The 53,000-nt window shown below is 59.9% G+C and overlaps 1 protein-coding gene across 1 annotated transcript; it reads right to left on the bottom strand.

Annotated features, from left to right (window-relative positions):
- Positions 1–5,641: 5,641 nt before the first annotated feature.
- On the bottom strand, positions 5,642–47,995 carry LOC308640634 (voltage-dependent P/Q-type calcium channel subunit alpha-1A-like; the record flags this gene model as incomplete). Its single annotated transcript, XM_081312453.1, is given in 21 exon segments — positions 5,642–5,766; positions 6,358–6,417; positions 9,152–9,281; positions 10,506–10,641; positions 11,284–11,732; positions 18,802–18,851; positions 18,854–19,610; positions 21,090–21,193; positions 24,528–24,565; positions 24,568–24,594; positions 24,887–25,004; positions 26,183–26,255; positions 26,484–26,615; positions 26,700–26,812; positions 28,992–29,104; positions 32,484–32,693; positions 37,652–37,741; positions 38,592–38,648; positions 40,477–40,592; positions 41,651–41,754; positions 47,945–47,995. Coding segments are annotated over 21 exon segments (3,039 nt in total). The 3' UTR covers positions 5,642–5,655.
- Between the last annotated feature and the right edge of the window lie 5,005 nt (positions 47,996–53,000).

Here is a 53,000-nt window from a genome sequence, read left to right as displayed (position 1 = left end):
GACTTTAAAAGGGAGAGGCTTCTGAAGTTTCTGCTGCCCTCTCCAAAGCACAGGGTCCTCAGGGTTCAGCACTTGAGAATTAAGTGACACACGTGCGATTGTGTAGCTTCTACTTTCACGACTAGGAGGCATCCGGTGACAGAAATGTTAGCCTCAACTATTGACCAAGTCTTCTGAATGTCACCGCACTTGCCTGCAGGAAGATGGCACCATTATGCCAATTTTCCAGATGAGGAAACTAAAGCCCAGAGAGGGAGACTGATTTCCCAAGGGCACACAGCCAGGAAGTGGCAGGTGGAGATTCAAACCCAGGTGCGTTATCTGGAGCTCTGATGTTCCTCTGTTTCATCAGATATAAGAAAAACGGTGCCCTCTTGGGAGGGGCAGATAGCCTGAGGGCTCCTCTTTGGCTTCCTGGAAGCGCAGCTCCTAAGGATGCAGGAGCAGCTTGATCAGGGTGCTGTGCCAGCTGGGACGGCCCGTGGTCCTGCCCTGGGGTACGAGTGGCGGCACCAGATGGACCCTTGGCAGCGAGGGTGGGATGATGATCTGCCAGCTGCCGAGGAATGTCAGCTGGCTGCCCCATGCATGGGCACAGAGCGGGACACGCTGGCCCAGGGCTGGTGAAATGGTGTGTTCATGGTGGTCACATGGACATGGCTGGTCAGTGATGAGGGACACACACACCACACACAGCAGAGGGCAGGAGCGGGCAGGAGGGTGGAGACGGGCAGGAGGCTTCGACACACCCTCGGGGGACCCACGGCGTCTCCCACACAGAGATGGGCCACAGTCACAGCACTGGGAGGGGTCCCTGCCTCGACCCACCATGGCCGAAGAGCCAGGGGCAGCCTCCTCCTTACAGCCCGGCTCCCGGGGCCCTGGGTCTCGTCTGTGGGCCGGGAGCTCGCGGTCAGCTCTGTCGCTGAGTCTGTGTCCCTCCCCAGCCCCCCGGGGGTCAAGACTGCACCCGGGCGACTCTCCTGCCCTCCAGCCCAGGGTCCCTAGCCAGGGGGACACGAGGAACGAGGACACTCAGAGACCTGCACGTCCAACAGCAGCTGGACGCGGGAGCCTGTCCTAGGAGAGGAGGCTGGCCCAGGGCTGGGGTGTCCTGCCCTCTCTGTGAGCAGACGGACACACAGCAGAAGACCCGAGAGGAGAAGAGCCGCACAGGATGACAAGAAAGGACGACAGAGTCCTCACAGGGCCACACACCTCAGGCAAAGGAAGTCAGAAACCTGCGGCCAGGGGGCGACTTTGGGAACGAGGCAGCAGCAGCTCGAGGGCTCCTGCTCTGGCTGTTTGGAGGTTTGGGTCTCGGGTATGCAGGAGTGGCTTGATCAAGGTGCCCAGCCAGCTGCACCAGGCACACTCAGCAGGGAGGAGGGCGGGGCTGAGGGGCGGGGCCTCGGCCTCCTCTCCCGCCCACTGTCACCCACTGTCCTGGTTTTAAGGTGCCCCCTGTGGGGCGCTCATCGCTATGAAGCTATATTCTAGAGAATTCCTGGCACTTGCCAGAATGCTTAAAACCTCATGCTCCCACTTCCTGCGAGATCTGCAAACCTGTCAAGGCCCAGGGGAGGGCCTGGCATCCCTGTCCTGACCTTTCTTTGCACAGGAATGATTTAAAAAAGTTTTAAACAGGGCCTTTCAAGGGTGCAGGTGGCTTTGTGTTCCCCCTCTGGGTGCTGGGGAGTGGCCTCAGGGTCTCAGGCCCCTGGGCAAGTGCTCTCCACTTCAGACATGTCCAGATTTCTTTTTTCTTCCTTTCTTTCCTTCTTATTTATTATTTTTTTTTTAAGTTTTGAGACAGGGTCTCACTAAAGTATGGAGGCTGGCCTTGAAACTTGTGATCCTCGGGTCTCAGCCTCCTGGGATCACAGACCTGTGCCACCAAGCCTGGTGCAGGTGCTCGTTCTGTGAGCTACAGGCAATTCTGGATGCCCTTCAACAACTGCACACAGCTGAGCTCTGGGTAAAGACACCTGGCCCAGGTGGCCCAACAGGTTATGACCCCCAGGGACAGGGCAGGGGCTAGTTTGTGTAAGTTTGTTTCATAATGTTTGCAGAGTGACAGAAAGTGACAGAATCATCTTGGGATGCGTTTCTCACCCTGTGTCCCCATCGTAAGTGAAGCATGACTGCACTTCAGAGAGTCTAACAGTCCGTTCATCAAGGGGCCGAGTCTGTGCAACCCTGAGGCCCTGGTGGGACCCTCTTCCTCCTCCTCGTTCTCACTGTGGGGCTGCGTGGGACCAGCTCTCGCTCTGCCCAGCCCCTGACACCTGTTTGAGCAGATCGGATCTGCTTTAAAGTGAGGTTCCCAGCCTGCAGACCTGGACGCAGCCTTGGTACGCCCGGCCCGGGAGAGCGACCATGGCTAGGGTGCTGGGTCCTCTGCAGCCCCCCTGCAGAAACGGGGTCAGCTTGGGAAGGGGACGTGGCGGGCAGCAGCAGGGTCCCTGGTGTGGAGGACAGAGTGGGTGAGCCGAGGCTCAGCCCGGGGCCTGTGCGCAGAGGGCGAGACCAGCACCTGGCAGTGTGTGTCCCACCCACCCCACCCCGTCTCCTGAGCTGCTGCATCCTGAGCCCTTGGGGCTGACGCAGACCCTTCCCGAGGCCACCTGTGGCTGAGGCCTGAGCTGGTCCTCCCGTCTGGGCTCTGCCTGGGGACATGTCTCCTGTTGCCAGATGAGGACAGAGTATTGGCCTTCCCCAGGCCACAGCTCAGAGTGACCACAGGGGGTGGGAGGAGCATAGGGAGGGGGAGGGGCAGGGGAGGAGGAGGGGGGAGAGGGAAGTGGAAAGGGGGAGGGGGAGGGGAAGGGAAAGAGAGAGGGGAGGGGGAGGAGTGGGAAAAAGAAAGGGGGAGGGGGAGAGAGGGGGGAGAGGGAAGTAGGGGGAGGAGGGAAGGGGAGGTGGAGAGAGGAAGGGGGAGAGGAAGGGAAAGAGAGGGAGGGGGAGGGGAGGGAGGCAGGCAGAGGAGGGAGGGGGGAAAGAGGGAGGAGGAGAGGAAGGGAAAGGGAGGGGGAGGGGAAAGAGGGCGGGGGAGAGGAAGGGAAAGGGAGGGAGGGGGAGAGGGAGGGAAAGGGAGGGGGAGGGGAAAGAGGGCGGGGGAGAGGAAGGGAAAGGGAGGGAGGGGGAGAGGGAGGAGGGAAGGGAGAGAAAGGGGGAGGTGGAGGGGAGAAGAAGGGAAAGAGAGGGAGGGGAGAAGAAGGAGGGAGGGGGAGAGAGGGAAAGAGAGGAGGGGAGAGACGAGGGGGAGGGGCAGAGAGAGAGAGGGGGAGGAGGAGGAGGGAGAGAAAGAGAAGGGAGGGAGGGGGAGAAGAAGGAGGGGGAGGGGAAGGGAGCTGCCGGTGGAGGGGGCAGCAGGGCTGGGCTGGGACCTGCAGGTGGCTTCCTTAGACATGGCTCTCTGGGCTGAGCCTGGTACAACGTTCTGACTTCCTGGAATCCGAATTTTCTCAGGGTCTTGCCAGGGGACCTACCAGAGACCCTGGGGGTCCTGCTAACATGGGGCCACATTTCATCACATTCTCACGGACACTACATATTGCCCAAAAGTATATATATCTTTTAAAGTGCTGCTCACCCACAGGAGACAAGTTGTATCTTGTTTGTATCTTACGTCCCCTGGGTTTGCGTCAGTCATCAGCGTTCTATGCCATTTCTGTTTGCATCCTTTGTTATCTATTGTGCTTCAGTGTTTCTTCTTGATTTGTGGTGGTTTTTTATATATTAAGGACACCAACTCCTTGTCTCCTTGGTGGCAACCTTTCTCCCCTAATTTGCTGTGCATTTAGTGACTTGGTCTCCTCCAGAGCATCTTAATGATACTGTAGCTCAACTTCCTGATTATTGTCATTATTGCTTTTCCCCCTCTTTGCTCTGGCTGTCCAGTAAGTCATGGCCTTAAAATGAGGGAGGGAGGGAGGGAGGGGGGAGGAGAAAGGTGGAGAGGGTGGGCAGAGGGAGAACAAAGGAAGAGGAGAGGAGTGGGCGGTGTGGCCTGTGGCCAGGAGAGGGACACCGTGTGCCTCTGCCCCGCGCTGGGGCGTCCTGACCCCCTGGCGACCTCCTGGTCCTCTGACCCCATCCTGTTTCCAGGGAAGAACCTCAGCGAGGCCCACTTTCGCCTTAAGCCGGAAATGGCCACTGTCCTGTCCTCTCACAAGCCCAGCCCTTCCTGTCTGGCCAGGAGCCACTCGGGGGACCCCTGCACCTGCCGAGAAGGGAACGAGGAGACGAGGCACGGGGGAGTCTGGAGAGAGGGGCTCCCACCCTGGCCAGACCCTCCCTTCTGGGGCTGATCCACTGTGATGGCTACCGGGGACCTAAGGGTCCCCCAGAGCCTCGGGATGTGTCCCCGTGTTGGGGTCGGGAGATCTCCAACTTGTTCAAGCATCTACAGCACGAGGGGTGCAGGCTGACCACAGGCCCAGAGGGCTGCTGGCTGGTCAGCTCGTGGTCACCATCTTGGAATGCATGTCCAGAATCAGGGTGTCACCTGGAGGTGCCTACCCAGAACTCAGGTGCCACCTGGCAGTGGCTGCTCAGCTCCTGGGGACCATCTTGGAATGGCTTCCCAGACATCAGGTGGCATTTTGGGGTGGTAACTGAGCCCAAGGGTGCCATATGAAACGGTTACCCAGAATTCGGGGGCCATCTTGCAGTGGCCACTTGGTTCTTAGGTACCATTTCAATGGCCAGGTAGAACTTGGGTACCAGTTTGGGACGTCCACCCAGAACTCGGGGGCCATCTAGTAGAATGGTCACCTAGAACTTAGGTTCTAGAACTCAGGAGCCAAACCTTGGAATGGCTGCGCGGCCCTTGGGCACCATCTTGAGATGAGTATCTAGCTTGGGAGTCATTTGGAATGGCTGCCCAGGACTCGGGGCAGCCGAGTCTTGGAATGGACCTAAGGGCTACCATCTCGGAACGGATGCTCAGAATTGGAACCATGGTCACTTAGTTCTTGGGCGACATCCTGAGATGGCTATCTAGAACTTGTGCCATTTTGGAACAGCCCAGAACTTGGACACCTTAGGCTCTAGGGTGCCTCTTGAAATGGCTGCCCAGAACTCGGGTGCCCCTGGGTAGGGCTGCCCGGAACTCATCAGGTGCCATTTTGGAGTGGGTACTAAGCGCCATGGTGGCATCTTGGAAGGGCTGCCCAGCCCCTGGGCACCATCTTGGAGGTGCCATGATCTAGCCCTGCGGAGGGCGGAGGGTCCTAGGCCTGCCAGGAGACAGGGAAGACACAGGGCCATCGGTCGACAGGCACGGGGCCTTCAGGCACGGGGTGGGATGTCATGCACACTCATCCATGATTGTCTTTTCAGGGGCACCCCAAAGAGACAGAGGTTCTGGGGGGCTCGCGGAGCAGAGGGGAGATGAGATGTCCTGCAGCACGGCAGGAGGCCGGTGGCGGGCCATTGCCGTGGGAGGAGGAGAAGGGGGATGCCCGCTCCTTCTCTCTCCCTGACGTGCACAAAGCCAGTGGAAGCTCCTCCTGGTGACATGCGGCACCTCCCGCCACCCAGAGCCCACGCGCCCCATCTCTACGCCCTGAGAGCAGGTCCCCTGAGCCAGCAGGTGGTCTCAGGCTGAGGATGGGGGCCAGGAGGCCAGCGGAGGCCTCGGGTGGGGACTTACGTGAAGGCAAAGGCCACCAGGGCCCCACTGACCACTATGAAGTCCAGAATGTTCCAGAGGTCGCGGAAGTAGGCGCCCTGGTGCAGGACAAGCCCCAGGTCGATCATCTGCGGGGAAGAGCAGGCGCTGAGGTTCGGCCCCTGCGGCCCGCGGGAGAAAGTGCAGGGGGCAGGTGGACGGACCTCCCCCTGCAGCCTGGGGCAGGAGCGAGGGCCCTGCGTGGGGGGCGGAGGCCCCACCCGGTGACAGGCAGCGAGGGTTCGCTGGTTCCAGACCTTGGGCTGCCCCTCGATCGGGTCCTCAGCCAGCCCTGGGGGCTCTGCCTTCCCAACCCCCAGGAGTCTGTCCACTCCTAGGCCACCAAGCCCGTGCCGCCCGCAGGGTCCACCAGGGACCTGCGCGGGCTTCCAGGTCCGCCCGCCCTCAGGTCTGTCCTGCTCGCAGCCGCCAGAGGGCGCCGGCGCACACCCAGCCCAGCACCCCCCCTCCCCGGGCGCAGAGCCCCGCGGTTGGCCGCCCCCTGCGCGGCTCCTCCAGGTGTCGCAGTCGCCCTTCTCCCCTCCCTGCCCCTCTCCCGACTCTCGTGGCCGCCCCTCGGTCACATGCACCACGTCCAGGCCTCAGGGAAGCCGTCTGCACCCGGAGGGTCCTGGGGGCTCAGAACCCCGCGGGGCGCTGGCGGCTGTCCCCGCGCTCACCTTGATGACCATCTCAAAGGTGAAGACGCCAGTGAAAACGTAGTCGAAATATCGCAGCACCTGCAGGGGGCATGAAGAGGGCAGGGATCACCGACCTGCTCCAGCAGAGACCGACCCCTGTAAATACTGCAATTGCCTATTGGTCTGTGAGACCCCCCAGCAAAGTCCCCAAGGAGCAGAGTTTCCACCCAGAGGAAGCGTATCTGTCATATATGGTTGGGCAGGGCGTGCACTGCACAAAAGCCCCTCCCACCCCTAGATTTGTAGGTTGTGAATGAGACTTTCCAGCAGATGGCAGCAAATCCCATGGAATCCCTCTGTGAGGACGGCGGGCACCGAGGCCAGCATCCAGGGGCCTTGTATATTTGCCCCAATCTCTATGTGTGCTGAGGGGGCCCTGGACAAGTTCAGGGGTAACTGGATCCTGTCCCCACTGCGTCCTGGTTCCGCTGGGTCTCTGGGCAAGGTTTGTTTCCATGTGGTGTCTCCTAAGCACTGGGGCTCACCCGGCTGCTTGCTGTCACCGTCTGTGTCCCATGGCCACGCTCTCACCAGGGTGGGTGATTCTCGTCCGCCCGCCCCACTGTCTCAGCCTCGACCAGTTTCTGCCTGGATGATCACCGACCCTCAGCCCTGACTCTCTCTCCACCGCGCACAGCCCAGCTTGGTGGTGACCCAGGGTGTGGCCTGACCAATGGTGCACTTAAGGGCCTGGTAATTACTGGACACGGCCACCGGAGGGCGCCGGTGAACACCTGCGTCAGGCTCTCGCCCCTTCCTGGCTCCCGCTACTGGGATGAAGTCCAGTCTTCCTGCTGGTCTAGCGGCTCTGCACGACTTTCTGGTCACCTCCCCAGGGACACGGTGCCCTGCTTCCACCCTTCCCTTGCTCCTGGCCTCCTGCCTCCTGGATCCCACCCCAGGGCCCTTGCACAGGCTGTTCCCTCTGCCTGAAACGCCCTTCCCTGCATCCTGTGGGGTCCCCCTCCTCCATGCTTGGCTGGGAATGGCTTTCCCGGCGAGGCTTTCGGCGGCTACCTGTCTACAATGCCACCTCCCGGCCTTGGAATCCTGTCCCCGCACCCCTCATCCTTTCCCAGGGAGCTGTCTGTTATGGTATCAATCATCCCGTTGTCCCCCACATCAGTCCTGCAGAGATAGTCCCCATGTGGCTGCTGCAGCTCCTAGTGCAGGGCCAGGCATACAGCAGGCGCTCAAGGGTGCTTGCTGAGTGGGTGCCCGAGCAGCTGGGGTCGGGCCTGCAGGAGCCGCTCTGATATCATGTCCCGGGTGTGGCTGCCACCAGGATGCGGGCGCGAGGGGCCGGGCTGCTGAGCTGGGCGGTCCCCATGGTGGGGCGATGGTCCTGGGCGCCGCCAGGGGCAGCAGGAATCCTGGCCCCGCCCACCCTGCGGAGCTGCGCCCTGCGCCCTCGGCCCTCCTGGCCAGGCAGGGCGCACGGGGTCACCGTGGGCCTCTGAGGACCCGAACTCCCGCTGCGGGCTGGGCGGGGGGCTGGCCGGGGGCCCCAGCAGGCTCTCTGCAGCCCCTGCGTCACCTGCCCTGCCAGCTGGGAGGCCCGGGAACTAGGAGCAGGAGGGAACCTGGAGGGCTGCCAGGTCCGGCCAGGACCCAGCACAGCCTCCGCCGTCTTCTGATTTCCCTCCCTCCGCCCGCGGGCCTCGGGGCGCCAGGCGGGGGGGGGGGGGGCAGGGAAAGCCAGCGAGGCCTCCGAGCCCCGCCCTGGGCACTCACCTACTTAGCATGAGCCCCAGCCTCGGCCGGCGGGTGAGGAGGGCGACTGTGGGTCTGGGCAGGGAGCGGAGGGGACAGGCCAGGGCCCCAGGAGGTGCCCCACCCATGAGGTGAGCCGCTGCCCCTCTCCACCAGGGCCAGGGCTCACTTCTGACTGGCAGATCTCCAGGGTGACCCAGGATGGTCACTTGCTCCCTCTTTGTCTCCCACTCTCTGGGTCTGACCCCTCCTTCATCAGTTGGGGTCACCTGGAGAGGGCTTTGCCGGGATTAGATAAGTCACGGTGGCCAGGCGGTGGCCGGCACCCTGGCCGCACCTGTCATCCCAGCGGCTGGGGAGGCTGAGGCAGGAGGATCGGGAGTTCAAAGGCAGCCTCAGCAACGGTGAGGCCCTAAGCAACTCAGTGAGACCCTGACTCTAAATAAAGACAGCGTGGGGCTGGGGCTGGGCCCAGGCCGAATGCCCTAGGTCCAGTCTCCAGCATCTCCAAAGACTACGAGGACAGACAGACTGCAGGACAGACAGACTGGACGACCGACCGACTGCCCGCCCGTCCAACGGATGTCCAACTTGGGCAGCTCAGGCAGCTGGGCCCGGGGTTGGGCACACACACAGCCAGGGGCCGGGTGGACGGGGCTTAGCAGACCCTGGACCCCGGAGGGTTCTGTTCTCCAAAAGTAAAAGTTTGGGCTGTTTCTGCCCCGGCCTCCCCTTGGCCTCCTCCCAGCCCATCCTTCCTCCAAAGCTTCATGTCCTCGTGGGAGACTCCACGGGGAGAGCTGGCTTTTGAGAGGGCACCTCTAAGTCAACCCGGCTCAGCCCCTGGCCCCCTCCATTCCAGGCAGAGCATGATCCTGTCCTGTCCCCGCCACCCCCACCAGGGGACCCAGCCGGGTGGTCCCCTCCAGGGACGTCTTGCCCTCAGAGATGTGCCTCCCCTCCCTGCAGACACGGCTGTGCCCGAGGCTGTCCCCAGTCAAGCCCCACCCGGCTCGAGTCTGGGGCTACAGGAGGAAGGGGACGGTGAGGCGGGTCTCACATTGTTGCGGGGCGCGTTGGGCTGCACGGGGTCCTCGGCGGCCAGGGCGATGCTGCTCATGGCGATGGCCATGAGGATGCACATCTCGAAGTAGCGCAGGTTGAGGATGTAATGGCACAGGCGGCGAAGGCTGTTGGGGACAGATGGTGTGCAGAGGTCCACTCAGAGCTCAGGATCGCAGGCCTTCTACCATAGCACTGTTCGAAATCCCTAACTTCTAAGGGCCACACCCACCAAGCCATCCTTTACCTAGGGCCCTCTCTGGGTCCTAGGACCCCAAGAAGGCAGGGGAGACCTCCCAAGGGGAGCCACAGACATGTCCGGTTTACCCTGTTGAAGTGGGCCCCTCCCTCCACAGAAAGCCCTCTTCCCCATGCTGATTTTAGGACTGGCAGCAAGAGTCCAGTGTAGATAAACTTCCTATTTTCGTGTCGCCCTGTTTTCTTGGCCACTGGCAGGGAAGATGCCAGCACTCCAGGTGCTGGACACCCCTTACTAGTTTTTCACAAACGCATCCAGTATAGTACTTTGTAGAACTGTGCAAACAAGGCCTCTGGCCCTGAGCTGGGCTTCACAGAGATGTCTACATTTTTAAGATAAGTTACAAATGGGCTCCATGGTGACAGCTGGCAGGGGGAGGAAAGAAAGGGGAGAAGAAGCTCTCCCCTTCTCAGGTGTTGTCCTTGAAGAGTTAACTTGCCCAGAACAGTGAAAGAAAAAGCTGCTTTTCTGTGAACTTCTGCAGACTGTGAACTTCTGGGCCCCTCCCCTGACATGCTGGGGAGAAAACTCTGAAACCCTGAACTCGGGGTTCAGGGGATTGATTGATGACAGCAAAAGCTGCGCCCTCTGAGCCTGGCTGCAGCCACATACAACTGTTTCCTGCCGTCTTCGGCACCTGGCCTCGTCTGCCCCTACAACACTGTGGCTCCTAACGACTCTGGAAGTCTTGGTCCCCACACTGGGCTGAAGAAAGGGGGATGAAGGGTGTTGAGGACCCATGGGTCACAGAGATGTCCCTCCCTCCCTCCCTCCCTCCCTTCCTAGAATCAGCTGTGGGACGGGAACTCTCATCTGGAATGTGGCCTGGACCACGAAGACCAGAGGGTCACCAATGCCGGAGTGGGACACACTGGGGTCTCCAAAGAGGTGGTGACTGAAGCTCTGACTCGCAGCCTGATCAGAGCCCTGATGGCCCAGGGCACCTTCCTGGGTCAGCTCGGGATGCGCTATGACAACGTCCACCTCATACGACTTCAGGACGGGCCACTCCGGGCTGATGGTGGTGTTGGGGGGTGGCTCCCCCTCTGCTCCGTGGCCCTCGTCCCCTCCCGGGGGCCCCGGGCCTACTCACGGGTTGGTGGTGGACAGGATGAACATGGAGCTGTAGGGGGGCATGGGCTTGGGCCCGTCCTCCCCGGGCTCCTCCTGCTCCTCCTTCTTCTCCTCCTCTTTCCTCGGCAGTGGGTCGGGGTTGGCGTTTTTGTTCACTGTGGGGACAAGAACCAGGGCTCCCTCCGTGGTGGTTTCCCAGGAATCTCTGGGCTCCCGCCCACCCCAGGGGCGGGGCGTGTCGCCACATCCTCACTGACCCTTGTGGGGGGTACTTCATGATCCCCACTGACTGACAGGGAAACGGGGGCACAGAGAAGTGCAGTGACTTGCCTCAGGTCACACAGCCTTGAGGGGACACCTCAACCGCCTGGCCCCAGAAAGCCTGTTTCCAGCCACTCTGTGGCCCTGAGTCTGCTGGGCTCCTCGAGGGCTTTGGTCAGCCCTGTCCCTGTCCCGCCTGACCTTCATGCCGAGGCTGGGGGCACCCAGGGGGTGCTAACGGCCCCACTTAGGGGGACATGGGCTCAGGCCACGGCACCCCTTTCCACGCTGTGTGGCTACTGGGCACAGGGCACGTGCCCAGACTAGATGGGGACAGGCTGGGGCGTGGGGGACACTGGGCGTCCAGGACCCAGGGTGAGAAGAAGGCAGAGCGTCTCGTTAACGGTTCAGAAAACACGGTTCGCGGGTCGAAATGGTGACATCTGGATCTAATATCTGAGACACTGACGCTCCTTGGGCCGAAGCAGCGCCTGTCCGACATCCCCGAGGTCCCCGAGGTCCCCGCGGCCGCTCACCTTGGACGACCGTGTGGTTGAGGGGCGGCCCTGGGGGCGGGATGTCCACCGCCGTGTGCTCGGGCCTCCCGGTCCTGGCCGAGGCATCCTGGCCACTGCTGGGGTTGGTGACGATGAGGCTGTTCTCGGGGGCCTTGGGGGCGCCGGGGTGCGACGGGGGCCCTGGGTCATTGGGCACCCGGCGGCCGGCGCTGCTGTGCGGGTTGGCGGCCGGGGCGGGCATGGGGCCAGGGACTGTGCTGTTCCCCATCTTGGCGGGGCTCTGGGGCGCGCCGGCGGGGCCCAGGCTGTCGTGGGGACTGGCCGGCTCCGCAGTGGCCAGCTTGTTGTTCTTCAGGTTGTCCATGTCCTCGGCCAGCGGCGCGTCCTGGCGGCCCAGGTCCTGCTGGATTGGACGCGTGGTGGACAGGTTGGGGCCGGACACAGGGACCCCGGCGCCCTGGTTCTCTCTGAGGAAGGCAGGTCAGCGGAAAAGAACCACAGCAGAGTCAGGACGGTGGGGACAGGGTGGCGCCTGCCCAAGACCCGGCAAGGGACGGCCTGGGGTGGCTCAGTGGCAGGGCGCTTGCCTAGCACACACCTGCCTGGGGTCACCCCAGAGCCATAGCCAAACCGACAAACCAAGCCAACCCACCAGTCCCACCGCCGCAGCAGCCCAACCACGTCAACCCAACCCAACTAACCCAACCAACCTAACCAACCACCAAACCAACCAAACTAACCAACCAAACCAACCTAACCCAACCAACCCCACCGCCCCACCAGTTCAACCATGTCAACCCAACCAAGTCAACCCAATTAACTCAACCACCCAACCTAACCCAACCAAATCAACCCAAACCAACTAACCAACCCAACCAACTCAACCAATCCCACTGCCCCACCAAGTCAACCCAACCCAACTAACCCAATCAACCAAACTAACCAACCTAACCCAACCAAGTCAACCCAACCCAACCAACCAAGCCAACCAAATCAACCCAACCCAACTAACCAAACCAACTAACCAAACAAACCCAACCCAACCGATCACACTACTCCACCAGCCCAACCACATCAACCCAACCAAGTCAACCCGAACCAACCAACCAAACCAAGAAAACTAACCCAAACCAAGTCAACCCAACCCAACTAACCCAACCAACCAATCAACCTAACCCAACCAAGTCAACCCAACCCAACTAACCAAACCAACTAAAACAACCAACCTAACCCAACCAAGTCAACCCAACCAAATCAACCCAACCCAACCAACCCAACCCAACCAATCCCACTGCCCCACCAGCCTAACCAAGTCAACCCAACCAATTCAACCAAACCAATCAACCAATTCAACCAAACCAAGCCGATCCAACTAACCAAACCAACCAACCTAACCCAACCAAATCAACCCAAACCAACCAACCAAACCAAGAAAACTAACCCAAACCAAGTCAACCCAACCCAACTAACCCAACCAACCAATCAACCTAACCCAACCAAGTCAACCCAGCCCAACCAACCAACCCAACCAACTAACCCAACCAAACCAAGCCAACCAACCCAACCCAATCAACCAAACCAAATCAACTAACCAAATCAACCCAACCCAACCAAGCCAACAAATCAACCCAACTCAATTAACCAAACCAACCAATCTAACCCAACAAATCAATCCAACCAAATTAACCAAACCAAGCCAACCACCCTAACCCAACCAAATCAACCCAACCCAACCAACCAAGCCAACCAACCAATCAACCCTACCAAATTAACCAAACCAACCAAACCCACCAAATCAATGCAACCAATGCAACCGACCCAACTAAACCAACCCTACCAAATCAACCAAACCAACCAAACTAAATCAACCAACCCAACCCAACCCACCCAACCCAATTAACCAAACCAACCAACACAACCCACTCAACCAGCCAAACCAAACCAATCAACCCAACTCAACCAACACAACCAAATCAAACCAACTACACCAACTCAACCAAGCCAACCAACCCAAACCAATCAACCAACCAACCCAATCCAACCAACTAAATCCAACTAACCAAACCAAACCAACCAACCAACCAACCAACCAAATCAGGCCATTCCATGGCGGCTTAGCCACAGGCCAGGGGAGATTCACCGCGTTCTCACTCTATAGATGAGACGGGGATCAGAGACTGACGGGGCCCTGCCCCAGGCCACACAGCCAGCTGTGGCAGAGCCAGCGTGGAGCTAGCCTGGAGCTAGTCAGCAGAGGCTCTGCGCCCAATCCCAGGTGGGAGTAGATACCGGCTGTGTGTACCCACACCTCCTGGAAGGAGAAGCCAGGCAGTCCCTCTGTAGTCCCCGCAGGGAAGGCCCTCACCCTCCGTCACGTGGGTCGCATGGACGCTTGGGAGGGAAGTCAAGGAGCTGTGTGAGCCCGAGCAGCCTGACTAACCTCTCTGAGCCTGAGTTCTCTCAGGTTATGTTTTTATCCTTTTTGGTTCCACGGCAGTGGGACCGTCCCCATGTCCTGGAGACTGAAGTGGTGATCCCAGAGGCTACTCGCTACGTGACCCCGGAGAGTCCCTCAGCCTCAGTTTCTCATCCGTAACGCAGAGTGGTGTCCTGGGAGTCCCATGAGGACTAGAGGTGGCCACGGGACACTGTGGGGTGCTGCTAGGCCTTGGGCCAGGGCAGGATTGGTCCTGCTGGGTGTGGGCTCGCCCAGGCCCAGGCCCCCCTCCTCCCTCCTCCCTCTTGCCAAGACAGGTCCCCCGGGCCCGCCAGAGTGACCTCTTTTGGACAAAGGGTCTTTGCAGATGCCATGGAGGATCTCGAGAGGAGACTGGCATGAGCCCAGACCCACGGCAAATCCTCTCGTAAGGGAAGGGAAGGGGGAGACCCGGGGACACAGGTGATCGCCATGTGCTGGCCAGTCAGGGAGGCCACGGGTGGTGCGTGGCATCAGAGACCATCCGCCTCTGCCCTCCGGGCATCGTCCCCGAGTGCGGGTGACGGGAAGTGAATTCCAAACCAGGGCTTCCCCGCCTGTCACAGCGCCCACAGGTGCGTTCTGAGAAGCCAATGTAAGCTGGGAGTCTGGCCGGCGAGACCTTCTGGTTAAGTACCATGTGAGCCTCCCTTGGCCTCCACAGGGGAGGCCCCAGGGCCCCGTGGACCAAGACCCCCAGATGCTCAATCCCCCACATAAAGAAGCACTGGCACAGAATCTGTGGGATCTCCTGAAGACGGTCCACCACTTGCAGACACCGGGGACTCCTAACGTGGCGCTGGGCACACAGTGTTGCTCAGGGGATTCAGAAAACTGTCCCCCCTCAGTGTGGACACGGTTTCACCCCCGCGATTTCTGACCTGCGCCTGGTTGAATCCACCGCCGCAGAACTGCTCGTATGGCGGAGGCCACCGTCTAGATTTTTTTTTTTTTTAATAAAAGCCATCTTTCTTTCTTTTCTTTTTCTGGGGGATGGGCAGAGCTGGGGATTGAACCTTGTGTACGCAAGGCAGGCACTGTACCAGTTGAACTATTCCTAGCCCCCAACTGTCTAGATTTTTTTTTAATTTTTTTTTTAATATTTATTTTTCAGTTCTCGGCGGACACAACATCTTTGTTGGTATGTGGTGCTGAGGATCGAACCCGGGCCGCACGCATGCCAGGCGAGCGCGTTACCACTTGAGCCACATCCCCAGCCCTGTCTAGATTTTTAATGAAAGATCTTCCTGCCCCCAAGCAGACCTAGTCAAGTCACAACTTGAAAAGGAGCCCATCCTTCGGTCACCATCTAAAGAGATTGTGTAAAAAAAGTCACACAAGCCATGTGCGGTGGCATGTGCCTGTAATTCCAGCAACACTGGAGGCTGAGGCAGGAGGATCGCAAATTTGAGGCCAGCCTCAGCAACTTAGTGAGACCCTATCTCTAAATTAAAAAGGGCTGGGGTGAGTCGGGGGTACAGCGCCCTGGGTGAAGAGCCCAGCACCAAAACAGAGCAAAACACTCACAGGACAGGGAGGCCGGGACCGCGAGGACCCTCAGGGTGCTTCCTTGCAAGGTGACATTATTGAGGAATGGCGAGGGCCCTGGCCTTAGTTGGCTTTGTCCTTCTTCCTCTGGGTTCCCGCTGGCTGTGTGTGGGTCAGGGTGTGTGACCAGGCGCAGGCGCAGAGCCTCCTGCACCTGGGGGGGGAGGGGGGGGGCTTCGCTCCAGCATCTCGGAGGCAGGAGACCGCGGCCTCCCCGCTCCTCCCGGGGCTGGCCTCTGTGCCCTGTGCCCCAGGAGGCCATTGCATAACAGCCTGCGCCGTCCCTCCCGCTGGCCCGGCTCGTACTGCTGGGCTGCGGAGCTCCTGCCCCGGACGCGCTCAGACCCCAGATCCAGGGCTGGCCCCCATTATCTGGGGAGCGAGGTAACAGGAACCCCCATTCAGCTCGCTCCACGTACACCTCGCTGACCCCCGATGGCCCCCGATGACCCCTGATGAGGACCGGTGGCCGGGGTGGTGGCCAGCGCAGGAAGGCTGCCGGGGGCGGTCCTCGGACCCCGAGGCCACGGCAGGGCTGGCCGAAGGAAACGGGGCGATGGGGGACTGGGGTGCACGGAGCGGGCGCACGGGGCTGCTTCAGGGCTCAGGGCAGGATAAACCGGGGTTGGGCGTCCTCTGGGCCTGGGTTGCCATGGCGACCAGTGCAGGTGGACAGGACCCCGCAGGCCCCTCCCTGTGCCAGGACTGCGGGGAGCTGTCGGGGAGGCAGGGCGCGCCCTGGGGTCACAGGGATTGCGTTCACTGGGAATCAGCCAAGCTCCTCCTCACTTTGGCCGCCCTGGGGGGCCCCTGCCCGACACCACGAAAGAGCAGGTGCTGGGGCAAGAGATGAGGGGAGGAGGGAGGTGAGGGGACAGACCTCCGTTGACCATTCCGCAGGGACCAAGCCCTCAGGGAGCGGCTGGGACAGGGCCTCAGGGATGAGGCAGGGATCAGGGGAGGCTCGGGCCTCGGGGCTGCGGCATCATCCCCATAGAGACCAGAAACTGCGTATTATTTTATGTCTGCAAATTAATTAGATTAACGCCTCGTCTTTGATTTCCCCCTCTTAATAATGCTTGAATCAGCCAGATATGGTATGGTGGCCCGGGCTGCAGCCCCAGCTACTCAGGAGGCTGAGGCAGGAGGATGGCTTGAGTCCAGAGGGCGGGGCCAACCTGGGCAACCCCGGGAGACCTCAGGTCAAAAAAAAAGAAAAAGAAAAAGAAAAAGAAAGGTTGGGCACAGTGGCTCGTACCCATGATGCCGGAGGCTGAGGAGGCTGAGGCAGGAGGGTCTCGAGTTCAAAGCCAGCCTCAGCAAAAGTGAGGCCCTAAACTCAGTGAGACCCTGTCTCTCAATAAAACACAAAATAGGGCTGAGATGTGGTTCAGTGGTGGAGGGCCCTTGAGTTCAATCCCTGAAACCAAAAAAAAAAAAAAAGCAAAATATGCTTTCCTGAGTGTTTATTTCCAGTGAGCATTATGACTTTTTTTTTTTTTAAACCAGCCAACTGACTAACTTGCTTCTCTGCTGGCCTCAGCATTTGCAGTGTCTATTAATAAGGGACCTATCGGTGACTGACTGGTTCCCACGGGATCCACTGAGGCCCTGGTGGAGGTGGGGGCTACTGTCTCCTCTGGAGAGGGGGCGAGGCCCTGGGTGATGGGAGGGCTGGATCTCCATCCTCTCCCCTAGGCTGGTGGCTGGCCGCTCCTGGGAAAAGCCAGTTCCCTCTGCAAAACCCGGGAACTGGAGTGGGGAAGCTCAGGCTGCGGCTCTCAGGCCCTCACCCTGTGTGCTGATGAGAGTGTGGAGGATAACAGGCAGCACTTCCTGGTGCTCCCTACTGCTGCTGAAGCAGCTGACAGTTTCTTTGTGTCCGCAGCACTGGGGACTGAACTCAGGGGTGCCTTGCCACCCAGCCACACCCTCAGTCCTTTGTATTTTATTTGTTTGAAACAGGGTCTTGCTAGGTTGCTGAGGCTGGCCTTGAACTTGCCATCCTCCTGCCTCAGCCTCCCGAGTAGCCGGGATGACAGGGGTGCGCCCCCCTCCTGGCAATAGCTCCCCGTTCTTGAGCACAACTGGCCAGTCTCAGGGAATTCACAGCGTGAGCTTAGCCTACAGTAGGCACTTAGCAAATGGTGAAAGGCTCCATCAGCCCAGTGGGGAAAGCTCGGGAGGGACAAGGACCCACAGGATGGTTTTAGGAAGGCATTGAGGAAATACGGAGACCGAGTGGCGCCAGGGCCGAGGGGCGCGGTGGGCATCTGGGGAAGGGGAGTAGGTGAGGTCCCACCCAGGAAGACACTGTCCTTTCTCCTGGGCGACTCCCTACCCTCTCTCATGCAAATGGAAAACCGGCTTGTAATCATCAGAACCTTTCATTTTAAGCCAACGTGGTTTTGACCAAACTCAGAAAACACTCTTTGTGTGTTTTTAGTGTGAACCGCATTTTTCTGACTGCAGCCCCTGGACGGTACAGGAGGCCTGGCCTCTGCTGCTGTGGAACCTCACCAGGACTTGGCCGGGTCTAGAACACCGCGACACCGTCAGCACCTCCCTTCCTGGGCTCTGAGGTGTCTACAAACCCCAAGTCGTCAGCCTGCGCCTGCGCAATCATGTCCCCGCAGCCACCAGAACCATGTCACTGCGTCCCCAGAATCCCTGCGCTCAAGTGTGGTCTCTGGAGGGCAGCGCTGACCCCACCTGGGAACTGCTCAGAAAGGCAGAATCTTAGGCTCCCCCGAGGCCCAGGTCCTGAATTAGAATCCGAGTTTTAACAAGATTCCCGGGAGAGTCTCTCCCTCTCTCTTTCACACACAGGGTCAAGTTTAAGAACTGCCGGCCTCATTTGGATACCACAAAACAGAATCACTGACCCACACCACTAAGCCAATCAACCCAGAGCCCTACTGGTCACATAAGGGGGGACTAAGGGGACCCTGGTTTATAATGGAACAATGTCCACACCCCCTTGAAGCTGTTGGGCCCCTTTGTGAAGAATCACCTTGAGTACTCTTAAGGAAGGAGGACACGGTCAGGGACCCAGTTAGCCCTGGCCTGGGGACATGCCCAAGAGCCTCTGGTACCCTGCTGCCCCTTCAACTCTGGGGCCCCCAAGAGCCTTCCCACGTTCCTGGAACACACCAGGTAGGCCGAGACTCGGCGAGCTGGGAAAAGGTCTAATTTTACTGAGCACTTACTAGGCCCGGGGCCCTTCCAGGCTCCGTGGACTTCACCTCGTTTAACCCCGGCAATGGCCCGATTCCACTCGCTGGGCCTGTTTCCCAGGTGGGAAGACAGGTGCGAGGTCACTTAGGGCCACCAGCAGCAGCACAGGGAGAGCTGGACGAGAGCTCTCCTGCGGGGTGCGGCCCTCCCCGGGCTGCCTGATGTGCCCAGGTGGACGGTCCCCGGGGCTCCAGGCTGCCCGTGGGGCGCTGCCCTTCGCCCCTGTCCTCTCCCCTCTGTGAACCAGGGCTGGGACGCGGCTGAACCCCACTTACTTCCTCCGCCGGTGCCGGCGCTCCTTGTCTTCCCTCCGCGCGTCCGTGTCGTGTCGTAGGTGGCGGGAGGGCCGTGCCGGTGTCGCCTCCTGCGCTCGCCCCCGTCGGGGCCCTCGCCCTCGCCCTCTCCGCCGCGGGCGGGCCGGCTGCCCTCGCGGTGGCGCGCCCGGCGCTCGGGCTTGTCGTCGGCCGCCTCGTCCCCGGGCCTGCGGTGCACGCGGTGCCTGCGCGGCTCCCGGTCGGCGCCGGTGCGCGGCGACCCGCTGCGGCTGTCCCTGGGCGCCGCCTGGCGGTGCGCGTGCCTGCGGTGCGCGTCCCCGGCCTTGGGCCGCTCGGCCTCGGCCTCCCAGAAGCCGGGCTGCTCCGGGCCTCCCTCGCGGGGCGGGTGGTCGGACTCGCGGCCGTAGGGGCCCTCGCGGCTCGGCTCCTCCTGGCCGCCCGCCCAGGGCCTGCGCGCGTCGGGGCCGGCGGGGTCGCGCGCGCGCTCGCGCTCGTGGTAGCGCGCCTGCTTGCGCAGCAGGTCGTCGGCGCGCGGCGGGCCCAGGCGCGGCTCGACGGCGGGTTCGGCGGCGCGGCTCTTGTTGGTGTTGTTGTTGCGGTTCTCCTGCGGGTCCACCACCAGCGGCCGGTCCAGGTGCGTCTTCACGTCGGGCCGCAGGTGGCGCGCGTAGGACGCCTTCCAGCGCTCATCCGGGTCCAGGCCGGGGTAGAGCGCCTCGCGGCTGGCCAGCAGGTGCTGCTTGCGCATCTCGCTCGTGCACTGCTCCCACACCGAGCGCGCCGCCTTCTGGTTCCTCTGCTGCTCCTTCCTGCAAGGCAAGGCCGGTCGGCGCCCCAGGACCTGCGCCCCGCGCCCCGCGGTGGATCCCCTGGCGCGGCCGCGCCCACCCGGGTCCGCACGCTCAGCCTGGCCCGACGGGGCGGCCCAGCGGGTGTCCCGGGTGACCTCCCAGGCACCTGGGCCCGAGGCGGGCCTGTCAGCCTGGCTGAGGGCCCTACCGTCTGTCTTCTCTACTCTGCCGCCAACGGCAGCGCGGGAACCTCTGGGGTGGCTTTGAGCATCCTAATGGCCTCGGAGATGGCCACGGAGGCCAGCGCGGTGGACATGAGCCTGTGCACGTTCCACAGCCCCCAGTGCCCGCGTGGCCTGAATGGGAGTCTGGGGTCACAGAAAGGAACCAGGGCAGCCAGGGTGGGCAGTGCGGGGGCTGGGGTCCCATTCAGGGCCCTCGGAGCCTCCCCAGGGCTGTGGGACACGGGTGGTGTTATAGGGACCGTCGCTGTGCTCAGGCTGTTCCTAACCTCACCTACCGCGCATGCGCCTCCCTGGGCTCCCCTCCTGCAGCCACCACCTCTTAGTTTGGAAAAGCTGCCCCCTCCCCGTAGTCCCAGAATGCAGCGCTCTGCAGCATGAGACCCCCTGAGTCCCCCACCCGCAAAGGCACGCTCAGAGCACTGTGTCCTCCGCTTTCTTTATCCAAGGTCTCTGGTTCCTCACTGCCTTGTTCCCGACCCCAGCGAACTGTCTGCTCCATGCACCTTCAGAATCTGTCCAGGATCCTGCTACATCCACACCTCCTCGGCCCCATCTTGGGCCAGTCCCCATCTCCTTTGCAAGGACAGGCTGGTGCCCTCAACCTGCCCTGCTGGGCCACCTCCCTCCCTCACTTCCACAGTCCGTTTCCCCACAGTGGCCAGAGGGCACCTGTGAGCACTTGAGTCAGGTCCTGACCCTCCTCTGCTCCTTTGCCAATGATGCAAAACCCAAGTCCTCCCCGTGGCCCCCAAGGCCCTGCATGACCTGCTCGTCACCTCCTTGCCCTCGTCTCTCCCTCCACAGTCCCCTTTCTGCTCACTGGGTTCCAGGCACACCAGCCTCGTTCAGATCCCCTGAACACACCAGGAGTCTGCCTCAGGGCCTTTGCATATACCAGTCCCTCTGCTTGGGATGCATTTTCCCCACATCTCCTCCTGGCTCCTTCCTCACCTCCCTCAGGTCTTGCCACCATCCAGGGGAGGCCTTTCGTGAGTTTGAAAGCACAGCTCGGGGCTGGGGGTGCTACTCAGTGGCAGAGAGCATCCTCTCCCCCCCCCCACACACGCCAGGCCCTGGGGCCATCCTCAGCAGCACCACCCTCTGCACTTCCGCCCTCCCCTCTCCATCTTTTTTTCTCTAGTTCTGTGATCTTGTCATCGCCCCCGTTGACTTGAGAGCTACCCAAGTGGGGCTTTCCAACCTTGCCGGGTGGGAGCGGGGCACCTCCGCCCAGTGGTTAGGGATGGCCCACCCCCGACTCACACAGCTATGCAATAGGGGGCTCACTTCCGCCACCTCCTTGGCCTTCTGCAGCGCGAGCTTCTGGTTGGCGGCCTCCTCCTCCTCTTGTTCGTCCTGGAAGGACACAGGTCTCCTCACAGGCCCACCCTGGGAGGTGTCCGAGCACTGAAGAGCAGGCTGGGGCTTGGCCTGGGGGTCGGCCACGCAGAGCCGGGGTCCCCACAGCAAGGGCCACCCGCTTCACGCCCAGCGGCCTCCGGCCACCAAGCCTGTTCTGACCCAGCCAGGGGCGGCCCGCGGAAGGACTCGCTCTCTTTCCTGCCTCACAGGCCCTTGTCCCCAAGCCGCGTCCCCAGAACACCGAGCGGTGCCCGGTGCAGGAAAGTGCTTTCCCAGGCTCCGCTGGGCACCACCAATAGCCCCAGAAGCGGGCTTGGGCCCCCACTGCCCTGAGCCGGGGTCGCGGCCACTGTCCGGCTGCCTGATGGCCAGGTCAGAGAGGAGCAGGACGCAGGCATGCTGGAGGACACACAGGAAGGGGCGCTTTGCGACTTTCCACCCTTCAGCCGTCACAGGGGGCTCAGCTGTGATGTGCACGTCCCTCGTCCCCAGTCCCCGCGGCCGGAGGAGGCTGAGGCAGGAGGATCGCGAGTTCCAAGCCAGCCTCAGCAAAAAGTGAGGCGCTAAGCAACTCAGTGAGACCCTGCCTCTCAATAAAATACGAAGTAGGGCCGGGGAGGTGGCTCAGTGGTCGAGGGCCCCTGAGTTCAGTCCTCGGTGCCCCCCCCAGGCCCCCTCGAACAAAGAAAGAGAAAAACCCACGTCCAGAAACAAACCCACTGTTCAGGACAGCAGGCGGCTCAGACGGCGCCTCCTTCACCCTGAATCTGAGGCAAGGAACAAGCACCTGGGAATCAGGGGTCAGGACGCACCGGGACAACTCGGAGCAGGACCCCTCCTGGCTCCGTGCCCAGCTTTCCTTGGAACTGGGCACCTGGCGACTGCTCCAAAATACTAGATCCCTAGGCCCTGGAAGTTTCCACAGAACCAGGTTCGGCCTTGGAACCTGTGCTCCCAACAAGCTCCCAGGTGAGTGAGTTCAAGTCCAAGCAGCCAAAACACAGTGGCCAACAGCACGGGTTCCAGATCCCGGTGGCCTGGGTTCAAATCCCAGCTTTGCTACTAATTGCTGTGTGCCTTGGGGGAATCTCTAAGCCTCTCTGTGCCTCACATTCCTTATCTAAAATCCCAACTCTCGCTCACTTTCCGACTTCACTCTTCCCCTTAGCGCTTCGCGCCATCGAAAAAGCCGCGCATCTCTGTGCACCGATCTGTTTCTCGTGGGTCTCCCCAGCTGGAATCCCTTCTCCAAAAGGGCTGGGTTCCTGGCTCTAGACCAGGGCTTTGCTCACAGTAGGTGCTCAATATGTGCTCACTGAATGAGTGACGAAGTGGGGCTCAGAGAACTTGCCTCCGAGGTTTCAGCGGGACATGCTGAGGCCCCACGGGCACCGCGCTCACGGGTGCCCAGGAACCCCTGATGGAGAAACGGAAGGGAAGCCGCGGAGGCTCAGGCCTCCCTGCCTCCTGTCCCCTCTCCTGGATGCTGGCCCCTGAGCAGGGGCTCTGGGATGAGCTCAGGGCTGGACCGGCTCCAGGTGGCCCGGAGCTGGGGACAGTGAGGGCTTCCGCTCCTCCCCCGTCAGAGGTGGGGCCTGGAAACCATCCCGCCCTCCAGCCGGGCTGACAGATGGAGGGTTGGCAGGGTCTGCTCAGTTTGGTTTGGTTCCGAGTCCTGAACACCTCACGCCCTGGGGAAGGCCCTGGACGGAGGGAGGCTCCCAGCAGGAAGACCCTGCACGTGCCACTGAGCTTTGTTCCCCCTCAGGCCTAGTTTGGACCTGTGACCAGCTCTTACGTTCCCAACAGACCTGTCCTCCTCTGTGGTTCCTTCTCCTGGGCTGATGCACCCACCCATGGAGAGGCAGGGCGGACTCCAGCCTCGCCTGTGCTCTGGTTTCCTTGTGCAGTGTGCAACCTGTACAACTGTTTTTGGAAGCCCTGCTCATGGGTCATTCTAGGGACATGAACTGTGTTACTGAAAGCAGTGGGGCCTTCCTGGGTCCACCTGAGGTTCACTGGACTTTCAAGGAGTCCAAGGTTGCCCTAAGGAGCATGTGTCACCGATTTGGGTAACTTAACCATGAGTCAGCACTGGTGTGAGGTTCTTCCCCCGACCCCCCATTTCTCTCTGGCCCTATTTCCTCTTCTGTGATATCTGAAGGGCCACGTCTCTGCTCTTTCAGGTCCTAGTGTGTGGCAAAGTCACGTAACCTCTTGGGGACTCAGTTTCTTCATCTGTGAAGTAGACACAACCCTCCCTGGTCTGGATGTGCTGTGGGTTGAACCTGGGGCGCTGCCCTCCTCCTGAACTACACCCCCTTTTTATTTTGAGAGAGGGCCTTGCTAAGTTCCTGAGGCTGGCCTCAAACTTAGGATCCTCCTGCCTCAGCCTCCCAAGTACCTGGGATGACAGGCGTGTGTGTGCCCTGTGTCCTCTCCCGTGGGCAACTCGGAGCAGGACCTCTCCCCCAGCACAGAAGGGCCTTAACGTTTTCTGTGGTTGTTGGTATTTTGATTTTCGTCACGTGCTGGGGAGGCTCACATCCCAGCCTCCCCGCGCCAGCCAGGGGAGGCTGCCTTCCCTGAAGGCTCACTGTGTGCTGGGAGCTTAGCAGAGCGCTTGATGTGGGTCGTGTGATTCTTGGCTGTGGCTGCTGAGATCCTGCCCTGGGGCCAGTGGTCCTGCCTGAGCCTCAGTTTCCTCCTCCACTCGAGGGAGGCTACAGTAGCTGGTTCCACAAGCATCACATGGTCACTGCTATCCTCACAAGGAAGTCCAGAGAGTGTCCCCTGCCAGCTCCCACACACGGGGGGACCCAGTGGAGCTCCAGGGTCCTGTGCAGGCTACTTGCTAGCTGACCTGTTTACCATACACTCAGCCTCCACGGTGGCTTGCAAGTGGCCACTAGCAGGTCCAGAAGGAGGCCAGTGGGGGAGAGAGGCGGGAGCTGCTTACTGGCCACCATCTGTGCTGGCCACAGCTCTGGGTCCCCTAAGACCATGGGATCTACGGGAGCCCCTTTCCCTCAGGTCCAGCTCCTCCACTGTCCTGGGCGGTGATGGTGCCCGGGGCCTGGCACTGCCCCCTTCCTTGGGAGCCCTGCCTGGTCCCTTCACCGGGTCCCGGGTGGCGCTGGCCATCTGCTTCCTGCAGCCTCCAGGCCGCGGGCCTCTCTGTGCTCTGCTGGGGAACCGGCTGGTGGAGGCTCAGCGCCCTGGGAGGAGCGGGAGGCTGGCTCTCCCCGCCTGGTGACCAGGTCCCTAGGTCCCTCCCGCTCTGCCGCCCACAGGTGGTGCCTCTGCCAGACACAACGTCCCCACAGACCTTGGTGATCTCCTGGGCGTTGGCCAGGTTGTCCACGGGATGGCCAAGAACACATTCAGGAGGGTGTCTGCCGCCGAGTCAGGGAAAGCGGCCATGGAGGGACAGCACGGGGACCAGGCTCCAGTCACCCAACCTCGCCCCCACCCGACCCTGACCCTCCCCCACCCTCCCTCACCTCCCCGCCCCACCCCCCACCCTCCCCACCCTCCCTCACCTCCCCGCCCCACCCCCCACCCTCCCCACCCTCCCCACCCTCCCAGCCCCGCCCCCGTACCCTCCCCCACCCTCCAGCCCCGCCCCCGTACCCTCCCCCACCCTCCCAGCCCCGCCCTCCAGCCCCGCCGCCCGCCCCAGGATACAGTTCCCGAAGAGCGTGAGCACGATGAAGTAGATGGAGAACACCATGCCGCCCTGCACGCCGCCATGCGACTCGATGCCGTTGTACATGACCTCGTTCCAGTCCTCGCCCGTCAGGATCTGCAGCCGGAGGGCGGAGGGCAAAGGCGGCCTCAGCAGCGGGCGAGGCCACGACCCCGAGGCCACTGTCCCGCCCGGCTGGCAGACCAGCTCCGTGGCTCCGAGAGTGCCAGGGCCCACGCGCGGCTTTGGGACCGAGGAGCCTGGCGGGGCCACACGCCCGGCCACCAGGGTCTCCCCTCGTGGGAAGGGGATTCGCCCCAGCTGAACTGTGTCCGTCTGGGTTCCTCTGTGGAAGCCCCTGTCCCCGTGTGGTGCTGGCAGAGGGAACTGGGGGGTGTCACTGGGGCCGGGTGGGGTCATGAGCCCTCGCAAGAGGAGAAAGAGGGACCTGGGCTCAGCTACCATGAGTGGTGGTAGCTGTGGGAGGGCATCTGCAAGTCACAGCCTCGCCAGGAGCACGCCCCGGCCAGCCCCGGCCAGCCCCGCAGCCTCTGGACTGGGAGACACAGATGGACGCCGCCCAGGCTCTGTGGCTCAGCAGACGTGGCCACACATTTTTTATACCAGGCATTGAACCTAGGGGTGACGTGGCCACACATTTTTTATACCAGGCATTGAACCTAGGGGTGCTTAGCTTCGGAGCCACATCCCAGCCTCTCTCTATTTTTCATATAGAGACAGGGTCTCGCTGAGTCGCTCAGGGTGTCGCTAATCTGCTGAGGCTGGCATCGAACTCTCAATCCTCCTGCCTCAGCCTCCTGAGCTGCTGGGATTACGGGCGTGACCACTGCAACCCGCAAGACCAGCTGTAACATCCCCCAGATCCCTCCGTGCGCGGAGCTGAGTGGGGGTGCCAGGTGTCGACGACCGATGTGGGGCCAGGTGCAGCTCGGAGGCAGGATGTGGCCCTGGGGTCCGCCCCCTGCACTGTACTGCAGGCCCCCAGGTGGGACCTCAGCTAGAGACACCTGCGGGTGCCCGGTGCCAAGAAACCCGTGCCAGGGCTCAGCACTTCCCCGCAGGGCACAGCCCTCTCCAAACCCTGTCTGGGCCTCATTTAGAGGCTGCCTCTGTGGGAGAGGGAAGGAAGGATCCCCTCTCTACACACTCGAAGTCCCTCCCAGAGAAAGAATCCACAGGGAAAGGCCTGGGGATCCGGGGGAAGCCCCTCGGAGGCCGTCCAAGTGCCCCAATCCGACACTAAGAGGTGTCGCCCTGCCCCGCCAAGGTCATACCTGAAACACGGTCATTATTGCTGCCGGAAAGGTGTCAAAGTTGGTGGGCGGCGTCCCTTCATCGAAATTGAACCTGTGGGGACAACACGAGTTTCCCGTGAGCCCCACCCGGTCAGAGTCTGGTTTCCAAGGCAACACCCCCTCTCCCCGGGATGGGCGGTACCCACAGCCCCGACCTCCTGGGTGATGCCCGGGGGCGTCGGGGTGCAAAGAGGGCAGCAGCACCCTGCGGCGGGGCGCCCTGCAGCGGGGCGCCCTGCAGCGGGGCGCCAGGGACTTGCCGGGGACGCTGGGCACTTACTGGCCTCCGAAGAGCTGCATTCCCAGGAGGGCGAAGACGACGATGAAGAGGAAGAGCAGGAACAGCAGGCTGATGATGGACTTCATGGAGTTGAGCAGGGAGACCACCAGGTTCCGGAGCGACGCCCAGTACCTGCCCACGGCGGGGAGGGGTCAGCGCCGGCCACAACCCTGGCCCGGCCCTGGAGGAAGGCCCCCCGGAGTCCCCAAGACTTACTTGGTGACTTTGAAAATACGTAGTAACCTGAGAGCTCGCAACACGCTGATTCCAAATGACGTGCCGGGTTTGATGACAGCCCAGATGACCTCAAAGATGCTCCCGATGATGACCTGGAAGCCGGGACGAGGGCTCAGCGTGGGGACACTGGGGTCCCCGGCCGATTCGCAGACACCCAGCTCTGAACCCCGAGGGCAAGTGGGCTGGGGGTCCCGGGCCGCCCTCTCTTCCCCTTTTACGAGGATTGGAGGTGGGAAGGCTGGGGTGCGGCTAAGGGGTGCGGCTCTGGCCCAGCCTGCAGTGGGCTGCTTCCGTCCCCAGCACCGCCACAATAAAGGCCACACCGACCTGAGGACTCCCGAATCACCCACCCGCTACTGCTACTAGTAGGACCAGGCAGCACCTGGAAGCTTCCAAAGACCCCGGGTCACCACCATCATCCTGCGCTCTAATCACCTCCTCCTCCTTTTAAAGAATGGATGTGAAAGTCCTATTGCATAAGATCAACCTGGTAATGTAGCTCCTTGGGGCCACAGAAAACACTTTTTTTTTTTTGTACCAGGATTAAGCTGGGACATTTAGTCACAAGCCACATCCCCAGCCCTTTTATATTTTTATTTTGAGTAGGACTTTGTTAGTTTTTGAGGCTGGCCTTGAACTTGCAATCCTCCTGCCTCAGCCTCCCAAATCGCTGAGATTACAGGTCTGCTCGACTGTGCCCAGCTGAAATTTAATACGCCTTGCCTCTTGAACCCCTAGCTTAGCAACACAGCAGCTGTAGGGTATCTGTTGCTTCCTCTTGTAATCATGGGGCTGCCTGGAGCTACAGTTGCTGCTGCCATCCACCCTTGTGAGAGCACACTGGCCTGACTGTCACCAGCTGGAGAATAGATCAAAATTTGAAGTGTGGTTTCTACTGAGTGTCACTTTTGTATCGTCACGATGTTGAAAATCATAAATCGAACCATCGTAAGTTGAATCATTGCCGTCACACCACCATAAGTCAGGGACCGTCTGTGAGTGATGTGACCGTTTAACTTCTCCACTCGACTGCAGAGAGACACTTGGGGCCAGGCTTGTCACGAACAGAGCTACTCTGGACATTCTTTGTTTCCTTTCAAGTCCTCACACTCGCTGGAGAAGTGTTTTACCCCTAAGACACCTTCAACCCGAGAGAGAGAGACTCTCTCTCTCTCTCTCTCTCTCTCTCTCTCTTTTTTAACAGAAAGAAATTTGTTTTATTCCTAAAACATTTTGGGTCATTTATGTAGGTAGTTTTGTTTGTATATATTTTGTTTTTTCCTCCAACACCATAGTTTCCTATAATAGGGCAGAAATCAGTACTAGATTCAGAATTATTAAGAATTTTTTTTAAGATAGAGTGAGAGAGGAGAGAGAGAGAGAGAATATTTTAATATTTATTTTTTAGTTCTCGGCGGACACAACATCTTTGTTGGTATGTGGTGCTGAGGATCGAACCCGGGCCGCACGCATGCCAGGCGAGCGCGCTACCACTTGAGCCACATCCCCAGCCCCTTATTAAGAATTATTAAGGCTGCTTGAGAATACTGGAACTGGGTGCAGGATTTGGGGCGTCCTGGGGAAGGCACATCCACTATTTGACACTAACGCTGCTACAGTCGGGATCTTAAAGGTCCTCCAAAGGCCCATCTGTTCAAGGCCTGGTGGTGCCACTGGGAGGTGGTGGGACCTTTAAGAGGCGGGGCCTAATGAAAGTCTTTAGGTCACTGGGGGCCTGCCTCACCCCTCCCCTGCCCCTCAGCTTCTGGACCATGGAGGGAATCGCCTTGCTCCACCACATGCTCCCGGCACCATGAGCTGCCTCCCCAGGCCCCAAAGCCACAGAGTCAACTGATCATGGACTGGAGCCTCTGAAGCTGTGGGCCACCGTAAACCTTTGCTCTTCATAAGTGAACTGCCTAAGGCATTTTGTTACAGTGGCAGAGAGCTGATCAGGTTGAAAGACCCTAATTTTGTTCCCAGCTGCAGGGACATTCTTGTTGGTGTCTCCCAGGCACCTGTGTGAGTTCCTCTAAGGTGAATCCTTCATGGAGGACTCGCTGGGTCACCCATCTGTTTTCCAAAGGCGGTCTATAATTCCCCCTTGTGGACCGAGGCGGGGAGTTCTGGGCTCCTGTGATTGCTTCTGCGTCCGTCTCAGTCTTTCACACACAGAGGTGACCTTCCCTCTTCCCGGCTGACCAAGGTCTCCAGGTATGGTCATTATAGACAAGAGCGCATGCAGTGGCCCCACAGAAGCCGAGCACTTACCCCGCAGTCGAAGCAGTTGAAGGAGGAGTGGAAGTAAGGCCGCGTGCCAAGCCCATACATTTTTATAAACATTTTGGACATAAAGAGTCCTAAGAAAATGAATTCTGCATAGTCTGGAGGGAGAAGGAGGAAATAGAGAGGCGGTCAGTCTGGGGTGAAGGCCGGCCAGGGCTTGTTCTCTAGAGCCCCGTCTCCCTTCTGGAAAAGGAGAAGAGAAGACGGGTGCCCCCCACCCCAGCTGCTCTCCAGTGGGTACCTCTGCTCTGGTTTGCAGAGAAGGGCTGGATGCAGCCAAGGCCCCCGCTTTCGTGTTGACTAGTGGTTCCCCAGGAACTCGGTACACTTCTATGTCCCCACTTCGAAAACCTCACAGGATAATTAACCAACCACCAGGGGCCTGGCGTGGACCCATAATGCCACTGGGTCTTATCTAAGAATCACGCTCCGTCCACTTTGGCCTGACTGAGCTCCCAAGGAAGAGGAAGAAGTGGAAATCACAACGGGGTCCTGGTTTTGACTTGACGTCGGGACTGGATGCGGCACTGGGCCACCCGGCGCAGGCACGGCTCCTCGGATACCCTCTGGAAATCCCGTCTAGCTGCTCATCTAAAAGTCTGGATCAAGACAAAGACTCCTGTTCTTAGATTTAGGAATGCCAAGGCCTCCGGGACGGATAAAGGTGGATGAGCCTGCAAAGCAATGGCTCATCCCAGTCCTGTTCTGAGGGGGATTTCCTAGTGGGGTAGGAAGCTGAGGTTGGGAAGCTCCTGGGAGGCTGGGGGCTGGGGGGCTGCTCAGGGTTCTCACCTAACCAAGAGGGAGGGAGGAGGAGGGGTTCTGAGGGGGAGTCCGCCTAGAGAAAGGGAAGATGGAGACCCAAACACGCCTCTGAGAATTTCCCACCATGGCCATGCAGCTAATCATTTGATGGCTGCTCCGGGTGGAAGGTGTGTGTCCCCTTCCAAACGCATGTTGAAACTCAATCCCCCAAGGAACCAAGGTAAGAGGTGGGCCCACAGGGGCTGGTCACGTCACATGGAGCCCCGATAAACGGGATCAGATGCTCCCGTGAAAGGGTTCAATGGGTCAGTTCATCTCTCTTGCCTTTCTGCCTTCTGCCATGTGAAGACTCCAGGCTCCTCCCCTCTCCAGGGGGCCCAATGTTCAAGGTGCCTTCCTGGAAGCAGAGGGCAGCCCCACCAGGCAACCCAACCTGTCAGCACCTTGGTCTTGGACTTCCCAGTCTCCCAAACTGTGAGAAAATGAATTTCTATCTTTATTAAATTACCCAACCTCAGGTATTTTGTTACAGCAGCACACATGAGCTCAGACAGTGGTCGAGAGTGTTTACTAATCTTGCTTTTAGTAGGTGGTTGGGGTGGATTGTTGGGGTCCCTCATGCTTATTTTTCACTGAAATGTCCCTTTATTTGTAGGACTCTAAGGGGTGACAGTGTGATTGAGGTCTCCAGGGTCTTCAGAGTCTAGGGTCTCTAGGATCAAAAGGCAGAAAAGGAAATCTGTCCATAACCTCAGGTCCCTTCCGACACCCAGTGGAAGTGGACGAGTGCCTCTGGGATGCTTGTTTCCTGATTACCGTGGAAACACACAGCGAGCCCTGCCCAAGGCCTGAGAGAACTCCTCCCCACAGCACTGGGGGGTCTGGAAGAACTTTCTGGACCATCAGATCTAATTTCCACGGAGAACCGATGAGTCGGAGACCCAGAGAACCCAGATACTTCATTGATTCTGAGACGCAGTTTTATTCAGACTTTGACATCTCTGAAGTGGAGGAGAGGTTCCTAAAATCAGCAGGTCTAGTGTAGACGGCAGATTGTTGTCTTTCTTGGTGACACATAAAGAAAAGGATGTCGTGTGTTTAAAGACCCTTGGTGGATATGGATGGTGGTTACGACTGGCCCAAGGTCACATGGTGACTTAGGGGCAGGGAAGGCATGCAGCATTCAGGTCACCTGGTGTTCAGGGTCGGGATCTATTATCAGACACAGCTTGGACCCTGAAGCCTAGTTGCCTGGGTTCAAATCCTAGCTTCATCACTTCCTAGCTGTGGGACCTTGGACAAGTGACTGAACCTCTCTGTTTCTCAGTTATTTCAACAGGAAAATGGGGATAATTTAAGGATCTTTACAGACAAGAAGCCCAATCCTCTGTTCCTAAACCAGGACGGACTGCCAGGTGATTAGTAGGGAGGACACACGGGATTAAAAATAGACCATCAGAGGAGGTTATAACAGGAAGTAGAGTCCTCATTTATAAGAGACTCCGGGGGGGACCAAACACAATTACTAAGGTTGGAACTAGGTCAGGACTCTTGGAAAGAGAACTGGCCCCGAGGGGTGTCCTGGGGGGTCAGTCATGACTGGGAACCACGAGGGCTTCAAGGAGATGGTGACCTCGGCTAGGCTCTCTGCCTTTCTAGGTCAAAGACTCGACTGTCTCCGTGGCAGGTGTCCCACATCTGTCCTGAACCAGGACAAGAGGGTGACGGATGAATAAATCAGGCCAGCTGAGAGACACGGAGGAGGGTGGCCGGTGGGTGGCGTGGTCTTGGGGAGCCCCACTCAGGGCCCCCGATGGGCACCTGCCCTTCGTGTGCCTGGCACGCCTCTTGTTGATTCCTCAGAGCTCTTTACTTTTTAAGTCCTGGCGGGATTGATCCCTATCTTTATGGCTTCTCCCCACCCCGGCCAGCCCCCAGCTTTGACCCCGTCTCACACTTGTCCTGGAACCAGGCGGAGGGAGGAGGATCAGGCCTGAGGGTGCAGGACCCACGGAGAGCAAGGTGCTCTCACGGTCCTTGGAGGGGAGGCCCAGGGGAGCCAAAGGCGTGGGCAGAGGGGGCCGAGAGCTGGACATGGATAGGAGAAACAGGACAATGGCTTCACTGTTCCCAGAGAGGCCGGGAAGTTCCATGTGAGCTTCTGTCTCTACCCCGTTGCTGCCTCCCTCTGTCCCCCACTCCCTCCCCCAGCACCCACAACTCTGCCTGGATTCCAGTTGACAGCCGTGGGCCTGGAGCAGGCGGGCTGTGCTGTGGCTCAGGGGATTAGAGGCTTGGGCCGGTGAGATGGCATTGGGAGGTGGCATGGGCCTTTAAAAGGTGGGGCCTTGTGGGCGGTCCCTCGGCCAACTGTGGGGTGCTCTCAAAGGCCTGGGATCCCAGGTGCCCTTGCTCTCTGCTTCTGGCTGCAGGAATGACCACTTGCTCCCACACACCCGTCACTGCCACCTCCCCACCCCATCAGTTCCCCACGGACACAGGTGCCACCTGCTCCAGCCTCCTAAACTGTGAGCTCAATAAACCTTTCCTCTTCATAAAGTCAGCTGCCAAGGGCACTTTGTTGTAGTAACAGAAAACGGACTGACACAGCATGGGCTAACCGCAGCTGGAGAGAACCGGAAAAAGACACTGGCTTCCAGGGAGGAGGACAGGAAGGGCCCGAGGAAGGGATGGGGAGCTGGCGGTACTCACAGAGGAAGTCGGAGAGCCACTCGGGCTGGTTGTAGTGAACGATAGCGACGCACAGGGTGTTGAGGGCGACCAGACTGAGCACAGTCCAGTAGAAGGCCTGAGTTTTGACCATGCGGCGGATGTAGAAGCGCATCCTCCGTTCCTTCTTGTGGAAGAAGGTCGAGTTCTCTAGCTTGGCACTTTTGATGCTGGCTCGGGCGAAGGGGGACCCTGCCGGGGAGAGAACGCAGGGGGTCAGGCAGGCATTTCTGGGGAGGGGCATGGCCAGCGCAGCCACCGCCTCCGGCCAGCCCTCCAGGAACCACCCTGACCCCCGGGCTCAGCTTAGCGGAGAAAGCAACGCCCCTGAGACGGTGGCACTGGAGGCCACCAGAGGGGGACAGACTGACAACAGGCAGGCCCAGGGCTCTCTCCAACAAGAGCCTGTGGCCTCTCGGGGCTGTGTCGGATGCCTGTGGCCGTCCAGAGCCCCTGCCCAGGACCCCGTGCCAGCTTGGAAGGCCTCCAGCTGAGGGGGAGGGTCCCCGTCTTCCTGGGACCTGTCACTTCAGAAGCGGTCACCGGGCACGAGCCGGGTGCAACTTCCACCTGCACACGTGTGTGCTCTGGAGCGTCCACTGAGGACCTATCCTGCCCCCGGGACACCCTAGTGTGGGGGAGTGACCAGAAAACCCACAGCAAGGCGCGGTGAGTGGCCGGGCAACTGGGGTGTTGGCCTGAGTCACCTCTGTGGCTGAGGCAGTGGAAAGAGCTGGTGCAAAAGTCCTGGGGCGGCACGTGCCTGACGTGTTTGGTGACACTGGAAGGGGTGGCTGAGGGAGGAGGTGAGCCAGGGAGGTGACGGACCTGGCAAGGCCTGGGGAACCCCGGGAGGTTCTTGGAGGAGGAGCCCACATGACTCAGGTGTGCACCGGTGCCCTCTGGTGTCTGGGGAGGCACCGAGGTGGGAGGCGGAGGTGGCAGCCAGGAGCCCAGGAGGGGGCGATAAAGGGACGCCTGGGCCCGGAGGCGGTGTTTCAGGGGAAGCCAACTCTGGTGGATGGATCCGGGTGAGGCTGGAGAGAGGGAGGGCGGGGAGCTGGGCCTGTGCCCCCTGAGGAGGATGTCCTCCATGGAGTGGGGGGCTGGGCAGCTGGCCAGGGCTGTGTGGGAGGAGATTCGTCTCCTGGCCTCTCTGGTCCTCCCTCCACAGTCTGCCTGGGGCTGCTCGGCTCAGGGCGCAGCCTCCCCCAGTGCAGCCTCCACTCCCTCTGACCCTCTGCCTCCCCTCCAGGGGCTGAACAGCTCCTGCTCCACCTCCGAGACACCTTCCGAAGCCTTTTTTAAAGTCGTAGTTCTGAGACGGACTCTCTCTCCGTTGCCCAGGATGGCCTCCGGCTTGAGATCCTCCTGCCTCAGCCTCCCGAGCACGGACACGACTGGTGTGTGCCACCCAGGGCTCTCGTGGCTTTCTGGACCATCCCTGCGGAGGGCTGAGCGGGGGTGCTGTGCGTCCCCCAGGGATTCGCGAGTTGGACACTTGGTCCCCAGGATGGCCATGTTTTAGCTGGAGGGACATTTAAGAGGCGGGGCCTTGTGGGAGGACCCCGCCCTCAGAGGGACTGGACCTGGCTCCCCTGGGGCCCTGAGCTCCCGGAAGAAGCTTGCTGTCAGGAATGGATCTGAGGCTTCCATTCCTCCCTGGTTTTCTTCTCCCATGATCCTTCCCTCCCGTCCACACTCCCAACAGGATGCCACCGGCCACAGTATGAGGCAGCCCAGGGGCCACTCACTGGAGCTGGCACCATGTGGTGTATTTGCAGCTTCCAAAACCTGAGCTAAATAAACCTCTTAAAAAAATAAGTTCCCAGCCTCAGGGAATTCATTATAGTAACAGAAAACGAACCCATACAACCTCCCTGTCTTACGGTTTGAATGGTGTCTTCCCAGAACTCGTGTTGAGATCCCAGCCCCGGGACATCAGAACGAGGCTATACAGAGGCCAACAGGGTCCTTAAAGAAATGACTGAAGTAAAAAGACGCCACTGGGGTGTTCCCAACCCAACAGGACTCATGTGCTTACAAGAGATCAGCAAGACCACGGGGGACACAGGGAGAAGGTGCCCAGGGGGCTCAGGAGGCACAACTCTGTCCACACCCCGATCTCAGACGCGCGCAGCCTCCAGAGCCATGAGACAATAAATTTCTGTTGCTTAAGCCACTGAGTCTGTGGCAGTTGGTTAGAGTGGCCCCAGGGGCTGGCTCAAATTTGAGGTATCATCCTCAAATGAAACCTAGTCTACTTTAGTTTTTATTCTTCTTATTTTCTTGAGACAGAGACTGGTCTCCAACTCCTGAACTCAAGAGATCCTCCTGCCTCAGCCTCCCGAGTTCTGGGTCTATAGTGTGTGCCCTGGCACCTGGCTTTGAACCCTAGTTTAAAACAATTCCTGCAAGAAGCTTTCTTTGGTTTTCTGCCAAATACTTCCCTGCCCTATAGATCCACAAGATTTCTTGTCACATTTCTTACAATTTTTTCTGCTCTGAGGTAACCTTTCCCCCTGATTTCAAAAATAATACAGGTGACTAATTCACACACCCCAGAAAATGTCATGTAGGAAGTGACAAACCCCTACAATCCCCTGATTTCTATACCTTTAACATTTCCAAATGTTGTTTTTTAAAAACGGGATCATATTGTACCTAGTGTCGTGCAACTTGATGTATCTCAAAATACATCTTTCTGTGCTGGCAGCAACTGTGCTTCTTCCTAACTGTAGACTATTTCACTGAATGGATATACCATGATTTCTTTAACATTCCCCCACTGCTGAGCATTGTGGGCTGTTTCTGTGTTTTCCCTTTTCCTTCCTTCCTTTCTTCCTTCCACGCCAGGCACTGAACCCTGGGCCTTGCCCATGCTAGACAAGTGCTCTACCACTGAGCTACATCCCAAGCCTTGGTTTTTACTTTTTGATAATCAGAAACAGTGATGTTGAGAAGAAGCTGGGGCCTGGTCTTTTGCACGTGTGAAGAAATGGTCTTGAAGGATAGATGGAAGGTCAAGGAGTATGGACTCTTACTTAAAGTCTATTCAAATCATGTCAAATGCTATGTCACAATTGCACCAGATGAGACTGCCCTCTGCCCTCGATCCTTTTCCTCTCCCCCAGATCAGCCGAGGAAGGACACCCCTGTACTAAGGACGGCTGCTCCTTCCCGCCACTCGGGAGGGAGGTCCTGGCTGGGCCGCGGGCAGAGCCTGGCATCCAGCCCAGGTTGTGGGGCAGCAGCAGAACCTTCTTTGCCCAGGAGAAGAAAACAAACCGCGTTTACAATGGGAGCCACCAGGCTGAGGGGGACGGATGTGACCGAGCACGCTCGGGGAGGTCCCAGGCTCCCCTCGGCCAGTCCATCCCCACGAGGAGACACAGGCTTCGGATAGAAACTAAAACTGCAAATGAAGGCCAGCTTCCCGGTGCCATTAGGGCCTACTTAACCGGGAAGGAGGTGGACAGGGTCACCTGGGGTGGCCTGGGCGGGGACTGTGGGCACACGCACACTTGGCGGGTTTCCACCTGGGTTCTGTGTTTGTGACACTCAGAGTGACTCGGGGGATACAGCTGAAGGGCTCCTTCCCCCAGGGAACGTGCCCCAAGGGGAGGGGAGCCCCGTGCCTAGGTGTGCACAGAGCAGTCAAGTGGGGCCTGGGAGAAGCACAGCACCGTGTCACAGGGAGACCCGAGTGGCTTTCTTCCTGGGGGTCCCCTTCCCCTGCCTCCCTCCGTCCTGCATTTCCTCTGCCTCCGTCCCTCCCCTCCCCCAGCCCCACTCCCTCCGCCTGGAGGCTCTTCTGCCTCCCTTCATGATTGGGATTTTAAAAATCATGTTTAAACCCCCTACACCCTATTCCCCCTCACTGCACAAGGACAAAAGCCACAGTCCCCACTAATAAATCCATAGCACGTGAGGGGCATGAGGAAAAGAAAAGACGTCCCCAGGCGCCTCTCAACCAACCCTTGTCGTTAGGATATTTTTTGTTCTATTTTTCGAAACTGGAGATGGGGCCCAGGACTGCTTTCACCCACTGAGCTGCGCCTCCGGCCCTTTGATTTTGTGTTTTGAGACAGGGTCTCACTAAGTTGCTGAGGCTGGCCTCAAACCCACGATCCTCCTGCCTCAGCCTCCTGAGTTACTGGATCACAGGGGTGCGTCACCGCCCCCGGCTCAGCTCTGGTCTCTGTGTTACAGTGGCAGAGGTCTGAGCACCACCTGTCACGCGTTCTCTCTGTCACTTCCCGGTGACTCTTTAGCTCTCAGTCTAAAGGCCACCTCCTCTGGGAAGCCCTCCAGCCATATCCCACCCTTCCAGAGTGGCCACGTCCAGGACCCCCATTTCCCTCACAGGCTTATTTGCAAACTCTGACTTAGCATCCATTTCCAGGGCTGTCTGCAAGTTTCACACGGTGGAATTCTTTGTCTTTCTTTTTTTATCTTTGGTTTCAGAGATGGAACCCAGGAGCACTCGACCCCTGAGCCCCGTCCCCAGCCCTATTTTGTGTCTTATTTAGAGTCAGGGTCTCACTGAGTTGCCTAGGGCCTGGCCATTGCTGAGGCTGGTCTTGAACTCACGATCCTCCTGCCTCAGCCTCCTCAGCTGCTGGGATGACAGGCGTGTGCCACTGCGCCCAGCCCTGAGCTCCGTGTCTTGTTCCCATCTGGGCACCTAATAACGGCAGCCCCCCCAAACTCTTCCCGAAGAGCTGCAAGTGGGGCACCCCTAGTCCCCAAATCCAGCATCCAAAATGCTCCGAGATCTCAAACCTCTTGAGGACGGACGCGACGTCCCAGGTGGAAAATTCCACACCACGAAATAGCAACAGGTTTCATGCACAGAATCATTCAGAGGTGCATGACGTCAGTGCACACAAGGCATGCCTGAGCTCCGCGTTTAGACCTGGCTCCCAGTTCCTCAGGGTCTCTCTGTCACTATTCCAAAATCTGACAAGGGACCCTTGACCACGGTGAACTGGCCGATGTCACCGAGAGCCTTGTCTCTGCTGGCTCTAGACCCACCCAGGGAGACCGCGTGGTCCTTGCCTCGGTCACGCGGGCTCAGGGCAGGCGGCGGGTTCCCAGGCCCTCGCCCTGGTTCCGGGGTGGGTGGGGGGGAGGCCGGGCAGGCTCACCCACAGAGGCGATGTCGGCCAGCTGGTCCTCGGCCTCCTCAGGGTGCAGCAGATCCGTCTTGCTCTTCTTGACGGTGGCCCTCCGCAGAGCTCCAGCAATGGGAACATGGCAAGAGACACAGGCGTGACCCTGGCTGCTCCGGACGCCGCACCGCCACCCGCGGCAGGGTGTCCATCGGGGCCCAGGGAGGAGGTCACCTGGCTTCAGGGGTCTGGACAAGGACTGTCCTGCGAAGCTCCCCTCCGGGCCTGCGTTCTGGCCACCCTTTCTCCTCTGAGTTATTTTTAAGTCCTAAAACCTGCTTCCTGGGAGTCCTGGGACTGACACCCAGGGACCACCATCCGTGGGCCTGCAACGTGCTGGGAGGCGCACCCCGAGGGCAGTAAGTTGGACACACGGCTGGTGGAGATCTAGACGCCCCCCCCCCCATGGCCCGTCCTGTTCCTGAGTAAAATCGCCAGGACTCTTATGTGGCCCAGGTGGGCCTAACACTCCGGGGCCAAAGCCCACCTCCTGCCTCAGCCTCTCAAGGAGCAGGGACCACAGGCCAGCAGCCACAGGTCCACTCCATGACCGCCCAGGGCCGGATCCCAGTCCCTTGCCTCCTGGGCATCCCAGGGACTTCCAGTCAACAGCTGGCCCTGCCTGATCCTGACCCCGGAGCAACCAGCTGGAGCTGGAGCGCAGCGACCTGAACCAGAGCTGGGCCGCGGTCACGGCAAAGGGGGCCAGGCTGGACGCCGCCCGACGTCCCACACTCCCCTCGGGCAGGTTCCCGCCATCCCCGACCCTTCCTGCCCTGACCTGGCCTCACGTTTGCTCCTGGCACCTCCTGGACCCCGAAGTCCACCCCTGACGGCCCCTGGGAACCCAGTGGCGCGTCCCCAGCCCTGGATGCTTCCTGCGGGGACCCCCGCCAGCTCGGGGGAGAGCAGTTACCATCAAAGGGATGTAGGTGCTCCACGTCGGCCTCGTCCTCCGCCAGGATCACTTCTTCTAAGGAGGAAGGACACAGGGTCACGGCGCCTCTCCTGGGCATGGGCTCGCCCGCCCTGGGAGGCAGGGTTCCCTGGGCCACCCCGACTGGCCCCTGGCTCCCGGGCACCTGGAGCTGCCCTCTGTCTCTGGCCCCGCCCTCTGTCTCTGGCCCCGCCCCCTGTCTCTGGCCCCGCCCTCCTCAGTTCGCGCCCAGCTCTGGCTCTCGGATGTGCCCAGTGTTTGGTCCATGGCTGGTCCCTTAAGGGGGCGGGGCTAGTGGAAGGTCCTTAGGCCATTCGAGGGGTGTCTTTGGAAGGAATTAAGGTAGTTCTCAAGGGACAACTGAACTGTTGCACGTGCAAGTGTTACAAGAGTGCCCCTCTCTGGCTTCCTGTTTGACCAAGTGACTCCTCTCCCTTTGCATGCTCATGATTCCATAAAGTCCTCAGTGCTGAGCCGATCCTGGCACCGTGACTTTGAACCTCCAGGATGGTGAGCTAAAGAAACCTCTTCTTTATACAGTTATCCTGCCTCGGGTATTTTGTCATAGTAATGAATACACCAACCTTATTCCCCCTCTCACACTCCCCGGCAGCCCCACCTCTGCCTACAAGCTCCTGCTTACACTGGCTCCTGTCACTTCCCTGTCCCCCCCTCCTCTCCCTTCTACTCACTCCAGTCCCACTGGCTTCCTGGCCACTCCCACTATGCCTGGCTTCTGCCCTGGCTCTGCTGGAGCTGAACTCCCACCCTCCACATCTGTTGTCCTCTCCTTCAGGCCTCGGCCAGATGCCACGTCCTCCAGACCTTCCCTGACACCCTGACTCCAGCTCTTCTCTGCTCCCTTCCTGCTCCCGCGTGTGGTGGCTCCCAACAAGAGGAGCCTGTCTTCATATTCTCTCTAGCATTCCGAACCAAGGGCAGGGACTTGGTTTGTCTGGCGCCCACCCCCTCGGTGCCTGGCACAGAGCCTGCCATGCGGCAGGCGCCCCTAAGTGTCTGCTGGTGGCAGAACAAGCCGCCTACTGTGTGCCAGGTGCCGAGCTTCCTAAGCACCCAGCCCTGATGTCTCGCTGAAGCTCCTCGAGGGGGTCGGGAGCCCTCCACAGGCACACGCTGTGCGTCCCGGGCTCCACCAGTGGTAGACCAGAAGTACCCAGAAAAGGTCTTTGTCCCAAACATGGGCAAGCCTTTCCTTGTCATTATCCCCAAACACTACAGCACTCGGCTGCAGCAGGTGTCACGAGTCACCCGTGCGCACAGGTTCGGTCAAACACTGGGCCATTTTCTATGTGGGACTGAAGATTTGGGTGTCTGTGGGGGGTCCTGAAACCAATCCCCTGGGAAACCAAGGGACAACTGCACCGTTATCATCTCCACTTAACCATCTTGAAAACTGCAGCACAGGGAGGTGACACGCAGTGTCGGGGGTGGCACGGCTGGAATGTAACCAAAGACAGATTTGACTTATTTATTTTTGGTCCTGGGGACTGAACCCAGGGGCACTTACCACTGAGCTGCATCCCCAGCCCTTTTTATTTTCTGTTTTGAGACAGGGCCTCACTATGTTGCTGAGGCTGGCCTCAAATCTGTGATCCTCCTGCCTCAGCCTCCCGCGTTGCTGGGATTACAGGCAGGCACCACGTGCCTGGCTCCAAGGTCTGATTTTGGGACTTAACGATCAGGCAATGTCATATCCCCGAGGCTCAATGTCCTACTCTAGATTCTTGCTGCCAGGGTCTGGGACACCGACTCACATCTCTCCTCCCATGGGATCCCTCCCTAGCCCTCTCCATGTGGCACGCCTGGCCCTGGGTGGCCTGGGACTTGTAGCCCTGGCTCTCACCTGCTTTGGAGATCCACTCCATGTACCCGTTGAGCTCGCGCTCAATCTGCTGCTGCCGCCTGAGCTTCAGGAACGCCCTCCGGTTCTCCACCCGTTCCCTCTCTTTGGCGAACTCTCTGCAGGAGCACGGGATCAGGGGCTGAGGTTGGGAGGGGGTTCTAGGGGACATTTGTGTGCGTGCTCGGGGGTTCTCTGGGGGGCACTTGTCGCCCACTCAGTCTCCTGGGAGGGCATGGAGTCCGACGGGCTGGGGGTCCCTGCGGCCTTCCCCATCCCAGCAGCTGCGCCAGCCCCAGAGAAAGCAAAGCGAGCGCCCCCAGCGCCCAGCACCATGGTGCCCGCTCCTGCCCATCCTCTCCACCTCCCAGGCCGAGAGCCCCGGCCAGCCCCCCGAGTCGGGCCAGGGGACCCAGGCTGAGGCCTCCTGCGGCAGCCTCACTCCCCTGGCAGGCCCCACCGTTTCCTGACCGCTCCTCCTGTTCCGAACAGAGAGGCCGCGAGGGGGGGTGCAGCTTCCAGGGAGGGTGTCCGAGAGGAGAGATGGAGGAAGCTGGGGTTGCCGACGGCACCATGGGGCCACCACACCAGTCCTTGGACTTCTTATGGCGAGAAATACAAAGTCCAATTATAATCAAGCCAAAAAAAAAAAAATGGGATTCAGGGCCTCTTTATGGCAGGAAAATAAATTTTTGTATTTTACTTAGAGACAGAGTCTCCCTGAGTTGCTCAGCACCTTGCCAAGGCTGAGGCTGGCTTTGAACTCACGGACCTCCTGCCTCAGCCTCCTGAGCTGCTGGGATGACAGGCGAGAGCCACTTCCCTGGCTAGGAAAAAACTTTTTGATCGTCTCTTATGATATTATGTTTGGAAAACGGGAGAAGAGGAACCCAAATTATTATTTATTTATTTATTGGTGAAAAGTGTGAATCCCAGGCAGGGAGGCTCCTGTGGCCCTCACCCTGCCCCTCGTGGGGCACAGCCCGCTGCTGCGTGTGGCTTGCCAAGGACGGTCTGAAGACCCCAGGGAAGAGCCGGGGTGTGCTGTTACCTGGTGGGTGGGAACGGAGGCTGACGAGCTGTGGGGAGGCTGGAAATCTGGGGGAGGCTGGCGAGCTGTGGGGAGGCTGGTGTGCCCTGGGGACAGGCGGTGGGCACAGGGAAGTGGAGGACTCACCCCGACAGCATGCCCAGCACGAGGTTCAGCATGAAGAAGGAGCCGATGATGATGAGGGGGATGAAGTACAGCCAGTTCCAGGTGTTCCCTGAGGCGTTGTTGCTCTGCAGGTGCAAGAGGAGGAACAGGTGAGCGAGCGGAGGTGCAGGTCCCCCTGGGCCCCCAGGGTCAGGAGGACGCAGAGGAGCCCAGAGGAGCCCTCAGGGCCGCGGCTCCCTCCCCAGGCTCGGGAGGAACCCGGGGAACTTACGAGGGTCACCTAGACCGAGGCCGGAGCAAGAGGAGGAAGCCCTGACCTGGGGCAAAGGCCCCGACTCCCTCCTGCCCCACAGTCACGGCCGTGTCCCCCACAGGAGGTGTGTGACTGTGGGGTCTGGTGGCCTGCAGAAGTCACCAAGCCAGACGGCGGGGGCCATGGGCCACTTCCTCCAGGGTCCCTCTCCTCCCCTCCTGCAGCCTCAATGTCAGCCACAAAAACCTCCCAGAGACTCGGCTGAATCCTCAAGGGGCAAGAAATCTATAAATAGAACATTCCCCCTGAAACAGAAGAGAAGACCACGGAGGAGAGGGAGGGCGGAAAGGGAGGGCGGGGGGGGGAGGGAGAGGGAGAGGGAGTGAGGGGTGGAGGAGGGGGGATGGGGGAGAGGGAGGGCGGAAAGGGAGGGCGGGGGGGTGAGGGAGAGGGAGAGGGAGTGAGGGGTGGAGGAGGGGGGATGGGGGAGAGGGAGGGCGGGGGGAGGGAGAGGGTGGGGGAAGGGAGAGAGAGGGGAGGGGGAGAAGGAGGGAGGGGGAGAAGGAGTGAGGGGTGGGGGGGAGGGGGAGAGGGAGGGTGGGGGAGGGAGAGCGCGGGGGGGATGGGGGAGAGAGGGGGGAGGGGGAGAGGGAGGGAGGGGGAGAAGGAGTGAGGGGTGGGGGGGAGGGGAGAGGGAGGGCGGGGGAGGGAGAGCGCGGGGGGATGGGGGGAGAGAGGGGGGAGGGGGAGAGGGAGGGGGAGAGGAGGAGGGGAAGAGGTGGGGGGGGCGAGGCGAGCACATGAATGGAGCCCTTATATTTACTAGGTGCTCGGTGTTCTTTTAAGTGCATTACCTATGGGAATTCACTTCACTATCATATATATATATATGTATATATACTTTTTGATGGTGCTGGGGATTGAACCCAGGGCCCTGTGCGTGCGAGGCAAGCACTCTACCAACTGAGCTCTATCCCCAGCCCCTATTTAATCTTAATGATGTTCCTATGTTATCACCTTATCCATTTAATTAATCAATTGATTTTTTATATCAGGGATTGAACCCAGAGACACTTAACCACTGAGCCACATCCCCAGTCCTTTCTTTAAATTTTATGAAGAGACGGGGTCTCGCTGAGTTGCTTAGGGCCTTGCTAAGTTACTGAGGCTGGTTTTGAACTTGTGATTCTCCTGCTGGGATTTCAAGCGTGTGCCTGGTTCTCTTGCCCATTTTATAACTGAGAAAACTAAGTCTTGGAAAGACAAAATCCTAGGCAAAGTCAGTGACGATGTTGGAACCAGGCAGGTGCCCTCCCCTGACCCCATGAACTTAACCTCTGTGCTGGGAAGCATTGGCTTGAGCCATCAGGGAAGGTGGAACCTTCCAGTGGTTCATCACCCTGTGGCACCTGCAGAGTGTAGGTCTCCCAGTGTGGCTTTAAAAGCCCACCTTTAAAAATATGTATAAATGCTGCGGAAGAAAACCTAAAATAAGAAAGACTGGCACCACCAGGTTTCAGTGAGGCTGTGGGGTAACTGATGCCCTCATCCCTGCTGATGGGGAGTAACATGGCGTATTAGCCTCTTGCAGCTGCTAAAGCAAACAATCACAACTGTGCAGCTTCAACAACAGAAATTTATTCTCTCAGAGTTCTGGAGGCCCAAAGTTCAAGATCAAGGTGTGGGGACTCTGAGAGAGACTCTGGCCCAGGCCTCCTCCCTGTGTCTGGTGGTCTGCTGGCTGTCTAGTGCTCCTTGGATCACTGTCTAGGATCACCTCGTCTCTGCCTTCATTTTCCCACGGCCTGTTCACTCTTTGTGTCTGTCTTTATTTCTCCTTTTAATTAATTTCTTTTTGGGTGGTACCGCGGTTGGAACCCAGGGCCTGGCTCATGCCAGGCAGGAGCTCCACCACCGAGCAACGCCCCAGCCCAACGTGCGAGTTTTGGGTGGGGGACACAAGACAACCCATGACACGGGGGACACACACCCATGCTGAAAAAATTCCCTGAGAGTTTCTACTCAAACTATTTATGTTCCTTTCCCACAACCCTGTGATTCTGCTCCGGGTTGTTCCCCAAAGGCCACCAAGAGTGCTCAAGTCAGTGACGACCGACCATAAGAAAGTCCCCAACCGCTGACAACCCAACCTTTCTCAAGGGAAGAGAATACAGGAGCGGAGCATGGGGGTGAGAGCCTGCCCCGTGCCACCGCGGACCTCCCACCAGGTGAGGCTGAGCAGGAGAAGGGGACAGGAAACATGTAGGTGGGTCCCACTGTGCAGTCTGGGGAAGTGAGGTGTGGGGCGCACGTCTGCAGGCCCAGCCCGGGAGGCCAAGGCAGGAGGGCTGCTGGGGTTCCAGGCCAACTGGTACCAGGGGGAGGCCAGCAAACCAACCCCCACCAGGTGGACGAAGGTGTGGCTCAAAGCCCCGGGGAGAGTCCCTGGGGGAGGAGGTGACGGAGGGGTGGGGGGTGTGGGGGGCGCCTTCTGGGCCTGAGAAGTTTCTGCTTCCGTGGGGCCGGCCACACCCGCGCCTGCGCCTGTGGGTCGTCCCTCTTCACGGGCCGCGCAGTTTCCTGTGTGTTTATGGTCCTGATCTTAGAATGGTCTTGTGTTAAGTTAACTCTGTCTTGGGAAGGAAGGAAGGTCGGCCTCAAGGACGTGGCGATTAGTGACAGGAGCCACCCGCAGGCTCCACCCGCAGGCTCCCGGGAGCCACCAGATCAGACGCAGGGCGGCACGTGGGGTCCTGGGGACAGAGCTCGAGTTGGGGGAGACCACGGCAGTGCCTGGGCCGAGGGGGAGATGGCCACACAGCAGAGGACACGCTCAACGCCACGGAACCGCACAACCAGCAGCAGCTGAGGGGGCTGGGGACGGGCTGGGGTGCAGCCCCTGCCAGGCCCTGGGCTCCCTCCCTGCCTCGCAAAACAGATGTTAAGAAGGTTCATCTTTTCTGTCGTCCCAGAGGCTTGGGAGGCTGAGGCAGGAGGATCACAAGTTCAAGGCCAGCCTCAGCAATGGTGAGGCCCTAAGCAACTCAGTGAGACCCTGGGCTGGGGACGTGGCTCAGTGGTCGAGTGGCCCTGAGTTCAATCCCTGTCACCTGTCCTCCAAAAAAAGGGTACATTTTTATGTTGTATGCATTTTACCACAATGTGAGGGGGGGAGAGGAGGGCGAGGGGGAGAGGGAGAGAGGGAGAGAGGTCAGCCTGGACGGGACCTGGACAGGATTCGGGTGATGAATGTCCACACAGGAGTCCACGCCCTGGTTCAAAGCCTGGAAGTGCTTTTTCTTGTGGAAGGTTCTGGAAGAGGCCGGAAGCTGCAGGGCATGGCTAGCGAAGGCAGGGCTGGCTTCTGCCCCCAGCTCTGCGGCGGCCGAGGCTCTTGTCCCCATTTCTCGGGGCTAAATATAGCCCAGGGAGCCAACCCTGCAGCAGCCAGCGAGAAGGAGGCACACTGTCACCAGGGCCTGGTGACAGGGGACAGACTGGGGTGTGGGGACAGAGACAGTAGCAAACAGGGGGAGCAGCGGAGGCCCCTGCATCCAGTGCGTCCGTCTGTCCATCCGTCTCAGAAGCTGCCAACAAAACCGTGGTGGGCCCTGTGATGTGCTGCTCAGGACAGTAACAGCCGCCCAGGGACGCTGGCCCTCGGGGAGCCCGGTCAGTCCTGTCGTACACCCCGAGATGCAGCACAGAGCCATTCCCGGGGGAGGGGCAACGTCACAGGCCACCGTTCTGCTGGTGTCACTCTGAGTCTCTCCACACAGGACGCACAGACGTCCTGACCCCCGGGACCCGCGAACTCACCAGAGGGCCTCCGCAGTGTCACCAAGTTAGGATGAGGCCATTAGCGGAGGCAGGACTGACGTCCTTATGAAAGGCCGACCTGGGTGCAGACACCGGCACACTGCGGGGATCCGAGGGAGGACCAGGCCGCGCTGGGGACCGTGACCCACAGCCGGGGCAACACCGAGGTTGCCTGCAGAGCCCTGGAAGCCAGGGACAGGCCAGAACCGGTCCCGCCCAAGGTCTGTGAGGGACCAAGACCCTGCTGGTACCTTGGACCTCCGGAGCCCAGAACTGTGAGAAGAACACACTCTGCTGTTTCAAGCCACTCTGTTTGTGGCCTTTCATTGTGACAGTTACAGGAAATGACTACAGTCGCCGAAAAAAGGGCAGAGGTGGTCCTCCGACTTTGTCACCTCCCACCCTTGTCTCTTCCCCAGATCACCCCAGAGGGCTCCCTGGGGCCTCTATGGGTGGGACGCCCCTGCTGGCTCTCACGCCCTCCTGGGTCAGGCGAAGGGCAGCTGTGGGCACCCGGGCTTGGCGGAGGTTGGAGGGCGGCTGCTCACTGGTCAGCGCACTGACACGGCCGGGGGACCTGGTGACAGATGGCCCTGTCTTCTGTCCACATTCTGCTGCCTGGAACCCTGGCCACCATCAGCTCTGGGCTCACCTATGTCTTTCGATAGGGCGAGGTGGCCCTTCCTGGTGGCCGAGGGCCGAGAGATGGGCGCCAGCCAACGGGGAGTGGGTGGAGAGATCTGGGCTGCTGTTTAGGTCAGAGGGCTGAACCTGCAGAGTGAGACTCTCCGGGGGTGTCCAGAACAGTCCCGGGCATCGTTCTCCACTAGCAAGGCCCCTAGTGGCACCTCAGCAGGGTCCCCTCCTCCCCACTGTCACCTGCGCTGGACCCGGAGCGCGCAGGAAATGCAGCCCTTGCTGAGACCGTGGAGGCTTGGGGATGCTCGTTACTGCGGCAGGTCCCTCCACCCTGACAGATACACCCTGACCTGGCCACCGTTTGCTCCTTTGCTCCCGAAGGCCTTTCTCGAAAGACACCTTCGCACTCACCCCCTGTCGAGGTAGGTGTGGGAAAGGGTGTCTCCTGTATGTCGGGTAAAGAAATTCCCCAAGGAGCCAAGTTCAAGGTCACTATGAGCCCGTGGACCCCATTCTCTTCCCCTTCGGCCTCGGCTCAGCTGATCCCTTCTCCTCCCCCAGCCTGAGGGTGGCCCCACGGGGACAATCTCTGGAAGGAGGGACCCGGCCCTCCCTCAGTTCAGCCGGAGGTCTCGTCCTCTTTCTGGCCCGTTTCACCCTCTGAATGATCTTGTTGATGTTCGACTTGAGGCTGCCTGAGCGTCAGCTCCCCACGGGTGGACATGCTTCCCGCGTGGTCCCCAGAAGACACCGGGCACATAGTAGGTGCTCACTAAGCCCTGGCTGAAGGGCGCACACCATCCTGTGTTACCATGGTAACCAGAAGTGCATCCCAGCTCCTGTGCAGGCCCCTCCCTGACAGTCAGAGGGGGGCTCAGCCCCTCCGCCACGTGGGTGGTGCCCCTTCAGGCTGACCACGTGCCTCCCTGACCCCATCACCCCCAGGCCCCGCCCCTGGGCCAGCGAGGGGAGGACGTGCCTTCCCTGCAGCTCACGGGGGTCCTCCCTCCGTGTACCCCCCCCCTGCTGAACCCGCAGAGCCTTAGTCACAGCGGCCCGTCGGGTGGACACTGCACCCAGCCTGCTGCCCAGCTCATGAGCCCGCGTAGAGGCGAGTCCCCTGAGGCGCCCTTGACCTCCTGGTTTCCTTTCCTCTGTTTTTTTAAGCCTGGCTCATTCAAAAAAATCAGGATGGAAGATGTTAAAAACAGTCCCTCGGCTCAGGACACCCGTGCCCCGGTGTATGAGGTAAAAATGGGGTCGATTTGACTGTGAAAAAGCCAAAGTCTGACAGTGGCCTTGAGGGAGGCCGCACGCCCCAGTTTCCACCCGGTGTGACCCGTCGCGGCCGGGCATTAGTTTCTGAGTTCTATTTTCCCCACTTACTCTCAAAACTGTCCTGGTTTGGATGATAAATGACGCGGGCTGTCTGCCGAGGAAGCGTGTCCCTCCCTGGCCTCACCAGTGGCCACTCTTGTCCTCGTTAGCTCCCCTCTGGCCACGTGGGCAGCAGCACCGCTCCTCACAAATGCCAGGACACTCCTACCCCAGGGCCTTTGCACTGGTGGTTCTGACCCCCGGCTGCCCTTCCCTGAGATACCCACAGGCTCCCCGTTGAGGTCTTCTCCAATGCTCTCACTGCCCTCTAACACCATCTCGGACGCAGAGGGTAACAGGGTCCAGTCCCCGGATCCCCACTGGCACGCAGCCGACGGCTCTGGGGTTTGTCTGTGGACCAATCCCTGCCGTGGAGACCGCCGGACCCTCACAGCCCCCCATGATTCACATTCACCATCTGCCCTTATCTCACGGATCACCCGCTTCCCCCACTAACACGCCAGCACCTCAGTGCCTGCACATAGTAGGTACTGACAGTGTACCTGCATACGGGACTCGTTTGATAAATGTCTTGGATAAACGGGGACCGACTGTCCCCAAAGTCAACTACTTTGATATTGGACAAGACAAATATCAGTGAATAAGACCAGGCTTATGTGAAAGATCAGAGCCGGCGGTCAGTGACTACGCATCAAGGGACACGCATTTATGAGCACCAGCTGAATACGTTTCTGTTGTTCCTTTCATTAGCATTATCTAAGGGAAAGAAATAGAGAAAAAGGGACAGAAAGAGCACAGAGAGGGGAGGAAGGGGAGGAGGAGGGGGAGGAGGAGGGGAGAAGGGGGAGGAGGGGAGGAGGAGGGAGGAGGAAGAGGAGGGGGAAGAGGGAGGAGGAGGGGAGGAGGGGGAGGAGGGGGAGGAGGGGGAGGAGGGGGAAGGGGGAGGAGGAGGGGAGGAGGGGGAGGAGGGAGGAGTGGGAGGAGGGAGGAGGGGGAGGAGGAGGGGAGAAGGGGGAGGAGGGGGAGGAGGAGGGGGAGGAGGGAGGAGGGGAGGGGGAGAGGAGGAGGAGGAGGGAGGAGGGGGAGGAGGGAGGAGGGGAGGGGGAGAGGAGGAGGAGGGGGAGGAGGGGGAGGGGGAGGAGAGAGGAGGGGGAGGAGAGAGGAGGGGGAGGAGGAGGGGGAGGGGGATGAGGAGGGGGAGGAGGGGAGAAGGGGGAGGAGACAGGAGGGGGAGGAGGAGGGGGAGGGGGATGAGGAGGGGGAGGAGGGGAGAAGGGGGAGAAGGTGGAGGAGAAGGGAGAGGGGGGAGGAGGGGGTGGAGGAGGAAGAGCAAGGAGAGGAGGAGGTGGGAGAGGAGGAAAATGTACGAGGAAGAGAGGACGAGGAAGAGTGCGGGAGGAGTAAGGACAGAGCCCAAGGCTGCGTTGGACATGACTCTTCTGCTCTCTAGGGGACCTCTGTGAGCCTCAGTTTCTTCATCTGGAAGACAGGGCTGAAAACATCTCCCTTTAAGAGGTCGTCTAGGTCACTGTTGGCGTCTGCAGTGGGAACGGAGATGGTCACCGGCTGAACTACCCGCTCCCTGGGTCCTTCCACAGCTGGGGATGGAGCCCAAGGTCCCGCATGTGCTGGGCAAGGGCTCTGCCCCTGAGCTCCGGCTCCAGCCCGCCCTCCCCGGGACCGACAGGAGCCACCTGTGAGAGCCCTTCCTGTCAGACGGAGATTCTCTGGGGCCAGGGACAGCGTCTAGCAGGGCCCACGAATTTGCACAGAAAATGGTGACCCCTTCTATTTCCTCACGTCCATGGGAAATGGGGCACTTGGTCATCATGAAGGGAAGCAGCAAATGGCGTTAATATGGGCAGAACCTCCCGCCACCAGGGGACGTCCCATCAGGTGACAGCACGATGGCTTTTTTTGGGGGGGACACCAGGGATAGAACTCGGGGCGCCGACCACCGAGCCCCACCCCAGCCCTGTTTTGCATTTTATTTAGAGACAGGGCCTCACTGAGTTGCTTAGGGCCTCGCTGTTGCTGGGGCTGGCCTTGAACTCGCGATCCTCCTGCCTCAGCCTCCCAGGTCGCTGGGAGTGCAGGTGCGGGCCCCTGTGCCCAGTGGGTGATGTTAATCTGGGAAGAGCCCAGCAGAGGCTCAGGGGCACCTCGTGTATTTGGGGGGCTGTGAATGGGACTGTGCCCCGGGAGCTGAGATCCCGACTCCAGGACCCCAGGAGGCCGCCTGATCTGGACAAGGGGTCGTGCCGAGGTCATTGGTTGAGCTGAGGTCAAGATGGAATGGGGCAGGTCGAATCTCCTAGGAGGAGGAGGGACAGGCCACTGTGGATCTGCTAGCCAGGGCCACCAGGATTGTCTGCCACCAGGAGCTGGGGGAGGCCAGGGAGGGTCCTCCCCAGGCTGCGGGGGGGGTGGCTGTGAGGACCCTCTGCACCGCAGCTCCTGGCCCCCAGCAGCAGGGGAAGTTGTTTCTATGTCTGAGTCATTCAGTTCACGGCCCCAGGGTGACACGGGAGGTGACGTTGGGAGGCTCCACCCAGGGAGGGAAGGGCAGGAAGGACCGGCTGGCCGGGAGGTTCCCAGGGCCACTGACCGGGGCACCTGGGCGACAGGAGCAGCCGCGGGGCGTGGGGCATTCACCCACCCGTCCCCCGGGCACCTGGTGGAGGCTGCTCCGGGGATGTCCCCGGGAGGCCTGGTGGCCGCGGCAGTCCCAGGAAGGGACAGAGTGATGGGTGACCCCAGGGAGGGCTTCACAGTGGAAACCTTATGGACGGCTGGGGTGGGGACACTCGGGGGGAGGCCCTGTGCCTGCAGGATGACGAGGTGACACGCAGCCCAAGGCCAGCAGCACCCACCTCCTCGCCCCTGTGACAACACCACATCACAGACACCACCAGTGTCCCTCATGGGACAGAGACCCCTGGGCGAGAAGCTCTGCCTCAGAGTCTCAAGAGCCTGGAGGACGACGGTGGGCACAAATGGTGGAAAGTTCTAGAAGTCGGTTCTGAGTCAGGCTGCAACCAGTCGGTCGGGGTGGGTGGGACATTATGATAAAAATGTCAGTCGTGTTTCTAAAAGAAATACTAAGGTGGGGTCTGGCTCCTCCTGAGCTCGGCCAGGGCCACCCTCGCTCCTAGGCGAGGTCTGATTACGTGTGACCAGTCCCTGTGTCCCGGGGCAGTGGGCGACAGGCACAACCATCTGGGGCCCCCCTTTCCGCCCACTCTCAGGCTGCACCCTAAATGGGCGACTGAGTCGAAGGTCAATTCCCATGAATCTCCCTCCAACCTCTGGGGGGACATTCCACAGAAGCAGGCCCCAGCCCAGAGGGGTGGCCCAGCCCCGCGCAGGAGGAAGCCAGGCCTCGCTCCCCAGTGGCCAAGCCCCACACGGGCCACACCTCCATCTGCAACCGTGGCGTCAGGGCAGGGCCCGGGGACCATGGAGGGTCCACAGAGGCGCACGTGCCAAGTGGCCTCAGGACGCTCCACGGAGAACCACGCTGTGGCCGCCTTGTTCCTAACCCTAAGTCTTTGGCTCCGGCCTTCTTCAGCAGGGGACAGAGGACTGATCTGGGGACCTCTCTCTCACACAGATGGACGAGAGGAGGGTTAGTGTGTTGGGGACGAGGGGACATCTCAACAGGTGTCAGAATTATAAATGACTTTAACCTTTGACCCCCAGCTACGTAGACGCAAAAGCACGGAAAGCACACAGGGTAGCTCATGGCAGCTCGTCCGCACACGGAGGTCGGCCCGATGTTTCCCTCCAGGGTACCCACAAGATGGAGTACTATGCTGCTGTCTAAAAGAATGAAGAGGGGCTGAGGTTGTGGCTCAGTGGCAGAGCACTTGCCTAGTGTGTGTGAGGCACTGGGTTCGATTCTCAGCACCACATATAAATAAATGAATAAAACAAAGGTTCATCAACATCTAAAAAAATTAAAAAAAAAAAAAAGAATGAAGGGGCCATCGGTGCCCTGCAGTGGGGAAGGCTCTGGAATATTCTGCTACGGGAGCGGGGAGAATGACGGACCAGAACAGCAGGCGCAGGAGCCACCCTCTGGTGTGAGGAGGGGAGGGGGCTCAGAGCTGACGGAGCCATGCCACTGTCCTCTGAGTCCGCCTTTGCCTATTCAGCCAAGTGCACATCAAGACCAAGTGGCAGAGCTGAGGCTTCTTCTGTCATTATGCCCTAAACGGCAGAGACGACCCTGCACAGCGTTTGCCTGGCTCCAGGGACTGGGAGCCGTCAGACACGACTGGACGCACTCGAGGTCCTGGCAGGTTCCGGGCCACTTCACATGGGGCACGAGAGCCCGGGGTCCCGGGCCAAGCCTCTGTGGATGGTGAGTGACAGCCGCATTGGCATAAATAAAAAAGAGTGGCAGAGGGAGGGGGCTGCGTGGGGGCAGCAGGGGACAGGGGCCGGCGGGGCCGGGCCCGGGAGGACGTCTCTCATCCGCAGCATTTTAAGGGCTGGGGAGAGGCACAGAGGCCGCATGCTAGGCATGAATATTTAAAAGCTGCTCAATAAAACATGCCTCGCGCTCTGCTTTCCAAACCTACCTCCCCAATGCCTGAAGGTCAGGGTGGGGCTGGGATCTGCTGTCCGCGTTGGACTGCAGCCTGGGGACCACCCTGGCCCTGACCGTGGCCGGGGAAGCCTCCTGCGTCTCCCCCTGGCCAGCCATGTGCGCACGTCCAGGTCTGCACGTCCAGGCTCGAGTCACGCTTGCCCCAGGAGTGGCCTCTCAGCTGCCCTTGGCCCTCGGGGGAGGGGTGTGAACAGCCCATGGAGGGTCCACGGACGCCCATGGAGTGGGGGCCTAGGCAGGAGGTCCCAGGACCCCAGACAACCCACAGCGTGGGCTACACTGTGTGCGCAGGGCCCTGGTAGATGTGTGCCCTGGGCCGTGACCTCCACCTCTGGGGGAGGGCTGGGTGACCTCCAGGGTAGAGCCACCTTGCCTGGGTTCAAAGATACTACTCTGTCTTTCATCCATGTTAGGTTTGGGATTGCACGACTTTGACAGATTTTAAAATCCAAAACGACATCTAAACACTTGCATGCTGCAAAATGAGGTCACATTTGTGTCCCCTCCAGACCTCCCTGGCCACAGGGACCTAGTGGTTAGAGGTCTGCGGTGAGCCTGCACCCTGGACTCCGCAGAGGCTGGTCCTCAGGCTGCCTCCCCTTGCTCCCGTTTCCCCATCACAGCCCCAGGAGCTGCCCTGCTCCCAGAGGGCCACCTCCCTGTGACCCTGGTGGTCCACATCCACTGTCCCAGTGTCACTTACATTG

The sequence above is a fragment of the Spermophilus citellus genome (genome assembly GCF_964194105.1).
Source record: "Spermophilus citellus genome assembly, contig: SCAFFOLD_622, whole genome shotgun sequence".
In the NCBI taxonomy this organism is placed as follows: domain Eukaryota; kingdom Metazoa; phylum Chordata; class Mammalia; order Rodentia; family Sciuridae; genus Spermophilus; species Spermophilus citellus.
This window is presented reverse-complemented; position numbering and strand designations above follow the sequence as displayed.